This window comes from Nicotiana tomentosiformis, chromosome 7 (assembly GCF_000390325.3).
Source record: "Nicotiana tomentosiformis chromosome 7, ASM39032v3, whole genome shotgun sequence".
In the NCBI taxonomy this organism is placed as follows: Eukaryota; Viridiplantae; Streptophyta; class Magnoliopsida; order Solanales; family Solanaceae; genus Nicotiana; species Nicotiana tomentosiformis.
Window position 1 is genome coordinate 73,125,984 of NC_090818.1, and position 72,089 is coordinate 73,198,072.

The following is a 72,089-nucleotide window of genomic DNA, read 5'->3' on the forward strand; positions in this document are numbered from 1 at the left end:
GTAAAACGGTACAGTTGAATTTGTTACGTGGTTTATAAATAAGCGAACTGATTTGATCCAAAAATAATAAATAAACAAGATTAAAAACAACACTTAGCGATTCAAATCGATAGAAATGACAAGCTTGGCTTCGAGAGCAATATCTCCGAGGATAGAAATGAGAACAATGTAAAAGAGCGAATAAAATTATTTGATTAAGCTTGAGAATGGAATATAGCATAAGTATTTCACCAAGAATTTCGTGTGTTACAATGGCTATTGAGCCTACTATTTATAGTTATACCTAAGGAAATAATATCCTAGGATCAAACCCATCTTAAATGACAATAAAGGGGTCATTAATGAATATGTAACGGCAGGCCGTGAATACAAATATTCTCTACAACGGCGGCCCATTTAATGTTGGAGAATATTCTTCATTGGATGCTATCTAATGACAAGCATTCGAATTGATCTCGTTGACCAGGCCCCTCTCGGGGTTTATCCGATACCATCTACAACTGTTGCTCCCCGGCACTGGTTGTTACTTGATTTTTTTTCTACTTGTCTTCGGCTCTAGGTGCCGCGCTATTATTTGATCATTTATTTTGAATCAATTTTACCCTATACATATAGTCTCCATACTTTCCGGTGGCATATCTTTGTGTCATCGGGATGTTGGTGAAGATCCCTTTCTTGGCGAAAAATCTTATGAAAACCTTCTGAACAGTCTCTAACGCTTGAAAGGACACACGTCTTCTCGTATTTAATACCCCGAACACATGTTGTCCCACGATTCAATAATATTTTTACCAGTTCTCGAGGTATTGATGATCCTGATTTTTGTCGTCTATATCTTCACTTATACTCGTCATTTTACCTCTTTCACTCTTAACACTTTCATAAGTTTATCACCTTCTTTGCACTCAAGTTCCTCCTGCTTAGAAAAGCTTTCATCTTTTCTAACCTTCTCTAAAATTTTACTGCCTTTTCATTACCATGGATTCTTCTACTGAATCTTTTAGAAACTCTGGTCTTCTCAATGGAGTCCCGAAGATAAACAAGGATAAAGAGGTTGATGTTGATGTTGATCCTCCCATGGTAAGCACCATCATACCCAAAACTTGAGCACCACCAATGACTTCCAAGAGAAGCTTCCATCCGCGTCCCCACGGACTTGGGCTGTTAGCAGGTACCCTTCCTCTATTCTCCCTTCCAGTATTCCTGCTGTGAAGGAGGACTGCAACTGCCCAAAACTTAACATCATTGCTCCAGACATGATAGAGCGGGTTACCTTCACCAAGGAAGGTTTTACGTATGTCTATACGTATCCCTTCACCTTGGGTCTATTTTTTTTTAGCGGAGAGCTCGACCCCGTCATCTTGGAGTTCTGCCACCGGTACCAGGTCTGCTTGGCACAAGTAGGCCCTTCTATATGGTGAACGGTGGCTTGTCTACGCCAGTTATGCACGGAGTCTGGGAAATATGTGGCACACATGATGAATCTTTACTTCCCCAAAAATCTTACGTGGGGGGGGGGGGGGGGGGTTAATAAATTTCAGCAAACGTGGACACCACGCCCTTCTCACCAGCGCGGATGTTGACAGTAACCGTAGATGTATGGAACGGTTTGTCATCCTTGCTACCAGGGATATCATCCTGTCCACAACTCCATATTTTCCTGAATCATGGAATTGTTCACATAAGTTTGTAATTTATTCATCTCTTTCCTTGTAAAAAAACTGTTTCCCGTCATTGTTGACTTCTTTGTTTCCGTTGTTTCAGCTACTCAGTGGACACCACCAAGGGTTCAAGGCCTTGACTAATAGGTTTTTTAGAAGATTCTGGATATTACAATGCCAGAAACCCGTCGCTGGAAGGAGATGTCCCCCAAATATGAGTGGAAGGCCAAGAACCATGGTAAACAGAGTCCTTCTTCCCTTTGCCTCTGAATGAACATCAGTAAATTTTCTAACTATATCTTTTGCTTGATTCAGGGCTCCCGCATGGCTCTTTCACCTTCCCCGAGTTTGATGTTTTGGCTGACCCCGCGGAGGTCACAAGATTGCTACAAAGTGCTCTCGCTCGAAGCGATGCCCTCCGATCTTCTTCCAATGGAGGTGCTTTCTCTCGGAGTCCCCAGCCAAATAACAAGCATCCAAAAAGGCAACGTTCTTCCTCGGGCGGGGCTCAAAACAAGAAAATAAAGAATACCACGATCAAGCTAGCCACGGTCACAGTGGTCATTGAAGATGACGGGGAAATCAGTGATGAAGAGGCTTCCCTTCAAAGGAGACAACGATCTTCATCAGGTCAACCAGGTGCTCAACTAGGAGAGCTTCAAACCCCAACCAAAGGTGAGGTCCAAGCACTTTGGGGTGAAAAAGAGTTAGTAAAGGATATCGATTCTCCCTTTACAACCCTTGTTGCTTTTTCTGGTCCCAAGAGCTCGGCCACCAGGCGTCTTCTGCCTTCGGTCACTAAGAAACCAATAATCAGTGTTGCTCCCGTTGCAGCCGCTTCTCAACCTTCAACGCCCACAACTTTACGCCCCTCTAAACCAGTTGCACCTTCACCATCAGCACCCATTGTATCTCCTCCACCGGCAACAGACGCTCGAGAGGAGGGTGCTTCTCCTCTCTGTTCTCCTGACCACATGAATTTGGGGCACAACTATTCACCCTCTTCCCTAGATCCCTGAGGGGGGAGGAGTGCCACTCTTTCAGTCTCGAAGGGGTGTCATCTGCTGTCCAGGCCGGTAGAGCTTACTAACTACCTGAAGCCACTGACTTCAGAGAAGGATAAGAAGAAAATACACTCCCTTTTAGGGGAGTATCTGTTGAATAATGCAATGCATAATGCGGCAGCGGTATCGTACTTGCTCTCTTATTGCTTTTTTTCTATTTACCTATTGTGACGGGGTTTCTAAACTTGATATACTTTTTACAGGCTAATGAGGGTGTTCAGAGATTAATTCTTGATAAATAAGGACTTGCCTTCGAACGGTATCAACTGTTTGCCGAAAGGAATCAGCTTGATGCACACCTCCCGGTGCTGGAGGCAAAAGCTGATGAGGTAGGAGAACTTGAGGCCCGGTTGCAGCAAAGTGAGCAAGAAGTGATGACCCAAGCCAAGAATCTACTCAATTACATGCACAGCTCCAAGATGCTAAGGCTAAGTGGGATAAACTTCAAGATGTTTTGCTTGCTGCTGCCGAGCGCGAGTCTCCTTCCGTTGAACAAGTGAATAACTTGGAGGCAGCCTTGAGCTCCAAAATCGAGGAGGCTAATGCTGCCAAGGAGAAGAGGGCTAGGATCGAGGAGATGTTTAAGAAGATCATGGAGCAAAACCAGATTCATCTGTCTACAAGTCGTGATCTTGATACTAGCCTTGATGTTATGAGATCCAAGAGGGACGGCCTTCAAGTCAAAGTTGATAGACTTATGGCAAAGCTTCAGTACCAAGAGGATTCCCTCGTATTCAAGAAGACATACAGTATGTACCATATGAGGAGAAAAATCTTGGAAGAGGCCAAAACGAGCATTGTCGATATTGATGATTGCATCGCCAAGGCCCGAGAACTGGAGCTAACTTCCCGAGAATGTCTCCCTGCTCAGCCTACTGCAACCGACTCTTCGAGCACCGGTTCCGAGTATTCAGGAATCGAGGATGAAATTGGAGAGAATGATGATGAAGGTTCAGGCTTCGAACTGGTAGCTGATCCGCCCTCTCCCACCGGAGGGGACACAGATGTCTCTCCCCTAGGCTCCGGCGACGATAATCCTTAGATTTTTTCCTTTTGTTGTATTTCTTTGTACTTTTGTAATTATGCAAAACTCTTCATCGGGTTTGGAACTTTTAATAAATAAAGAAGAGTTTTTCCTAATTTTTTTCTACATCAAATTAGTTAAAGCTTTGGGTACATTTTCATCTGATAGCTTCTGATTCCGGGAATAAAGTTTTCCTGAATCAACCCTTTACTATGAGGGTTTCATAAGAGAGGGCCCTCTTATATTTACGGTGCTCTTGAAGAGGACGTCTCCTTTTCATTCCGGCACAAGCATTTGAAGTTTTTTGTCAAATTTCAAATAATAAAATCAACTCATCGTTTGGACAAGAAACAAGATAAAAATAAAAGGACATTCTTTTATTCCTTCTGTATTTAAAAGTACATAAGCATTTGTTTGCTAAAAAAAAAAGAAATTGCCAATACATGTGGCTAACTTGTACAACTTATTTTTACGGGGCTGGCCATGAAGTCCCCGGTCTCGATGAGACATTATTGTTCCCAGTTCTCGCAGTTCCCTATTTTTGTGGCAATCTTGTTGCTGTATCTTATACTATTCCCTCCCCCCTCCCCCATGTGTTCGAATGCGAAGTATGCGAATTGGAACACTGAAAGTTTTGCTTCTTTGGGTGAAATGCTTGTGAACGGTTGAATAGTCTTTGGTTCGATGGCAAGTTTTGCTTCCCATTAGGAACTTTCCATAGAGCCAAAGATTATTTAACCATCATGTAGTGGTTAGTCATTTCAATGCTTTGTCATTTAAAGGCCTTAACCTTGCCGATGACGCTCATCTCGTAGTATGATTTTCATTGCTGCCTCATTAAAAACCTTGCCAGAAAAATCTGATTCTGACAAAAACTGGCCGAAGGAAAAAAGAGTGCAGCACATACTTTGAGTGTTGATAGGATCCATCAACAGTAATGCCTTTTGAGGTGAGTAACATTCCAATTGATGGGCAATTCTACTCCATCTTGATTTTTCAGCTCGTACGATCCTTTACCGGTGATAGGTGAAACCCGGTAGGGACCTTCCCATGTCGGACCCAGCTTCCCAGCATTGATTTCCTGAATGTTCTAAGTCACTTTCCTCAAAACCAAGTCTCCTACTTTAAAGTAAAGGAGATTGTCTCTCCGATTATAATATCTCGCCATCCTTTGCTTCTGAGCTACCATCCTCACGTATTCCAAGTCACTACATTCATCGAGCAAATCCATCTTTACCAGCAATGCCTCATTATTTGCTTCCTCGTTTGCTTGGGAAAACCATAAGGTTGGTTCCCCCACTTCCACCGGGATCATATCTTCCATGCCATATACGAGAGAGAAATGAGTCTCTCTTGTGTTTGACTTTGCCGTCATCCGATATGCCCATAGCACACCCGATAAGTCTTTAGGATATTTGCCTTTAGTCGTGTCTAACCTTTTTTGAGGTTTTGGATGACAACTTTATTGGTTGACTCCGCTTGTCCATTAGAGCTCAGATGGTATGGTGAGGATGTAATCCTCTTGATTTTCAGATCTTCGAGAAATTTTGTGACTTTGGAGCCTATGAACTGTGGTCTGTTATCGCAGGCAATCTCCTTCAGTATTTCGAATCAGCAGATTATGTGTTCCCATAGGAAGTTGATCACTTCACGCTCATCGATCTTTTGGTAAGGACCTGTTTCAACCCATTCAGTGATGTAATCAATTAAAATTAAAAAGAATCTACCCGGTGGCAGCGAACCAACTATATCCATCCCCCATTTTCATGAATGGCCATGGGGATAGTATTGGATACAAGAGTTCCGCCGATTGGTGCACCAACTGTGCATAGCGCTGGCATTTGTCACATTTCTTAACAAATGCCTTTGGGACTTGTTCCATCCGGGGTCAATAGTATCATGCCCTAACTAGCTTTAGTACCAATGAATCTGCATCGGAATGGTTCTCGCAAATTCCTTCATGAACCTCTCACATCACATAATCCGCCTACGAGGCTTCTAAACATCGGGCCAACGGGCCATGGTAGATTCTCCTATATAATTGCCCATCCGTGAGGCAATAACAAGTCGGTTTGGTGCGTAATGCCCGGGATGCCTTCGGGTCTTGGGGCAATTTTCCATGTCGAAGATGACAATTTTCCATGCTGAAGATATTCGATGAACTTATTCCTCCAGTCCCAGACTAGGTTGGTTGTGTTCACTTCACAATAGCCATCCACATCCAATACCAAATGTAGAAGTTGAACGACAGTACCGGAGTCAGATCCTTTCATCTCCGTGGACAAACTTAAATTAGCCTATCCATCTGCTTCCATGTTCTCTTCTCTCGGAATGTGTGTGATCGACCACTCCTTAAATTGTGCAAGCAATGCCTGAGCTTTATTTACATATTGTTGTATGTGTTCCTCCTTTGTGTCGAAAATCCTATACACTTGGTTTACTACCAGCTGAGAATCACATTTGATCTCTATGACCTCGAAGCCAAGTCTCCGAACCAGTTCGAGTCCTGCAACCAAAGCCTCATACTCGCCTTCATTGTTAGTTAACAGAACAGTCTGAATGGCCTGCCTCAGAGTTTTCCTCGAGGGCATAACCAGCCTGACAATTCAGGCTTGTGAAGAACATTCAGAAAGGGGAAGGTTGTCACAACGGCTATCGGGTGACACTGAAAATAAGGCCTATGCTTTCGAGAGGCGACTACGAGAGCTAAGGCCAATTTTTTGAGTTACGGATATCGAGTCTCCGCTCCTGACAAAATTTTACTAACATAATAGATAGGAAATTGCGTACCTTTATCTTCTCAGACTAAAACGGCACTTACCGCTACTTCCAAAACCAATAGATATATCAGTAATTGTTCTCCTTCCCCCGGTTTCAATAGTAGTGGGGGGCTTGATAGGTAGCATTTTAGGTCTTTCAAGGCCTGCTGACATTCCAGAGTCCATTCGAAATTGTTCTTCTTTTTCATAAGTGAGAAGAAGTCATGACATTGTTTCGAGGATCGGGAGATGAACCTGCTTAAAGCGGCCAATCTTCTAGTTAGTTTCTGTACTTCTTTTACACTCGTTAGCTGGTCCGGAATTTCTACGGCTTTGATTTTATCGGGATTTACCTCGATCCCTCGCTGTGAGACTAAGAATCCCAAGAACTTACCGGAGCTAACCTCGAACGCGTATTTTTTCGGGTTGAGCTTCATGTTATGCTTCCTTAAGATATCGAAGGTTTCATGGAGGTATTTCAAATGATCACCTGCATTCAAAGACTTGACTAACATGTCATTGATATATACTTCTATTGTTTTGCTTATTTGCTTCTCGAACATCTTGTTCACGAGCCTCTGATAAGTGGTGCCGGTGTTTTTAAGCCCAAATGGCATCACATTATAGCAATATGTGCCAAAGTTCGTTATGAACGAAGTTTTTTCTTGATCCTTCATGTTCATCTTGATTTTATTGTACCCGGAGTAAGCATCGAGGAAACTCATTAACTCGTGCCAGCCATTGCACCAATCATTTGATCAATATTTGGCAATGGGAACGAGTCTTTAGGGCACACCTTATTTAAGTCCTTATAATCTACGCACATTCTGAATTTGTTGTTCTCCTTTGGAACCACAACTACATTAGCTAGCCATTTGGGATACTTTACCTCCTGGATTGAACCAATGTTGAGTAGTCGAGTTACCTCTTCTTTAACAAACTTGTTTCTGACCTCGGCTATTGGGCGTTTCTTTTGCCTTACCATTGGGAACTTTGGGTCCAAGCTTAGCTTGTGCACGGCCACCTCTAATGGTATACCTATCATATCCGAGAATGACCACGCAAAACAATCAACGTTAACTTTAAGGAAATTAATAAATCCTAACCTGAGTTCGGGATTGAGTCTTGTTCCCAAGTGGAACTTCCTTTCCAAGAATTCTTCGAACAAAGCCACTTGCTCGAGTTATTCTGTAGTGTACTTGGTTGCATCTGTCTCCTCCGGCACCTGAAAGTATTTCGGCACCTGGTGGGATTTTGATGACTCCTCGCCTCCATCTTCATTGGTTAAAGGAGGAGGCGTCGGCTTCAATAATTGCTATTTGCTGGGCTCCTTCCCTTTGCTGCTGGAAATCGACACTGCATTCATTTCTCTTGCCTCTGATTGATCTCCTCTTATCTGCTTGATTCCTTCCAAGGTCCGGAATTTCAACAGTTGATGATATGTTGATGGAACGGCCTTCATCTCGTGTAACCATAGCCTTACGAGGATGATGTTGTAGTCCATGTCGCCGTCTACCACTTCGAATAAAGCGATTTTGGTTACTACTTCAGCATTCGTGGGTAGCAAGATCTCTCTTTGTGTTGTCACACTTGCCAAGTTGAACCCAGCGAGAAGTTTTGTTGTCGGAACGATGCTTAACTTTGCTTGTTCCAGCACTCTACATTGAATAATGTTGGCCGATCATCCTAGGTCAACCAAAACACGCTTAATTTTGAAATCTAAGACATTGAGAGAGATTACCAGAGCATCATTATGTGGAAGAAGAAGTTCGTCAGCGTCTTCCTCCGTGAAGGTGATATCGTCTTCAGTGGCCTCCCGGAGTCTCTTGCTGTGAGTCACTGAAACCTTTGTCTTCTTGGCTGTCGAGAAGGTTACACCATTGATTTCATTCCCTCCAAATCATGTTGATAGCCAATCGAGGAGGATCTTCCACTATCTTTGAAGGCTCCGCATTATCCCGGCTACAGTCATAATTGTTCTTAGCCTGGTCGCTCAAGAACTTCCTGAGATATTCGTTCTTCAACAACGTCCCACCTTTTCGCGCAGATACCGACAGTCCCCAATTTTGTGGTCGTGAGTCCCATGATATTAGCACCATAAGTTAGGATCCCTCTGGCTGGTATCAGACCTGATTGGCTTTGGGAATCGTGTTTTTTTTATATACCTTATTGCTCATACCAACTCCACTACGTTGATGTTGAAATTATAATCTGACAACGTGGGACATGTGGGATCCCGAGCCCCCTGTACTTCTTTTTCTTGCAATGATCTGTTTCTCCGACCACAGTCAGTTCTTCTGTCGGGAGCGAACCTATCCAAGGACCGAAAGCCTTTGTCGCCGCGTCCTTCGGTTCTCTCGTATGGAAAGAAATGACATTTAGAAGACCGTCGGTCCGCATTGAAATCACCTTTGAACTTATCCTAGTTCTTGTCTCGGTCCCGTCCCTTAGTTGATGTTGGGAACCCGAGCTGATCGTCTTCTATCCTTATTTTTGACTCATAGCGGTTATGAACATCTCCCATGTAGTCGCTTGGAATTAAAGCAAACTTTCCTTCAGTTTTTGGGAGGCGTCGGAGCTCTTCGGATTCAAACCCTTTGTGAACGCCTCTGCCGCCCATTCGTCTGGTATGGACGATAGCAGCATCCTTTCTTTCTGGAATTTGATCACCAATTCCCGTAACAATTCGGACTCGCCTTGTGCAATCCTGAATATGTCTGCCTTCCTGGGTTGGACCTTTCTGGCCCCAACATGGGCCTTAATGAATGAATATATAAGCATTTCAAAATAGTCAATTGAATGCTCGGGTTCGTGAATACCATGTCAAGGCCCCCTTCATGAGGGTTTCTCCAAACCTTTTCTGCATAATCGATTCGATCTCATATTGAGCCAAATCATTCTCTTTCACAGCTGTTGTATAGGTTGTGATGTGCTCCTAAGGGTCCAAAGTCCCATCGTACTTCAGTATGTCCGGCATCTTGAACCTCTTCGGAATTAACTCTGATGTTACGCTCGGCTTAAATGGCATTCGGGCGTGAAACTGATCCATTCGGGCATGAAACTCCTTCGTATTTTGATCCATCCGTTCGCTCATTTCCCACATAAATCTCGTGAGTTCGTTTTTGAATGGATCATTACTGTTATCGTTGTCAGATCCGCTATCGGTCCCCTCGGCACAGTCGAAACTAACCTCACCCTTCAAGGTATTGTTATCAACTCTTTGGGCCATTTGATTTGCAGGAGCGCCAGGAAGAACCGGACCCCTTCCATTTGCGTTGTTGGAGCGCCCTGACAACCCTTGCTTCAATTCCGTCATTACCTGATCCTGCCTTAAGAAGTGGCCCATGATGGCTTTCTGTTACTCTTATAGGATTCTTACTGTTTTTGCAACGTGTTCCTCTTTCGCGTCATCGGGAGTTGGCTCCCGTACATGTTGGGGGTACTGTCCTCCACGAACCGGGGTTGCCTCATCCCCCTAGTTATAGGTGTCGTGATCGAATCCACATGTTGATGCAGATTTTCATGTCCCTCAACGTTGTGTGCGATGTTGACATCGTTAGCTGCCATTTTCGATTTCTTGCTAAGGAACAAAGAATCAAACAAGTTAGTAATAAACGCAAGGATTAACTTAATTACGCAATTGTCTAAGCCATACAGTTTGGCGCCAAACTGTTTACCCGTAAAACGATACAGTTGTATTTGTTACGTGGTTTATAGACAAGCGAACTGATTTGATCCAAAAATGATAAATAAACAAGAATAAAAATAAGACTTAGCGGTTAAAATCGAAGGAAATGACAAGTTTGGCTCCGAGAGCAATGTCTCTGAGGACAGAAATGAGAACAATGTAGAAGAGGGAATAAAGTTATTTGATTAAGCTTGAAAATGGAATATAGCATAAGTTTTTCGCCAAGAATTTCGTGTGTTACAATGGCTGTTGAGCCTACTATTTATAGTTATACCTAAGGAAACAAAATCCTAGGATCAAGCCCTTCTTAAATAACAATAAAGGGGCCATTGATGAATATGTAACGGCAGGCCATTAATGCAAATATTCTCTGCAACGGCTGCCCATTTAATATTGGAGAATATTCTTCATTGAATATTATCCAATGGCAAGCATTCGAACTACTCCCGTTGACCAAGCCCCACTCGGGGTTTATCCGATACCATCTGCAACTGTTGCTCCCCAACACTGGTTGTTACTTGATTTTTTTTCTACCTGTCATCGGCTCCACATGTCGCGCTATCATTCGATCATTTATTATGAATCAATTTTACCCTATACAAATACTCCTACCTAAGCGTGCAAATAATGAAGGAGCACGATCAACGGTTAATGATAGAAGAGAGCAACATAAGTATTGCAAAGCACAAAAAGAAACTAGGATAGTAACATGTGGAAAAAAAAATTGTAAAATATATACAAAGAAATGCATTGAATATTTTTGGGGATTGAAGTAGGACAAGGTTGCTAAACCATGAGCAACTTCATCCTGTAGTACAGTGCATATGTTGCCCATCATTTTAATCAAAGCATGGCTTCTCTTGCATCATTCATACTTCCATGCCATTGCATGGTGCAGTGCAGCAATGCACATAAATCCATTTTCCAAGTGAAAGCAATATAATAGTCTCACAGAACTTTCAACTGTTTCAATTGCAACTGTTTTTCCCAGACAAAGGTGATTGTTACGCAACTACCCTGTATGCATTCGTTACCTACATGATCTAATCAATTCAATTAGGCAATCACCATATATTTTCTTTGTTCAATGGACACCTTTTGTTTTTATTTAGTCCCCTTTGTCTCGGAAGCAACTTCTATTTCTACATTTTTTTGTTCCTCACTTAGTGGAATTCTCTTTTAGACTCTTGACTCTCCCACTTCAGTCATTTCTTTCCTTTCAGTTACTTCGAAAGTAGCTTCTTCATCTTCAACCTTGTTCATATAAAACTTGACATGTCGGAAGGGCTTACTCCTCTAATTGCGTGACTTGTTCTCGCTGCCTTCATGCACTATTCCTCCCACCAAAAAAGGCCGATTGAGAAACTTGAATAAACCCATCAAAATTTTGTGTTTGTGAAAGACAGTGAACAACTAATGCTTCCCATGATCTAATTCCAGGAACGATGTTTTTGACGACCATTTCCGGAAGCAATTCCATCGCCTCAGAAAACAAACCCCTCTGGCACAGAAGATGCACTAATCCATCAAATGTAATTGACTGAGGAACGAAGCCCCTGCCTACCATTTCACCTAGCACATTACAGGCTTCCTCAACTTCACCCTCTCTAATCATGCAGTTAACTAAAATGTCATATATCAGTGAATTCAGTTGCAAACCCTTTAGTTTCATTTTCCAAAAAACTTCTTTTGCATAGGACAACATCCCTCTCCTACACAAAGCCTCCAATATAGTATAATAAGTGTTCATTTCAGGTTTACACCCCAGTTCCTCCATATAACTAAGCATTCTTACTACCTCATCCACTTTATTCTGCTTACACAAACCATTAATATACACATTATAAGTTACAATATCAGGAACTAAACCTAGTACAACTATTTCATCAAACACTTCATCTGCACTTTCATACTCTCCTTCCAAAATCAATCCATTCAAAACCAAATTGTGACATACAATATCAGGTACCATTCCACTCATCTTCAACTTACTCAACACCTCCAAAGCATCAACTCCTTTTCGATTTTTCACATAAAACCTAATCACATTGCATAAATCCACCCTTTTTGGACTGTATCCTAGTTCCCTCTTTTTATCCAAAACATCCAAAATCTCAACCCCCTCACATGCCTTTTGCGCACACATAGTATATAATATCAAAGAACAAATCTTTCCATCAAGATCAAACCCACTATCCACCATTAAATTCAACAAATCAACAGCATTATTTTCCTTTCCAATTCTATAGAGTGCCCTAATCAAAATCTTGAATGTTGATTCTTCAACCCAAATATTCATAAACTGACTCTTAACCAAAACTAAAAGCACAATCTTGAAATCATATTTGTTCTTACAAAGAACCCAAATCAAAGTATTCAAAGATTTCACACTTGGGTTGCATCTAAAAGCTGGCATAGTAAAAAATACCTCAACTGCCAAAGGGACCATGTTAGAATACCCATAAAACTTAATCAAATAAGTGAATATGTATTAGTGTCTCAAAGTTTTCAACTTTATGAATGTGATCAAGAACTTGAGGGATTTGATCCCATGTGGAAGGGTTCTTGGTAAGTGTTTTGAGGATGAAAAAGTAAGCATTTGGAGTTGGTTCACATTTGTAAGCAGCAAACGAATCGATAAGAACAGATAAAAAATTGGTTTTTTTAGGGGATTTATGAGTTGATTCTACTAATTTTTGCACGGCTAATTGATGAGTAAAGAGTGTTTCTTGCCACTTAGTTTTGTAAGGTGAAAATGGACATTTTCTTTTTTTACGAAGGTAGTAATTGTCAGCAGAGGTTTTTGTTCTAGCTGAAAATGAATGTGAAGAAGAGTGTATGATTCTGTGAAGTGAGGTAATTTGTATTCCTCGTATGGATTGTCTGAACATAGACATTTCAGAACAAGTGTGTGATTGCAGAGATCAAAGACTGCTGTGGACTTTTATGGGAGTTGGGACGATGAAGGAAGCCCATAGACTAGGTCCAATGGGGGAGAATAGAGCTTTCTATACATTCGCTGGGTCTAGGACTATTTTCTCTTTAGGCCCAACTTTCTTTGGAAGAGTTTTTATTTTTATTTCTTTACCTATAGTACTCCTTTTGTTCGAATTTATGTGGCAAAGTTTTAATATGCACGAAGTTTAAAGAAAAAAAGAAATTTTTCGAACTTGTAATAGTAAATATGTCATAATAATTATGTAATTTTAAAACTTTAAAATTTTGTGGTCTTAGACATTTTATTACATTGGTATGGTCATAAAAACAAATTCAGTAAGGATAAAACAGAAATTTATATAATATTTATTTTTAAATTAGGGGTGTTTAACGGGCGGGTTGGGACGGGCTGGACAAAAAACAATCAGCCCGTCCATTTAACGTTGCGGGCTGTTAGCGGGCTGCGTTAGCGGGCTGTAATTTTTCGGGTTTTTTTTTGTCCGTCCGGGTTCGGGCTTAGAGGGTTGTTCCCGGGCTGTTAGCGGGTTGTTAGCGGGCCGTGAATTTTTATTTATTTTTTTAAGTAAATTTTATTTTTCTTATTCAATGTTATTGATACTTAACTACTTAAGTGTTTGTAAACTTTTAAGGCTTAGAATTAAACTTTGAAGTTTAAAATTTTAAATTTGAAATTTAAATTTTATAATGTTAAAATTAAAATTTGAAAGTAAGTGGCTACAAAAAATTATTTAATAAGAACTATATGTAAGGATCAAGCTCCGAAGACTTTCATTTGATATTTTTATTGAATAATATATAATACTTCAAATTAAGTTGCAAGTTTTTTTTGTATTTTGTTATTTTTGAACTTGCAAATTAAAATTTTACAACAATTATAAAAAAACAAATAGTACATCACATGCTTTGCATCATTTTTATAAGTTCATCCATGTCAACATGAGGTTTTTGGTTTCCGGCATTGGTTGAATCAGAACCATAAACCATTATATCTCCAGTTTCTTGGTCCTCCGCTTCATCTACCTCGTCACGCCCTTGATTTCGTCGTTCTGATCTTATCCAATCTCTGAAGCACACTAAAATTTTCAAAGCGTTGCTACCCAATGAATGACGGGTATCTCCTAGTTGCTGTCTTGCTTGGCTAAATGCGCTCTCTGATGTGAATGTTGAAATCGGCACATTTAGCACGTCTCGAGCCATGGCCGAAAGAACAGGAAATTGATTTGAGTTGCTCCTCCACCAACCCAATGGTAGAAATTCCTTTGTGCGGGGCTCTGCTGACTTTTGCAAGTAGAATTGAAGTTCATTGTTATTCCTGCTACTGGTTTGTTGAAGGCTTGATGCTCCCCTATTGTAGACCAAATCAAATAATCTTCAACACCATCATTATCATCCAAAGCATTGGTCCCAGTTGTTGAAACTGGACTTGAAGGAATATTTGCATCTACAGCAGAAGAAGCATCAACAATGTTGGCATAATAATTATATAATGTTTCTAAATGTTTGTGTAGATAAGAAATACAAGTGTCAATATCAGGAGTTTAAGTTGGTCCATAAAAAATAAAAATAAAAATGTTAATAAACGGGCTGAACCGGACTGTAGCCCGTTAACAACCCGTTAACGGGTTAACGGACTGAACCGGGTTGTAGCCCGTTAACAACCCATTAATGGGTTAACGGGCTTAGCGGGTTTCGGTGCACCGGTATTAAAAAATTGTTCGTTTGAAACCCGCTCCCTGCCCAACCCGTCCCAACCCGCCCCCACGCTATAGTACCGGACTGAACCGGACTGTAAACGGGTCAGCCCGACCCAATTAACATGTATATTTTAAATTTAGAAAACCATAATTCTTTTTAAAATCAACTAAAAAGATAATGCATTCACGTAAACTGAAATGGTGGAACTAGTTAACAGAAAGTATGAAAGATATAATCTATTGTCTAGTTGTTCCCTTAAGATAGTTCCATTTTTATTTTTGGTGTACTTGGGTCTTGGCTACTTGCTTTGATTATTGAATTTTACATACAAAGTTATTCTTTTTTTCCTTTTTTTGGTCCGAACTCCAAACATACAGCAAGAAAACGAGCCATGAGCCCCTGACATATATTCCTTGACGTTATACTTTTGAATTATAAACACAATATGACATTGGAAATCGTCAAGAAATGTATATGTTTTCAGGTGCTCAATTTTGGTGTTATTCAAACATCATACCTTTTTACAATTTTAAAATTAAAAAATGACTTTTTTAGATCTTTTATGTGTAAAAATAAATCTCTCATGTATAAAAAAAAAAGAGGTAGGATCGTAAAACTAAAAACAAGTTTGTAAATGTCATGACCCGAAATTCCCAACCTCGGAATCGTGATGGCGTATAACATCCACTTGCAAGGCAATTCGACGTTAATAAAGTAATTAATTAATTTTTAATAATTAATTCAAAGTGATGACATTAAACGAGAAATAAACTCCAAATTTAACACAGTGAATAAAAGTAACGTGATGCTAATTACTCCCAAAAATTCGGAGTCACAAGTACAGAGCTACTAGAATACTGCATACATGGTCTAAAATAAATACAATTGTCTGAAGCTAGATAAACAGTATGATAGATAAAGAAGGGGACTTTAGGGTTGAGGACGTCGTACAGCTATACCTCAAGTCTCCAGTTGTGGCTGAATCAGAGCAGAAAAATCACTAAACGCTGCTAGGATCAGCATCGGCATCTGCACAAGAAGTGCAGAAGTGTAGTGTGAGTACAACCGACCAAATGTACTTCGTAAGTATCGAGCCTAACCTCGACGACGTAGTGATGAGGCTATGACAAGACATCTACATAAAAACCTGTACAGAAAACCCTTCGCGAGCGCAAGAGTGGCTTCGCTATCGCGAAGCACATAGCATGAGAAACCAGTAAATAGCTGAAACATGCAACTCAAAGTCCAAAAATGACCCCGTAGCCTATCCGAAGCTCACCGGAGCCCCTCGGGCTCCAAACTAAACATGCACACAAGTAATAACATCATATGAAATCGCTCGAGCGATCAAAACACCAAAATAACACCTAGAACTACGAATCGGATATCAAAATATATGAAATTTTCAAAGAAACTCAAGAACTTTCAAATTCACAATCGAGTATCCGAACCCTATCAAATCAACTCTATTTTACACCAAATTTTGTAGACAAGTTTCAAATAGCAAAATGAACATATATTAGGTTCCGGAACCGAAATTTGAACCTGATATCCATAAAGTCAACCTACGGTCAAACCTCGAAAATCTTTAAACCTTCAAGTTACTAATTTTCTACACTACCCACGAGTGAAAAAGATAGCATATGTAATGATTTTGGAAAAAGTCAACCCCAGGCCCGCTTGGTCAAAATCTAAGATTCGAACCAAAACCCAATTACCCATTCATCCCGAGCCCGGTTATGTGATTAGTGTCGAATTCCGCCCTCAATTTGAGGACTAAATCTCAAATTCTCAAATTCTCTAACTTCTACCTAAATCCCTAATTTCTACAATAAAAAAGCATAGATTAAAGGTTAAAAATCAATGGATATTTATGAAAATGTAAGGAAACGAGTTAAAAGTCTACTAACCTATGAAGCTGAGATGAAAAATCTCTTCAAAATCGCCTCTAGGCCGAGCTCAAACTTGAAAATGATGAAAAATGAGAAGAATCCCAATTTTTAGAAGTTTAAATCACTGGGCGCAAGGTTTTCTTCACGTTCGCGAAACACCTGATGCGGTCGCAAAGCATTAGCGGCCAGAAGGCATTCGCGTTCGCGAGAAACCCTTCGCGTTCGCGAAGGCTTGCTCCCCATGCATTCGTATTCGTGTGCCAACACCTGCATTCACGTAGGGTAATTACCTGCCTTCCCTAGAATCCCCTTAAAGCTTCGTGCGCGAGTGAATGGTCGCGTTCGCGAAGGGTAAGCCCTCCACCGCTTCGCGTTCGCGACCTGTTCTCCACGTTCGCGAAGACGAACTCCACCCCTGTCCCGATTTCCCCTTCGCGATCGCGAAGTACATAGCATCAGACACCAGCAAATAGCTGAAACCTGTAACTCTGAGTCCAAAAATGACCCGTAGCCTATCCAAAACTCACCCGAGCCCCTCGGGCTCCAAATCAAACATGCACACAAGTGTAATAACATCATACGAATTTGCTCGCGCGATTAAAATACCAAAATAACACCTAGAACTAAGAATCGAACATCAAAATGCATGAAATTTTCAAACAAACTCAAGAACTTCCAAATTCACAACCGAGCGTCTGAATCCTATCAAATCAACTCCGTTTTGTACCAAATTTTGCAGACAAGTTTCAAATAGCAAAATGAACCTATACCAGTTTCGGAACCGAAATCCGAACCCGGTAGCCATATAGTCAACCTACGGTCAAACCTAGAAAATCTTTAAACCTTCAAGTTATTAGTTTTCGACAAATCAAGTTAGGGACTTTTGAATTCAATTCCGGACATACGCCCCAGTCCAAAATCATGATATGGACCCTCCGGGATCGTCAAAATACTGATCCATGGTCATTTACACAAAATATTGACCGTAGTCAACTCAAGTTATTTTTAAAGCTAAAAATCATGTTTTCTTCAAATTTTCACATAAAATCTTTTCGGAAAAAGACACGAATTGCGCACGCAAATCGAAAAATACTAAATGGAGCTAATACTGATCTCGGAACACGAAAATAAGGGCTAGAACTCAAAACGACTTATCGAATAGTCACAGACAGTAAAGAGCCACAAAACCAATTGACTAATTTGTCTATATTCCAGTTTAATTTGTTTTTGTTTTTTTGCTTCAAAATATCTCACTTTGAGCCACGAAGACACCGTGGACTTTTCAAATTCTGATCTTAGAAGGAAAAAAACATGTGGTTAACAAAAATCAAAGTCAAAAGAAAAAAAAAAAAGGTCCCGAATTATCATACTTCATTAATCTATCCAAGGTACCTTATCCCTAGATTACGTTTCAACCTTTGAATCTTATAGACTAGTATTTGTTTTTGTTTGGTTCGTAGATTTTCAATTGGTTAATTAATGCAACTTCCTATGTTGTTTATGTTATCCTTGATTATTCTTTCACAAGTACTGTAGCATGAACGACTTGTCAAATAATTCATGTAAATAAATTTTTTTTTTATTATTCTTTCACCGCTTTTGTGTATAACCATAGCATACACGGTTCTAGTGTTCAGTATAAATTAGACTATAATTGCAAAGAATTCGAATACCATTTTTTATAATCGATCCTATCTATAGGTAAAACTATTTAAATAACGGCAACAAATTCTACATGGAAGGAGCTAATCAAACAGTTGTGATTGGTCCACAATTCTGTTCTCCTCAACCCCTTCAACTATCCATTAAGAAGAAGGTTTACTTCTGTGCTTGTTAGATTAGAAGCTTGTTGGCTGTGGCGGAATTGAAAGAAGAAAACCCTAGAAGAAGGGTTGAGAAAAGAAGAGAGAGACGGGTGAGTCAGTCAAATGTAATTGACCAAAATTAATTTTATTATTTTGTAAAGACTATTTATATTTACAAGTGTAAAGGAGAAAAACAATTATAAAAATACATCCATTACTACACTACAACAGATGTTATAAAAGGGCCTTCTGTTTCCCTTTATCCGGTTGGGCCTGTGTCAATTGGGCCTGAGATGTAGCTGGGCTAACACCCTCCCCCCCAAGCTTGAGGGTGAGAATACATCTAGCTTGCAAAGTAATCCATGATGAACCTGACCAGGAAGAGCCTTGGTCATGATGTCGGCCAACTGGTTGGTACTGGAGAAAATGCAAAGAAATCATACCAGTCTACAAGCAAGTGCACACATAATGGTAGTCAATCTCAATATGTTTGGTGCGCTCGTGAAAAACTGGGCTCTTGGCAATATGAAGAGCTGCCTGATTGTCACAATAGATTGGAACTGGATTGGAGATAGACAAACCAAGGTCATGCAGCAGCCTGAGTAGCCAAGAAACCTCAACTGAAACTTTGCGAAGTGCTCTGTATTCAGCTTCAGCTGAAGACAAGGAGATAGTGGGCTGTTTTTTGCTTTTTCAAGAAATGGGGCTACCATCAAGTGTAATATAATAGCTAGTGACAGATTTGCGAGAAATGGCACATGCAGCCCAATCAAAGTTAGAGTAATCTGTGAGGGATAAATCAGATGAGTTGGAGAGGAGCACCCCTTGAGCTGGATCATTAAGCAAATACCCGAGGACATGTAAGGCTGCCAACATATGGGGCACTTGAGGTTTTTGAAGAAATTGACTTTAAGTGTTGAACTGAGAAGGAGATATCGGGCCTAATGTGTTACGAAAAATTGAGCCTCCCAATCAATCTCATATACAAGCTAGAATCTGAAACAGGCTCCCCCATGTCTAAAACCAGTTTCACAGAAGGGTCCAAAGGGGTCATGACAGGAGAGAAATATTGACAGTTAAATTCAGATAAGAGGTGAGAAGTATACTTGTATTGTCTCATCACATAACCTTGAGAAAGAAGAGATATCTCTAAACCCAAAAAGTAGTGAACTGATCCCAGGTCCTTGATTTTGAATTGAGCATCCAAGAAGGACTTCAAAGAGTTCATCTCAAGAACATCATTACCAGCAAGCAGTATGTCATCAACATACACAACCAATACAATGAGAGAAGTAGAGGAGACCTTGGTGAATAAAGAATAATCATTAATGCTGGAAATGTAGCCTCTCGGTTGTAAAGCTTCAGACAGTTTTGAAAACCACTGTCTAGAAGCTTGCCTAATGCCATAGAGTGACTTCTTTAGTCTGCAAACCAGGGGAGAAGAAGAAGAGAGGGCAAACACATCAAGACCAGGTGGAACCTTCATATAAACCTCTTCATAGAGATCCCCATGGAGGAAGGCATTGTTCACATCAAGTTGAAAAATAGTCCAGCCTCACTTAGTGGCTAAAGTGAGTAAGCACTTGATGGTGGTTAACTTGACAACAAGGAAAACAGTTTCAGTGAAATAAATACCCTCCTTTTAAGTGTCACCCCTAATGACTAACCTGGCCTTATACCTTTCAATAGAACCATCAACTCTTTGTTTGATTTTGTAAACCCATTTACAAGGAATAACTTTCTTTTGAGGAGGTAGAGGGACAATATCCCAAGTCTGGTTTGCCTCAAGGGCTTGGAATTCCTTTAGCATGGCCTCCTGCCAAGTAGAATATGAGGCAACCTACTGGTAGAACTAGGGCTCATGCATATGTATCTCAACAGAACATACCTTGGAAAAGTTAGGAAGAGAATTAGAGGAAAGGACAGAAGAACATACATAGTCTTTGAGATAGGAAGGTTGTTGGACTGTTCTGGTGGATTTACTCAAAGGTGGAGGAAAAGAGAGAGGGGTAGGAGAAGGAAATGAGGGAACAAGAGAGTCTTGGGGTGCATAAATAGCAGGAGTAGGAGAAGGTAAAGAAAATGAGGTTGCAGAATCTACAAAATCTGATGTGGAATAAGAGGGAAAGACAAAAGGATGATCAGATTTATAGGGAAAGATATGTTCATGAAAAACCACATCCCTAGAAAAAAAAAATGGAATGAGTAGTGAGATTAAGAAGTTTGTAGCCTTTTTTGCCAAAGAGGCACCCCAAGAAAATAGAAGGAATTGCTCTTGCCTGGAATTTGTCTCTGTCAAACTTAGGTGAAGTAGCAAAGCATAAACATCCAAAAGATTTCAGGTGATTATAAAGTGGAGGGAGGCCATGCAATTTCTTATAAGGGGAAAGGTTCTTCAAAACAACAGAAGGAAGTCTATTTATAAGATAAGTGACAGTTAGAACACAGTCACCCTAATATTTAAGGGGAATGTTAGATTGAAAAAGAAGAGCCCTAGATACTTTCAATAAGTGTTTTTGTTTCCTTTCAACCACCCCATTTTGTTGAGGAGTGTGTGGGATAGTGGTCCGATGTACAATGCCTTGGCTTGAGAATAACTTGGTGGCTTCAGAACTGCCACCAACAAAGGCATTGTCTGACCTAAAAGTTTTAACAGATGATTGAAAGTGAACTTTGACCATGATAGTAAAAGCTTTAAGGATAGAAAGAGCATTGCTCTTGCAAGAAAGAAGGTGAGTCTATGTGACTCTAGTATAATCATCAACCAAAGTTAGAAAATATCTGAAGCCACTGTAAGTTCTAGTGTAATAAGGACCCCAAATGTCAATAAGTACTAATTGAAAAGGAGCAGAAGAGTGTATAACACTTTCAAGAAAAGGAATTCTCTGTTGTCTTGCTAGTGGACAAACGTGTCACATAAAATTTTGCTTGGAAGATATTTTATCAAACAAGAAAGGAATAGTTTTCATTCTATGATAAGGCATGTGTTCTAATCTTTGATGCCAAAACAAGTCCAATTTATTAAGGCAATGTGACTGATTACAAGCATGAGTACCATTAGCATGTGTAACAACATGGTTGGACTTATCAGATACAATTGAAACAGAATTTGGTAAAGTACTAGAAGAAGAAACATTCATAGAACTAGATGGAACAGGGAAGAGGTCAGTATCTGGATGGAGATCGTACAGCCTGCCTGAAGCTTTACCAATTTCCAGTGGCCTCTTCAGAGAAGGGCCCTGTAAAGAACAAATTATTTTGGTAAAATGTGCTTAACAATCTAGCTGACAGATAAGCTGATGAACTGATATTAAATTGAAGTGAAAGGATGGCACAAAAAGAACATGAAGTAAAATTATATCATGTCTAAGATACAAATATCCAATTGATATAACTTTAGCTTTATATCCATTAGGTAAAGTGACATAAAAAGGCTTGATTAATGGTTGAACATTACAAAGAAGATGTTTGTGTGGAGTTATGTGATTAGTAGCACATGTATCTAAGATAAAAGGATTGACACCTAATTGAGAGGATGAACACACATGAGAACCCTCAGAATCTACAGCATACTTACTGAACAAACCTGCAAAGTGTGCAAAAGCAGAATGGTCCACATTGGAGGTATCAGGTGTGGAAGTATTAGACATCTGAGCTTGCTGGAATAAGGTCATCAGGTGTTGATACTGCTCCTTGGTGAATCCAGGGGTTGAGGTATTAGTATGCTGAGATGTGGAAGTGACAGCAAATGAGGGTGGACTTTCAGTCTGGACACAAGAAGCATACTTCTTAATCCTGGTGAATTTAAAATCAGCAGGGAACCCATGAAGTATGTAGCATTTGTCTACACTGTGGCCAGGCTTCTTGCAGTACTTGCAGGAGACATTTGGAGTAGTTTTCCTGGTCTCAAAATTCACCTTTTGACTGAAATTCCTATTTGTGGTAGAGGTATCGGGAAACACCCATAAAGAGGTGGCATCACCAGAGAAGTTTGGAGCAGCAGAATAAGCTTCTCTTTGACTCTCATCTTGTTGCAGGGGGCTATAAGCTTTGCTGATTGGTGGAAGGGGATTCATCAACATAATGACACTCTTAACAGTTGTGTAGGACTCATTAATACCATTAAGAAATTGGAATAACTGTTGATCCTCTATGAACTTAGGCAGTGCACCACATGAACAAACATGACCTGCATATGATGAATTCAGCTCATCCCACAAACTCCTCATTTTGGTGAAGTAAGAAGCTATATCAGAGGAGCCTTGAGTAGTAGAGTTGATCTCCCTTTGTATTTGGATATATTTAGACTAATTTGACTAACCAAACCTTTCATTTATATCTTTCCAGACTTCCTTAGAAGTTTTAAAACACATCACACTAATAGCTATTTCTCTAGATACCGAATTAGTTATTCGGGCTTTAACCATATCATTGCACCCTTCCTAATATGGATAATAAGGGGAATGAGGAGTGGGTTGGTTGACTCTGCCATCTAATAAACTGAGCTTGGTCTTTGCAGAGAGGGAAGTAAGCATATTATTACGCCATAACACAAACCCACAACCACTGAATAGTACATATACTAGTTGACTCCCGGGATTATCCGAGGGATGAATATAAAAGAGATGTGAGGAATCCAAGGAAAATGAAGCAAATCCGTTGGAAGGTGAAGTAGAGTCACTACCCATTTTCAGCAGTAACTAAAGCTAACACTAAGAAATTACAGCAGTATGTTGAGTAATCAAAGATGGATCTAAATCAAGTACATGCAATGAACATCAACAATGAAAAATATCAAGGCTTGTGATTAGGAGTAACAACGATACCGTCCCTTTTTTGAACACCCGAAGAAGTAAGGTCTTGTTCAACCATGAACCCTAGGTAGAGAAATACAGCAAAAACTCTCGAGAAACTTGAAGATTAGTGATGATCCAAGCACGAAAAATTGATTAAACGTGAAGATTGAAAAAATCTCCAAATTTTACGAACGTACTCTGAACGTCGATTATCATAATCAAACTCTGACAATTTCAAACAAGATTACCCTCGGAAGAAAGCTTGCGACGAGAGGAATCTATATTCTTGCTCTGATACCATGTTAGATTAGAAGTTTGTTGGCTATGGCGGAATTGAAAGAAGAAAACCCTGAAAGGGTTGAGAGAAGAAGAGAGAAGAAGAGAGAGACGAGTGAGTCGGTCAAATGTAATTGACCAAAACTAATTTTATTATTGTGTAAAGACTATTTATATTTACAAGTGTAAAGGAGAAAAACAATTGTAAAAATACATCCATTACTACACTACAACAGATGTTATAAAATGGCCTTCTGTTTCCCTTTATCCGATTGGGGCTGTGTCAATTGGGCCTGAGATGTAGTTGGGCTAACAGTGCTGGCCATGGATATGAAGTTAAAGATGCTTATCGAAATCTCGTCTTCACTATTGAAAATCTTCTTGGGTTCTTTTCTAGCTAGGTTCTTGTCTTTGATGCTGCTGATATATACCAATTCTCACCTTAAAAAGCAAGGTTAGTACGAGATCAATATAATCAAGTTTGTTCTTATGTTCCTCATTTTCTGAAACATCAATAAACACGAGTTGATTTCTCAAATAAAAAAGTAGAAAAAAAAGTTGAGATTTAAAATTTATAAATTAAACATTTAAATCAAATCCAAAACTGAGGGCAGTCTAATAGTGGCTGCAAATGTGTAGACTAAGGCGTAACTAGATATTTCGGGTTCGACCTCTGAAAATAAAGTCGCTTTACGTAAGGAGCGATTTATCCCTAAAGTTAAATTTTCATGAGCGAATTCGTATTAGTCAGGCCTCGAAACGAAACCATGGGATTCTTTTTTAAAAGTGATCCAAGGACCCGAGATATCGACGTCCTGATTAAATTCAATTCCCTAAGAGCAAAGTACATTACATATGATAGCTTTATATTTTCGTCATTGTTTTGGTTTTTTTTTTTTTTTTTTTTTTTTGCAAAGAGGAAAAATAGAAAACAGACAGACACATTAAAAGTATTAATTTTAACGAACAAATTAATCAAAATGGTAGTTAATTGGCTTCTCCTTTTTAAATTTAGAACTGAAAATAAATTGCATCTTTTTAAACAAGAGGATAGGAGGTTAAATTAAAAATATATAAAACTCTTATATAGTGTCAAATAATTAAACAAATTTTAATAAATGATATAATACAGACCCTCCTGACCTCCATACTATGCACATCGACCTGCCACCACCCACTTCTACCACCCCAACCTTCCTACATACACTAGTCTCCAATACCCAACTCTCCCCCTGCCCTACTGCTTATCAGTCCATACACAACGACCTCGACCTAGCAGATGAAAGTGATAATAATGCGCATTCTGATACGTTCATTCCTCTATCAACATCAGATAAATCCCGCCTTTACTCCCCTTGGACGTTCTCTATTATAGTCAAGGTTTTCGGCAAGAAAGTTGGGCATCCGTTACTCCAAAATAAACTTACCATACTGTGGAAACCTTCTGAGGACTAGCATTTTTTTCCTTTAATATATTTTTAGTGTTTTTCGTATATTGATGTGAACAGAGTTTTCGACCTTTTTGTATATTGGTGTGAACATATTTTTCAATAAAAGCGTAGCTATTTCTAATTTTTTCAAACGTCTTTTTATATTTTTAAATTTAATTTACTAAAGTGCTGTCAAATGTAATAAAAGCATCGCTAAATGCAATAGAATCGCCGCTATTTCTAAAATGCTCAAACTTTTATTGGTTTAAATTTATTTGTTGAAGCCTCGCTGAATGTAACAAAAGTGTCGCTAAATCTAAAATTTTCTAACTTTTTTGTTATTTAAGTTTTATCTTACCTAAGTGCCGCTAAATACTAACAAAATCATCGTTAATTTATTCACGAAAGCACTGCTAAATGCATCAAAAGTGCCATTTTATCAATTGTTTTCTTACTTTTTTTCATTTTTTAAGATTTTATTTAGCATAGTGCCGCTTAATACAACAAAAGCACCGCTATTTCTAAATTTTTTATTCTGAAAATGTAATTTATGAGACCTCCGCTAAATGCCTAAAAAATCGCCACTTAATAAAACAAAAGCGCCGCTAGTTTTATATTTTGTCTAACGTTTTTATTTTCTTGAATTTTATTTATCAAAGCGTCGCTAAACTGTCGCTATTTCTCTATTTCTTAAATTTTAAATATTTTAGTTTTTAAAATATTATTTACCATACACCAATAAATGCAATAAAAAATACCGCTAAATACAATAAAATTAAAAGCCCGCTAAATGCAACAAAACTGTCTTAAAATTTTTATTTATCAAACCGAAGCTAAATGCAATAAAACCGGCATTAAAATATAATAAAGCACTGTTAAATTAGTCACGCCAACACACAATATTTTGTCCTTGGAATACTTTAGTTTTGGTTACATCACCTCTTTTCATCGATCCGGTCAAAATATGGATCAAACATAAAGGTCTGTACAAGTTCATCCAACTAATTTTTCCCCTTGATATAAACATTACCTAAAATAAGAAGTTAGTTGGTTAGAGGTTAAACAAGCATTCTTTAATTTTTCTTAATTAGTGATAGTTGTTCCATAAAGTGAGATAGAGAACATCAAATGTGATACTAGTGAAAAGCTAGGAAAAGTTGGAAATTGGAGAGAGATCGATTTATCTCTTTCACTTGTCAAGAAAGTAATCTGGGGATAATTTGGGTGAAGTTTGAGGAGACTAAGTCAGTCGTGTTATTCGGTAGTAGAGTGCATAATTCATATTATCATCTTGTGACATGCTGGAGTATATCACACTATCACCTTTTTGTTTTTTTGGTTAAATTACCCAGTGGGCTACAGCCACATTTATTTAGTGACATTTATAATAAATGTCAGAAATTGATTATTTTTGTGACATTTATTAAAAAATATTGCTAATATAATGACATTTGATAAAACACGTGAGGATTTTATGACATTTTGATTTAAATGACGCAATATTAATAAGCAGTTACGAACAATTAAAATTAAAGAAGGGAACTTTTACCTAATGTGTAACTTTTAATATGTGAAACAAATAAATTAAACCAGAGCGGCTGCTCCAATGATGTAATTTTTCTAGGTCTACTTTACTCCACTGCAGGTTGACTCTACTACAGCGGCTCGAATGTTTTCCGTCGGTTGCTTCTTCTCTGCCTTTGATACCGTGGTAGACGAGAATGATTGAGAAAGCAAAGTAGCGACTTGGGACGAGATCAGTAGAGTTCAAATTCCTACAGACGATATATTATTTAAAATTACACTACTAGAAATTCGGCAAAAACCGACTAAGGTCGACCGATCAACTTTGATCGACCAACTTTGGTCGGTCAAAAAACCGACCAAAAAACCGACCAAAGTTGGTCGGTTTTTCAAAAATTTTAAATTTTTTTTTTTTTACGAAACCGACCAACTTTGGTCGGTTTTCTTTGGCGCAAAAATGCGGGAAACTATTTTTGAGTCCCGCGAAATTTATGTTTCAAGAAACCGACCAACTTTGGTCGGTTTTTTAATTAAAATAAATAAAAATTAATATTAAAAAAACCGACCAAAATTGGTCGGTTAATTCGACCGGTCATTTAAAAAACCGACCAAAGTTGGTCGGTAATTTTACTTTTTAATAAAACCGACCAACTTTGGTCGGTTATTTTCGTGCGAAAATACAATTAAAGAGTATAAATCAAATAAAAGATAGTCTTAAAACAAAATGTACCAATGATCTAGTGGTAGAATAATATCCTGCCATAGTACAAACCCCGGTTCGATTCCCAGATGGTGAATCTTTTTATTACACAATTAAAATACCGACCAACTTTGGTCGGAAAAAACCGACCAACTTTGGTCGGTTTTTTTTGCAATATTTTTTTTTTAATTTAATTGACCGACCAAAGTTGGTCGGTAATTTCCGACCAACTTTGGTCGGTATGCCTTTCCGACCACAAAAATACCGTCCATACATAAATGGTCGCGTTTTTGTCGGTTTTTGGCCATTACCGACCAACGTTGGTCGGTTTTTACCGAATTTCTAGTAATGTTAAGAGAAGAATTCTGTCTATTTTCACTGATTCGAATATGAAGTCTTTCGATCTCTCTTTCTCTGCTACAATCGGGTATCATCGTGATTATTATTCACACATCTTCGTTTATTGATAATTATACAATTAAGTTTAGTAATTTTAAGTTTTTATAGTGTGTAGCTTTGATGATTTTCTTTTTCTACCAAAAATTGGTGTTTTATTGAAATATTTGCTACTTTTATGCAGCGCTTTCATATCGTCATACGATATACTAGTTTGGAGTGCTTGGTGGAAGGTAACGATTTTTTTCTTGGTTTTCTAAGTAAATTTCATTTTATTTTTGATAAAGCATTAAGTTAAATTTTGTTTGATTTTCCATCTTGCTTGAGTAAGGAATTTATTGTCTAACTATAATGGAGAGTAATGAATATTGTCAGGTTTTTCATTGAAAGATATTCAAATGGTTGATTGTTGGCTAATAGGTCTAGTCCAGTGCAAAGATTTATCATTGGTGTCAATTTCTTGGAAGGGGGAATGTGGATATGAGGTAACGCTTATTTCAATTCTGACACTGGTTTCAAGTAGGATACAAATATTCTGTGATCATACTTGGCATTTGGCAAGCTGATGAACAAACAGTTTTGCTTGATAATGGAGTTTAGATGAAATTGGCTATGCATGTATTTTTAGTTTTACCTCTATTTGGTCTTGTTCTAAAAAAATATATATTTTTAAGTTATATTTTGTATTTTTTGTATACTGATATATGGTATATCAAGTATGTCTCATTCAAACGTGTTTTGTTTCTCGCAGGGTTTGCACTACATAGAGCTCAATTTAGATGCATGCTGATCTTGGGGCTCCATGTTTATTTCTTGTATTATTAACTTCTGCTGAGTGATTATAGTGTGCTCCTTAACAGTGGTTGCTAAGGTTAGGATTGTTGATTCCAATATCACCAAATTCAATACTCCACCAACTTTTACCAACTTGTTTAACATTTGAACTATTGTGTATCTCTGTCAAATCAATGATAATATTGGTATTCTCCTTGATTTCTTTTAGACAAAATAGTATGTAATTGATTTTTGCAGTTTTTATGTGGATTTTATGAGTTAGTTTCATTTGTTATATTATCTTGAATAGGAGATAATTCACTTAGAAAGATAAGTATTGGGCTATGATAACATGCAACAACTTAAGCGAATAGTTGTTATCTTCAATTAAATCCTACTGCTAGTTTATAGAGTTTCCAATTTCCTTTATGTTCTTCCAAGGAATTTATTACTTAAAGTTAGAATTCTGCAATAGTTAGTGGTATTAGCTATCATTTGATTATTATGTCAGACAATCTTGTTCTCTCAATTCAGGAGATTATCAAATAGGCAGGTACACAAGCGACTTGGAGAGGAAGCTCCTTAAAAAAAATAGCATAAGGAATGGAAAAAAGAGTAGAAGAAGTGAAGAGATCTCTTGTCCCAATATTAGTTTGAATCCAGCATTGTTTAATTGTAAAGATGTATAGCTTCACAATTTTATTCTTGGAATGAATTATAGAGATCTTTTGTTTTCTATAATTTAAACTTTGGTGGTTATGCTTTCCTGTGAACGAAACAAAATTTTAGTTTCTACATTACAGGATATTTTGCAAAAACATCAATGAGTATTTTAATTTTGACATTAATGGATGTGTTGCATAAGTGTCACCAGCCACTCAAATTTCCCGACACTTCTAAATGTCGTAAACAGAATAAGCTATAAACTATTTATTTACCGACAGTATATTAAATGTAAAAAAATTTAACGTGACGTTTCAAAAAGTGTCGTGAAATAAATGTCGTAAATTATTAAATGTCGTCGTAGCCCTTATAAATCTTTGCACAAGATTACAGAGGGGGGCTAGGCCTGACTCACCCCACTAGTTGGTAGATTTGTCTTGAAGCATTGTGAGTCTAGTTTCAAGTCCAGATTTGTAAAACCAAGCGTATTGCTAGAGCTTCAGCCATATTGTTACTGTCGCATTTAACTGTAACAACGAATGCACGATTATAATGTTCCCATTATCATCTCTTATAATACCATCTATGCCTGCCCTTCAATTTTAAAACTCCCATCTGTATTAAACTTCACTCTCCCAGCAGTAGGTCTTTTTCATAAAACCAGCTTCCAGTTTGATATTGGTCTCATTCTCTCAATTGTGTCACATGCTCTGCTCCAAGGTATGTTCGAGTTGCACCTTGGGAATGGATAAAATATTTTTTGATCATCATATTTGCAGGCAGAGCTGCTCTTCCAAATCTCCTAATTAATAACAATGGGAACAATATGTAGAAGGAGTTTGTGTATCATATTTTTTTGCTTTACAGTCCACCAGTTTTGTAAAACCTACCTTACAGACCCTTGTAGGTGTATGCCAACCAATGGACTCCGAAAGAGTTTCCAGATAATATTAGAAGCTCTCCCTTGAATACTCTCACAATGAGGTATGGAGCAGTATTTACATCTTGAGGGTAATTGATTTTCAAATCGAGTAATGATCTCATAAAAAGAACTTTGCCTTGCACAAATTTTCATGAAAAAAAAGGAAAATTTAAATGGAAGGGAAGAATGCCATACCTTGCTAGTGTTGTTGGTCTTCTGTCTATGAACTCTGATAAGATATTATGCTGTTTTATTGAAGTAGTGACCATCTACATTGAGGTTTCAAATTGCATAGTCTTTTTTCTATTGTCTCCAATAGAAATATTTTCTAACGTGTTGGACCATTTGAGGAGTTAATATTTTAGTCAACTTGGCAGTATCGCATTCTCTATTATTAATGAAATCACTAACAGAAGTTCTAGAGAAGATACAATTGTTTGGAAATAGTCTAGCAAGTGCACCCTTGCTGGTCCAATTATCCCACCAAAAGTTACTATTTCCAGCTTAAATACGCCAATTGATCTTATGTTCTAATTTAACCTTAATGTTCATCATTTGTCTCCATGTATGTGAGTTAGGAGAAGCTTCAATCCTAGCCACAACATATAATATCTAGCAATATTTATCTTTCAGGAGATATGACGACATTTAATAAATGTCGTATTAAGCTGTTTAAATGTCACAAATTTATTTACCGACATTTAATTTATATTTGCATCAAATGTCGTTAATTTCAATATCGGTAATTTTCCGACATTTAGGTAAATGTCGGTAAGAAATTATGACACTTACTTTACGACATTTAGGTAAATGTCAATAAGAAATTATGATACTTATTTTACAACATTTAGGTAAATGTCGATAAGAAATTTACGATACTTACTTTGCAACATTTAGGTAAATGTCAATAAGAAATTTATGACATTTAATTTACGATATTTAGGTAAATATCGGTAAGAATATTACGACATTTAGTTTACAACATATAGGAAATGTCACTTAAAATTTTCGACAATTAGATTAATGTTACTAAAGAAATACGACATTTACGTATGATCTTCACAAAATGTCGTATTGAAATTTCCGACATTTTGGTAAATGTTGCTAAGAAAATTCACAACATATATAAAATGTCGTTTCCACTTTATGTGAATGTCATTAAAAAAAATAGTGACATATCTTTTACAACATAGCAAAATATCGCATTAAATGTTTGACATTTAAATTAATGTCGGTATCATATTTTTTAAAATGTAAATAATAATGCTCTGTTTAGTTTCATCATGAACACATTTACATTCTCAAATGTCAACTTTTATAACAAACATAAAATAAATGTAAAGCAAATATCTTTTAGCACAGTAACCAAAGAACAAAGTAGCAATATAAAACGTACTTAGTACAAGATAGATAATGTCAAATCAAATGATTTATTCTCACGTAAAATTCAAATCTAACTAAATCATAAAAGATAGTAATTTCAATGTGTAAGTACTTTAAGATCACTCCTAATTCGAATTAATTTTCCTCAACTTCTAGACTAAATCTTATAAAACCAACTCTCCACAAGTCAAGCTTTTCACTGCCAGTAATTGACATCACTTCCTTCAAGAATGCTGCACAAGAAGTCACAAGAAAAAAAAAAGAATTATACCTTTATAATAAAGTGAATTCTTTCCTCCTCTAAAACAATTAGAATACCAAAAATAATAACAGATTCATGTTCTAAAAGAGAAACAAATTGATAATGAATGTAATACTAGCAACTGAAGAGAGAAAGAAACGGACAACATAAAGCAAAAAATCCAAGAAAGTGAAAGCAACCGCCCAAACCGAACAATAACTGAAATATTGTAATATCATAATGCAATTGATGATATTTTTTTAGTTGTGGGGGGATGTGAGAGGAAGGGAGAAAATATAACTCCACCCGATGGAGGTTCTGCAAGATTTAAATAAATATAAACACGATCAGGCCTAAAAAGCTAAATACAAGTAAGCACACATAAAGCTACCTGCCCAAGAAAGGTTGAAACAAAATCTAAATGAGATAGCTCACGTAGGAGAATCTATTTACCTCTACGATAATAATGAATTTTTTTGCAACAAATGTTATATCAATAATCAATAATGCACTTTCATATCAGAGTTCAGCATTGATTCTGTACTACAAAAATGGTGTTCAATACAAACAGAGGCGGATCCAGGATTTAAATCTTATGGGTTCAAATTTAAGGTTTTTAACATTGAACCCATTATATTTTTAAAGTTATGGGTTCATATCTACTATTTTTACAATTTTAATGAATTTTTAAATACAAATTCTTACTCCGCATCGAAAGTTATGGGTTCAGCTGAACCCGTAGGCAGTACACTGCATCCGCCTCTGAATACAAACAACAATTTCACCCTTTACCAAGGAAAAGAAAATGTTCAGCTATTCTCAATTCATCTTGCACTTAAGAAAACTATTCCCTACTCTTTTAGTTTTTATTTTTCGTTGAGACTGAGGCAGAAACATGGTGGGAGAGGGGAGGGTTGAATTCTGAAATATTAGTTTCCGTAATGGTATACTGAGATGAAAACTAATGAATGTTATATAAGTTTTGCAAAGTTACATATAATTTTATATATTAGAGATAATTCATGGCCAAACATCATATCAAAGAATAAAACTTTTAAAAGAAAAAAGAGAAAAGGTAAGAAGAATTACAGAGGAAAAACATAAAAATATTTAAAGGAAAAAGTATGATCCGCATACGGAATGCGCTAATAGCATGTGCTAAGGGCAAGAGAAGAAGATGCTTGATGCTCGGAGAATACCTTTGCTTCATTAGAGCTCCAATAATGAACTAATGCACGCCACTGGTCTTCTTCTACCCTGTCTGGACGTTTAGCTAAGCGCTCGATATCGTTGTTGTATGGCTCATAACCAATTATTTTTGCTTCATGCTTCCATTCTTTCCATTTAGATCCAACCGATATCATCAACATACGTCTCATATCCTCAGCTGTATCAGTATTTTCCTGCAAACATCAACATATAACACATGTATAAAAGCATAAAATCAATAAACATCTTAATATATAACCTTTTTCTTTAATTTTCTAAGCACCTTAATATGAGCCCATATCCTATTCTTGTACAGTTTAGGCACAAGCCTCCAATCTTTATGATTTAAAGGAGCTAAAATTCCATTTCGTGCTATGACTCCAAGTTTTTAACTCAATCTAGCTGCATCAGGTCCAATAGTTTGACTAAGATTATTCAACTCAACATGTAAAATGCCACCATCTTTTCCCCATCCTGAGTGCATCATAGTAGGACCCCTAGGTCGCTTAGATTGCTCTTCATTAGCACTAGAGTCCACAATAACCAAATATAAAAAAGAGAGTCATCCATAACTAGTAAAACTCAATTAATTCTTATTTTCCTTTTTTAAAAATTCACATATAAACACTCCATTAATACCAAGGGATTAGAATAATAGAGTGATAGAGGAAAAACTGCCAGAAATGAAGCATATATATATTTTTGGGAAAAGAAACTACATCAATACAGGTAGGTATAGTGATATGAATTCTTTCTTGGAGAACGTATCTGCTAGACTATTAGATGCCTCAGCTACATCCATTAAACATATCTTAGCGATAATGTTGTTGTGCTCACAATCTGTCTCATGTTTTCAATTTGTATATGAAGAGCTAAGTGTAATTGGCCAATGTACTGCAGAAGATAGCTTCTAATAGCAAAGCAGGTGCTACCTTCATAAGAACAGAATATAGGTGTCTCCACATTCATGATACTATTTGTATGTTTAAGTGGTGTCTATGCTTCTGTGGAGGACTTATAAGTATATTGTTTTAGGAACAATGATAGAAATGAGCGGTCAAGGTACAAGTACTCTTGGTGGATTTGCTTGAGTTGATATTTTATATTTAGGTCTACTTAGTTGCTTGGAAAAAAGTGTTACAAATACACAAAGTGTAACTATTCAATAAGTACCTAGGGTATTTTCTGTTTCATGTGAATCATTTCTTGATTTACCAGATTGGATAGCTTGTCCTTCATTTTGTGGCCAGTTTTGAGGTGGTTGAGGCATCGCCGCACCTCCCATTTGTTCTTCTTGTTGCTCCGAAAAAATCAGGCAGAAGCATTTCTTGACTGGAATTTCTCTGTCTTTTTCTTGCCATCACAACAAAGTTGTTCAAAAACTATAGTTCATGCAAAATTAAAAAATATTTTCTACTATCCAGACGTATAAAATAATATCAAACTAGTACTATTATCGAATAGGGAATCAACCCGCAAACTCAATAAAATGAACAAAGTATCCGATAATCAAGATACCAGAATCTAATTAAACTCTAAGCACAATCTATCACTAAATAATGAAATCTTTAGAAATGGATTAAACTATAATTACCCCAAAAAATCAAAACCAAATCAAAACCAATCTAATAATCAATATCTAAAAGATATTTTGTATAAACTAACACAACTGTGTAGACAGCAGAAACTTTTACTTGATAAAAATTAATATTAATATATTTATTAAAAGTAGCAAAATGAGGTACTCCTCACAAAGATTAACACCAAACTTTCTCTCTCACACACAAAAAAAAAAATGCAAGATCCAATTTTTTCAACCAAAGCAGACAACAAAAAGAATAACCAATTAGTTACTATACAATAATTAATCCTTTAATCACCAAGAAACCAATAATCTAATTGAACTCTAAGCATTATCTACCACTAAATAATAAAAATCTTATATCCAACTTTATAAATGTACTAAACAACGAACACCCAGAAATACACCAAAAAAATCAAAATCAATCTACCAATCAATACCTAAAAGAGAAAATTGTTAACCCAAATCCGAACAATTAAGAAAAAGAAAGAAATCTGTTAACCCAAATCCGAACAACTAAGAAAAAGAAAGATATCTGTTAACTAAATTGGGTACCTTGAATTTGTAGAAAACAAGCTTTGTGAATCTCAGCAGCAGCAAAAGCCTCAGCAGCAGCAAAAGCCTCAGCAGCAGCAAAAGCCTCAGCGATTTTCGTCTCCAAGTATCTATTATAGCACAGTGGAATGCAAAAAATTAGGTTTTTTGTAGAATTCAAACTAAGGAAGGAAAACTATATTTTTTAGAATTAGGAGGGAAACAAAATTCTTACCGCCAAAATCTTTTACTTCTAAATCTCCAATACTCTCCATACATAGCTCCTTTTGAGTCTTGGGGTGGAGGGAGCGGACTTGAGAAATTTTGGCGAAATCCAATTTGAGATTTTTAGCCAAAATTGATTTTAGATTGAGAGAAGAGAGGGGATGGGTCCTGAGGTGCTTCTAAGGCTACGACTAAGTAGGGGGTTCGTCGGTCGGTACGGTACGGTATTTAGATATTTCGGTTCGGTATTTTCGGTATTCAGTTTCTTAAAATGCTATACTAATACCATACCTAATTAAATTCGGTATGGTTCGGTTTTTCTCCTTTCGGTTTCGGTTTATTCGGTTCGGTAACTTCGGTTTATTCGATTTGAATACTAACAAGTCCATAGAGTCATAGACTATAATATTCTTAATTGAAGTACTCAAAAATACAAAACTAAAAACATTTATTGACAAAAGTTTTTGTCCAAAACCAGCAAATATTAACTTAGAGAGAGAAAACTGCACATAAAAGAATAAATTTGATCATTAGAAATGTCTTCTTATTTGCTTAGAGTTAATTGATGGACTTAGAGAATAGATGAAAGTAAAATTTTAGTTTTTTTATATTTTAGTTTTAAATCGGCAAAATATTTTAAAAGACGGGGCATATGACGTGGGCATTTCACTTAATATCGGGCGAGGCGTAAGCCTCATGAATCTTTAAATTTTTTAGTTCAAGAAATCAAAAAAAAAATAAAAAAAAATAATATATATATATATCATAAAAATATAGAAAGTACATTAAAAGTTTAAGAAAATCAAAGGATTACAGAAACTCATAAAAAATCAAAATATCTAACATGTTTTACAAGTATAAACAATGCAATAGTGTTAAAATTGTTATCAAACTACATATTTGATTACTTTCCTAAAAGGTTAGAAGTTATAAATTATTATCAAACTACACATTTAATTACCTTCCTAAAAGTAATAATCAATAAACTTTATCAATATTATAATTCAAAATATTACTCCTTCAGAAATAAATACAAAGTATTAAAGTCTCTTTTGGTAGACAAAAAACTAAGAAATAAAAATCAATAGCGAGTGAAGATATACAGTTCGGCTATCTATATATTCAGAGAAAATGTTCAAATAATATTAACCCTCACGATATTCTCACTTAGTAAATATACAATACTATGACTCGTTATTTGAGTTATGATCATTCATTTGTTAATGTAGTTTGAGGGTCAACACTATTAATTAGAAAATTTAACAGATGATTTACCTAGTACTTATTGAGCGAGCCCGAACGCTGAGCGATAGGCGTGTAGGGCGCATAATCTTACGCTTGGGATGCATGTAAGCCTCACAAATTAAGCCCTACACTTGAGCCGCCTCAAGGCATTGTGCAAATGCCTCGCCCAAGAGCTAGTCCTGGACGAGCCTTTTAAAATATTAAGCAACAAGAAGAGAAATCGTCTATATTGTAGGTAATTATCATAATATTTTAACAAATTAAATATTAAATATAAAGGGCGTGATAATTTTTTTTAAGACAAAGAATGATTTAAAATTTAGAAAATATAGAGAAATTTCCAATTATAGATGTAAATATTCGTAATTACCGACAAATAATATGACATTTAAAATAAGGTCATATTTTTTTGTCATTTGTATCAAACTACACCAAATGTTATTTGTATCAAACTACACCAAATGACATTTAAAGTATGTGTCGTATTTTTACTGCAGTTTGGCCCAAATGTCATTGTTTTTATGACATTTTATACCAAATATCGTCCTTTTTACGACATTTTGTATCAAATGTATAATTTTTACGCTATTTTGTAGCAAATGTCGTACTTTTTACGACATTTCTTAAAAAATGTCATTATGTTGACGATATTTTGTATCAAATGTCGTTGTTTTAATGATATTTCCTATCAAATGTCATTTTTTTACGACATTTAGTATCAAATGTCATTGTTTCTACGACAATTAATATTAAATGTCGTAGTTTTTACGACATTTTGTAATAAATGTCAAAAAAAGAAAATTTTCCGATATTTATTTCAATAGTCACTAAATAAATGTCGCGTATCCTCAATTTCTTATAGTGAGAAGGAATAGTCCTAAACCTCTCCTGATCTTCTCTCTATTTCTCATGTCAATACCACCCTCCTCCTTTAGTAATTTATTCTAGGAACCCCTATGATAATTAGCATTGTTCCTAGAGGAATCCCATAAGAAGATATTGCAGTGTTTTTCAACGTGATAGAGAGTTCCCTTAGGGGTGATCATAGAAGACAAGGTGTAAATAGGTAAGGATAGGAGAAAAAGACAACCTAAGTAGGTGAAGGAAAGTTCTTTATCCATGAAGTCTGTTACTTTCCTTATCCTGTTGTTCTGTTAGCACTGGTCTTGGAGATTGTAATAAAGAAGCTCTTGCACAATTAACCAGTTGACCAGAGGCTGATTCATACTCTTTGATTTGCTTCATAACTATTCTAATGGATTTGATGTTTTTCCCTATGAAAATAGTGATATCATTTGTATAAGCAAGACGATTAATTTGAGATCATCTAGGGTTCAGAGTGAAAAGAGAAAAATTAGAATTGTGACATAAATTATTAAGCATACTAGAGAGTACTACAACCCAATGGATAAATAAGGATGGAGAGAGAGGGTTACCTGGCTTTAAACCTTGGGATGAAGAGAAGAATTCATTTTTGACAATAAAGTACCACATCCCTGGGACAAGTCTCCAAATCTAATTAATCCATATTTGTCAAAAATCGAGACAAGAAAGACTCTTGAGATCCTGTCATATGTCTTAGCCATGTCTAGCTTGATAATTATGTTGCCCCCTATTATACTTAGTAGTATCCTACGTAATCTCCTGGGCCAAAAGGATATTCTCAGTGATAAATCCATCTTTGATGAATCTATTTTGACTATCAGAGACCAGTTTGTACAAGAGAGGATCTACTTAGAGATGATCTTTGCTTGACAAATTGGTTAAACTAATAGGCCTCTTCTATGAGAAAGTGTTTGGTGACTCAACTTTTGGGATTAGGACTAAACATTTCAAAGAAAAGAACTTAGTAAATTTCCTCCATTGAAAAATAATTGAACAACAACAATGTTATCTCCCAACAAGATTGATAGAATACCACTGTATCCATAAGGTCCAGTAGAATTGTATGGGGACATACTAAAAACGACTATCTTAATTTTATTTTCTTCAAGGATAAAAGTTAGGTTGTTATTGTCTTTATCAGTGATGCAGTGGAGAATGTGCTATCTTGATTTCATTTTCTTCAAGGATTGTAATTATCTTCATCAGTGATGCAATGGGAAATATAATCCAGGATATTCTCATTTTTTGAAGATTAAATAGCTTTTTAAATGTCTTGCAGCATCCTCTGATACTTTCTCATTGCCATGAACCTTCTATCACTATTGTTTTTGACTTTGTAAATTGTTTAGCTTTATCTTTATGTCTTTGACCGTTACATGAAAATATTTTTGTTTGCTATTTCCTTCCTCAAACAACTTAACCTAAGATTTTTGCTTGAACTGATTCTCCTAGATTCCAAGCCATCTGGTATATTCACTATGCTGCACCCTGTTAAGTTCTTCTCTACCCTGTTTTGAGTAATGAATTAGATAAGAGTTGTAATGAACTTGCAAAATTGAAATGTAAACTAATGAATTATTTTAGAAATGAACGAACAAAGGATTTTATTTATCTCGTCAACTCAGTTACAATGAGAATTATAAATTGAGTTGAAACTAATCTACAACTCCATTGATGGATTCACAACCTGAAAGAAGAATTAAGATGGGTAAGAGAAGAAGAAATAGAGAAGAGAGAAGAGAGATGAAAGTGAGAGAGAGTGTTGAGAAGAGAGGAAAGAATTATCAGTCCAAAACTCATTATGTTGGGCCCAATCCAATTTTGTTATAAACAACCCAATGTCCTAACTAACTCTAATTATCTGCACCATTGGATCTAATACATCTAGTCCGTCGATCTCTTATTAAGCTACCATCTCCTGCTGCCAAGTGTCTCCTTGTATCTATCCTTATTTACCCTAATCCTTCTCATTCGTTTTGTCTTCAAAAAGCCGTCCCCAAACCTAACAATACCTCCTCGTTGAAATCGACCTTGTCCTCAAGGTCAGAACTGAGCTGCAAATGCCAGAAACTAATCCTTAATATACCCAGTCCTCCCAAGTTGCTTCGTTGACACTTAGATTAGTCCACTGAACCAACACCTTCACCACAACAGCATTATTGAATTTCACCATCCGGCATTTCAAAATGGCTAGTGGTTGCATGAGGACACGACCATCACCGTCACTTATTGGGGGTTGATGGCTGGGCACGATCGTTGGTCCAACGCATCGTTTCAACTGGGAAATGTGGAATACGGGATAGATCTGAGACCTCAGAGGCAGATCTAGCTAGTAAGCGACTGTTCCCACTCTTTTAAGTACTGTATAGGGCCCGTAGTACTTACCACATAGATTTAAATTCATGCGGGCCTGGACCTGCACTAAATTCTCCTTAAACTGATGTAACATTTGTTGCCTCTGTGTGATGCATGCACCCGCCTGTGACTGTTGAGTGAGTAAGGGAACCCAATGGTATCTGGGGAGGGGCAAACCCATAAAGATCCTGAAAAGGTGTAGTTTGTAAAGAACTATGATGGTTGGTGTTATACCACCACTCAGCCAATGGAATCCATGTAACCCACTATTTAAGTTCAGAAAATTCCATAGACCTGAGATAGGATTCTAGACATCGATTATGTTTTTCAGCATGACCATTCATTTGTGGATGATAAGCAGTGGACATTGTGAGTTTAGTACCCATAGTCTTGAACAAGAGCTGCCAAAAATGATTGGTGAAGATAGGATCCCTGTCTGATACAATTTCTTAGGAAGACCATAAAGCTTATAGACCTCCTTCGGAAAAATATTAGCCACATCCTTGGCTGTATAAGGGTGTTTTAAGGCTAGAAAATAACCATATTTGGTTAATCTATCAACAACCACTAAGATAACATTCTTTTGGCTTGAGGAAGGAAGTCCTTCAATGAAATCCATAACTATGTCTTGCCATGAAAACTCAGGAATATGGAGATGTTGCAGAAGCCTTACAGGATGCACATTCTCAGTTTTAACCCTTTGATAGGTATCACATTTAGACACCCATTTCAATATATCAATCTTCATATTAGGCCAGTAGAAGATAGATTGAACCCTTTTGTAAGTTCCCTGCTTCCCAGAATGACCTCCTAGAGGGGATAAATGTAAGGCTTCAAAGATCTTAAGCCTTAAGTTAGCACCTCTGCTTACAAAAATCTTCTCCTCAAACCTGATGACTCCTTGAGTCATAGTAAACTTAGGCTTAGCCCCAGGTGTTGTAATTAATTCAGTTATGAGTTGCAAGGCTACATGGTCATGCTCATAATTCATCTCTATCTCTTTCATCCATATAGGTTCCACAATAGAAATAACATAGAGTTCAGATCCTTCTTCTTGTCTCCTGGATAGGGCATCTGCGACCCTATTTTCAGTCTCCTTTTTTGTACTATATCTCATAGTATAAACCCAGTAAATTGGTTAGACCCTTCTGTTGCAATGCAGTTGTTACTCTTTGCTCCAGTAAATACTTCCGACTGTGATGATTAGTTATGATAATAAAATGGCTTCCTTTTATGTAATATCTCCATCTATCTACAACAGATAGTACAACCATTTACTCCTTCTCATGAGTAGATAATCCCAAGTGTCTAGGAGCCAGTGCTTTGCTAAAGAAAGTAATGGGTTTGCCTTCCTGTATCAGTATTGCACCCATACCTTTATCACAAGCATTTATCTCAATGATGAAAGGCTTAGTAAATTTTACCAAGGCCAGTACAGGAGTTGTTGTCATGGCTTCCGTGAGCTGAAAGAATGCATGTTCAGCTTATTGATTCCATTGAAAGACATTTTTCCTCAGTAGATTAGTTAGAGGCCTGTTAATGACTCCAAATGATTTGACAAATCTTTTGTAGTGTTCTGTCAATCCCAAAAAATCCCTTAAGGCTTTAACTGATTTGGGTATAGGCCAATTGGTCATAGCCTCATTTTTATAAGGATTAGTTGATATCCCTTCACCAGTTATGATGTACCCTACATAGTCTACTTTAGGTTGTCCAAATGAACATTTGGATAGCTTAGCAAAGTGTTGTCCTGCTCTTAATATTTTCAACAACTTCCCGTGGTGAGTGACATGAGATGCCATAGAAGGACTGTAGACTAGTATGTCATCAAAGAATACTAGGACAAACTTCCTCAAATAGGATTTGAACACATGATTCATTAAGGACTGGAAAGTGGCAGGTGCATTGGTCAAGCCAAAGGGCATGACTCTAAACTCATAATGCCCCAAATGAGTACTAAATGCTGTTTTGTAGACGTCATCTTCTCCTATTCTAATTTGATGATAGCTTACCCTTAAGTCAATCTTAGAGTATATACTTGACCTATACAGTTCATCCATTGGATCATCTACTAGAGGAATTGGAAACTTATCTTTAAGGATCATGATATTTAGTTCTCTATAATCAATACAAAATCTTCAACTTCCTTCTTTCTTCTTAAATAGTAGAACATGGGAAGAAAAAAAGGAATGACTGGGTTGTATTAGTCTATTATGTAACATTTCATTGACCTGCTTCTCCATCTCATTTTTTTTGAAAAAATTGTACATGTAAGGCCTTATGCTGATTGGGTTTGCATCTGATTTCATGGGAATGTGGTTATCATGGTTCCTCCTAGGTAGCAGAGATGTAAGATCAACAAATACATTAGAAAATTGCTAGATGACTATGCTGATAGTGGCGGGTTTATCACCTTCTTTTTGTGCTTCTGAAGCTGAAATAGTAAACAAGTGAGCCCATAGTGTCTTCCGTTTCTTAAGTAGCTATTTCACCCCATAGGCAGATATACTTCTTAGTTCCCCTTGACTATAGATGCCTTTCAATTCCACCCTTTTTCCCTTATGAGTTACTTTAACCTTGTAATCTATAAACTCTAGAAGCACAGGGTTGTGCCTTTTCATCCAGTCACCTCCAAGAATTATTTTATTTCCCCCTAATCTGATCAATATTACAAAATCTTCAAAATCTACTCCTTGAATTCTCCATTTGAATATTGGGCAAGTATGATAACTCATCATATGATTCTTATTGGTTACAGTAACTCTTATAGGAGAGGTCTCCTTGATTATACACCCCATTTTCTTGGTAGTCTCTATATCTAAAAAACTATGGGTACTACCTGAATCTAGAAAGATGAACATGTTGTTCTTCTTGGATTCACCTCTCAACTTAATGGTATTAGGAACTTCAATACCTGATAAGGCATTTAAGCTGATTGCCTCATCAACTACCTCTTTCTCCTGTAAGTCTAAGGTTGTTTCTTCACACTCTGCCTCCCCTGGCTCTTCTGCATTTTGATTAGTAGTTGCAGAGATCCCATTTAATTGTTTCTGTTTGCATTGGTGCCCTATGTGATATTTATCTCCACACTTGTAGAAGAATCCTTTGGCTCTCCTACTTTCAAATAGTTTATTACCTTGATTACTCAATGAACCATTAGGAAACCTAGTGGTCTGAGAAGAGTAACCTGTAACAGGGCCTTTATTCCTCTGTAACCTTTCCTTTTTGTTCAAAGATTCCAACAAATTCTCCAGATACCTAGCCTACTCCACAGTCTTACTGAAGGAATATGGGTCCAGCATTATTACTGAATGCCTAATCTCTTCCTTCAATCCTTCAATGAAAAACTCTAAGAGGAATTCTTCTGGTATTGTAGAATTTCGAATTAATACCGAGGCCTTCAATTCTTCAAATTACTCAAAGTATTCATTAACAGTTCCTTTTTGTTCTATATTTTTAAATTTACCAATGAGGTTCAATTTACTGTTAGCTGCATCTTCAAATCTATTACAGATTTCTGTAGTAAAATCTGTCAATCAAACTATGCCTTTACTAATATGATAGGAGAAGAACCAAGATTCAGCCTTACTATTAAGGTGAAGAACAACTTCTTCCTGTTTCTGCTGTGGATCTGTGATGTGATTGTACTGAAAGAATCTCTCACATTTGCGCAACCAGGCACATGGATCTACTCCTTCAAAATATGGGATTTCCCACTTTGAATTAGAAGAACTCCCTTGCGATCTACCCAAAGAAGATTCACTATTTTCCCCAACTCGTTGTCGATTTTCAGACCCCATGATTTACAGATCTTCAGTCGCTGCACTACCCATGATTCCTCCTTGTGAGGAAATGAGTTTTTCCATTAGCTTGTCAATTTTTTACCTAGATCTTCAATCTTCGAATCGTTTGACAACATGTCATTATGCAATTGTACTTCTAGCTTTTTAACTGATTCGTCAGTAGATTTAGACCTTGTTTCTACTCGTGTCATTAGAAATGAATGAACAAAGGATTTTATTTATCTCGTCAACTCATTTACAATGAGAATTACAAATTGAGTTGAAACTAATCTGCAACTCCATTGATGGATTCACAACCTGAAAGAAGAATTAAGATGGGTAAGAGGATAAGAATAAGAGAAGAGAGAAGAGAGATGAACGTGCGAGAGAGTGTTGTGAAAAGAGGAAAGAATTACCAGTCCAAAACTAATTCTATTTGGCCCAATCCAATTCTGTTATAAGCAGCCCAATGTCCTAACTAACTCTAATTATCTGCACTGTTGGATCTAATGCATCTAGGTCGTCGATCTTTTATTAAGCTACCATCTCCTGCTGCTACGTGTCTCCTTGCATCTACCCTTATTTACCCTAATCCTTCTCATTTCTTTTGTCTTCAGACATCCGTCCCCAAACCTAACAAGAGTCCTCCAACAGTTGGACCTTTGCTTCCCAGTTGAGATCTTATTCATGAATATACCCCAAGGGCCCCTTCACAATTGGCTTAGTTTCTTTCTTAATAACTTAAGTTTATATTGAAGATTTCACATAGGGTTACCATTAGTAGGAATATCCCAAGAATCTTGTACAATATCATGAAATCCTGGTTGGTTTACTCATTAGTTTAAGAATCTTAAGATCTTAATGTGATAAGAGCGATCATTGTGACACTTCATCAAAAGAAGTATGTGATTAGAACTATTTCTTGCTAGGTCCTTAATGGTATTATATTGAAACTTTATTCCCATTAAGTTGTTATGCAAACTCTGTTTAACCTATTTTAAATTCTTTTTTCTTGGTGTTCTATTATTGTACCAAATAAATTTGGAGCCACTAAAATCAAGGTCCGTCGTTACACAGTTATTCATGCAGCTAATAAAGTCCATACTTTTATAAGATCGATGGGGCTTCACACTCACCTTTTCATTAGAGTCCATTATCACATTGAAGTAACCCCCAATAGTACATGGATTCTTAATACTCTCGTTAAGGTTGTTAATGCTATTTCACAGCTCCTTCCTCCATGCTGTTGTACCTTTGGCATGAACACTAGTAATAATTGAGTCACATTCTTAATATGGATAGTAATTTGTTGAAATTTATTAGCCAAAATATCTCTCTAACCGCGGAAGACCAAAATAGTCATATCTTTCCATTGATGCTAGATATACAACTTCGGGAACCCACGAATGTTCTTTGCCCATCAATTTTATTTTAATCAACAAGAGGTTCTGTACTAACGACAACTGTTGATTTGTTTAAGTTGATAAAATATTTCAACTTGTGGATTACTGTAAGGACCCTAAAAGTCAATTTGAGTTCTACTATTGGTTCCAAATGCTGGTTGTCTGGTGCATAGTAGTGCATTGTGATAGCTAGCTAAGTCTTGTGATTGCAAACAATAATGGGTGCTGAGAAATTTTTTAAATCGTGATCGCACAAACGAGTGTCGCATTAGCATAAAGAATCTGGGCCGGAGGAGGCGAAGTGAATCGCAATCACACAGGGATCGTTTATGATTGTGTAAAAGGTTCTGATAGAGTATCACACTTGTGTGAGGGTCAGACCCAATCCTGGCAGTCACGATCGCGATCACGAAGAAAGATTTTATTGTCAGTGGTACTTTATGTCTAGATTTCGAAATATAACTTATTTTTATAATTTGTGAGACCTAGACTTCGGGAATAGGCGATGTTTGAGGATATTTTTACCCCAAATTCAAAGGTTAGTATTCTAACTTGGTTTTGATTATATATCATAATTCTCTATGGATTATCACACATAAGGATTTTAAAGTGTTAAATGGAATTTTGACTTGAAAATTAAGAGAGTGTATTTTGTATTTTTGAATATTGATTTGGACTCGAATTTGAGAACTAATCATATATTTGGACTCGTAAGGTGGATTGACGTGATCCAACCTTTTTGAGTTCTGATCATGTGATCTTGGGTTGAGTTTTATTGACTTTTTGGGATTTCTTTAAAGATCGAAAGTTTATGTCATGCCCCAAAACCGAGGAGCGCGACCGGCGCTCAACCGAGTGAACCCGACCGAGCAAGCCTGTTAAATTTTATTCTACCCAAACTCATCCATGAATAGAGATAATACATATTATCATTAATTAGACGAAAATGTATTCATGTCTACAATATCAATTCATTTCAAATTGTTTCATCATTTTTAAAGTATCAAATGGACAAGTATTACATCCACAACATAACATAGTTTGTCTTTCTCCAGTACCAATACACAACCCACACTATGTCTACGGAGCCTCTATAGATAAAGAAGAGTACAATGATAATGCCGGCAACAAGGCCCCGGCTATATCTCAAACAGAATGCACAAAGTACAAAAGATTTATGACCCCGGAATAAAGTGGGGCTCACCAAGTCAGCTGGGAAGAAGGTGCACTGCTATCACTGATCAATATCTCCTGTTGTGGAACCACCTGCATCCATTTAAAGATGCAGCGTCCCCGGCAAAAAGGACGTTAGTACCGTCGAATAACACTAGTATGTATAACTGAACACCGTCTCAATAGAATGACAAATAATACAAATAAGATTATCATAATATCAATGAAAGATTTAATCAACATCAAAGCTCAATTTAGGATCAAGACAATGTTCAAATTAATTTCCATATCTCACATTGGGAGATTTTTAGTATCGATAACCATTATTCACAAAACCAGAACCACCGTATTCTTAGCACGGAGTCCGATCACGACCCGATCGGCTAGGTCATCTCATTAGAGGCATCAACTATAATTTCTCTCAATATCAATGCCACCGTCATTAACACGGAGTCCGATCACGACCCGATCGGCTAGGCTATCCATTAGGGACATCAACCACAATTACCATTTCAATTACAATTTCCAGCACAATCACCACCATGTGTGCAGCATGGTGTCCGATCACGACCCGATCGGCTAGGCCTTCTTATTTGAGACATCAACCTTTTTATATCAATCATCGCATTTTATAATACTTTCACATCTTTTTATTTTATTGGCACTAGTGGCCATAATTATAAGATTATTCTTGGCACTAGTGGCCATAATTATAAGATCATTCTTGGCACGTTGGCCATATTCAGTATTTCATGCTCACATTATCAATTTCAAATATCATCCTCATCATCAACAATAAACACAATTCAAATCAAAGTGTGTAGTACACATGTGAGCAATATAGAGTCTAATGCACATAGAGATATTTCACAAAATTTGGCAGCCTTCATTTGAACTTGACTTAAAGTTGAAACATTATTAATGCACAACCCATATTTTAACACATCCTCAATTGGTAACATAATATGAATAGAGCATTTAGGATGCTTGTTGAACATATATCTTTCAACCCAAACTTACTCGGAATAGCCAATTTCATAATGAATCACTCGGGACTTACATAATTTACATGAATATCATGGGATTCAATTCTAAGAGAAGAGTTTAGCTAACATACCTCACTTGAGCTTCCTTACACTCTAAAACATTTCAGAATTCTTAGCAACTTCAATCTATTTTAGAAATATAATAAATTAAACCAAAATTAGGAAGATAATCATGGTTCTAGCTTACTTGAGCATTTTATCAAACACTAGGTGTGCATAAGGTTTCAATGTCCTTTTTATGAAGGATTTCATCATCCCACAACCCAATCTTTACCATTTTTAGCTCAACAATCTTCCTACCCCCTTTGATAACACATGCATATAAAATAAACAACTCTCATGCCCAAACATTATCTTGCTAATTACCCATTTCTAGAAAATTTTGAAATTAGGGTTTGGCGTGTAGAATCTTACTTCTAGGATGAAGACCTAGTAAGCTTCCCTTCTTAATCTTCCAAAACTTGAGCAAAAATTGAAGAAAAATTATGGTAGAATACCTTCTCACTCTAGGGCACCCTCTCTCACTCTAAAATATCAGATTATGTTCAAAAATGGCCCAAAGAGTGTATTTAACGAAATAGGGTCGGGTTTTAAAAATCCAAAAATGGAGCTCCGAAACAAGGTATGAGATCGAATAACCGATATGCGGACCGCATATCGGTTGCATATTTGGTTAGAAAATAGCCAAAAGAACTGTCTGTATATGCGGTCACTATGCGGTCCGCATAACTGTTATGCGGTCGCATAATGCACCGCATAACAGTTATGCGGTTGCATAGTCGACCGCATAGTTGCTTCCAACTGACCCAATCAACTGCCTCACTCTACGGACATTATGCGGTCCGCAGAGTGGTTCTGCAATCGCATAATGGACCGCAGAAATGTACTTTTCTACCAAAAATTTTCCCTTTACTTTCTACAATCCTTAAACACGTAAGCCTAGTCCAGCACCATGGAACATTATTTTCTTTGCAAATTTTACCGGGCTTACCACTTAAGTACTTCGAAATTTTTCGGGGTGTTACATTCTCCCCCGCTTAGGATTGTTCGTCCTCGAATGAGGGTAAAAATCTGTTATTAGCATCTTATGCAACTCAGTTTGTTTTATACCACTTTCGAGCAGCCCCAAATTTGACTAACTCCCAAAATATCCAAATATTTTGCCAGAGTTTCCCTTGTAACTAGGCCTATCCACCTGTCAGAGAGCCCCAGAAACACACCCTAACAACATATACATATTCCAACGACGTAACATAATACAAAACAACACCAAATGTGGCCTCATAAGCAATATATATCCAGAAAGGAACACCCTTAATGCCAATTGTTCACATGATACAAAATTCATAAAAAGTAAGTCTTATAGATAACAATTTTAAATACATGATCATTCAAACAAATAAGGATACGTTTTCTTCATTTCTTCCTCGACCTCCCAAGTAGCCTCTTCAACCTGTTGGTTTCGCCATAATAGTTTCATGGAGGCAATTTCTTTATTTCTCAATTTTCGGACTTGCCTATCAATAATGGAAACCAGAATCTCTTCGTATGCCAATTTCTCATTTACCTCAATGGTCTCAACCAGAACAATGAGTGTCGGATCTCCAACTACTTTCTTCAACATAGACACATGAAACACCGGGTGTACTAATGACATCTTAGGTGGTAGCTCAAGCTTGTACGCCACCTCACCGATCCTCTGAATGATTTTGTACGGTCCGACATACCTCGGACTCAATTTCCCTTTTTTACCAAATTGCATTACACCCTTCATGGGGGAAATTTTCAAGAATACCCAATCATCTTCTTTGAACACCAAATCCCTACGACGAACATCCGAATAGGATTTCTGACAACTCTGAGCAGTCTTCAACCGCTCCTTAATGATTTTAACTTTTTTCATAGCCTGATGCACAAGGTCTGGCCCTATCAAATCTGCTTCCCCAATTTCGAACCACCCAATGGAAAATCTACATCTCCTACCATATAAAGCCTCGAACGGTGCCATTTGAATGCTAGCGTGATAGCTATTGTTGTAGGCAAATTTTATGAGTGGCAAATGATCATCCCAACTACCTTTGAAGTATAGAATGCAAGCACGCAACATATCCTCAAGCGTCTGAATAGTCCGCTCTGCTTGCCCGTCAGTCTGCGGGTGAAAGGCTGTACTAAGATTCACCTGAGTACCCAAACCTTGCTGAAATTTCTTCTAAAAATCAGCAGTGAATTGTGCCCTCCCGATCAGAAATGATGGAAACCGGGGTGCCATGCAACCTGACTATTTCTTTGATATACAGCTGAGCATACTGCTCCGCTGTGTCGGTAGACTTAACCGGCAAAAATTGTGATGACTTCGTGAGTTGATCCACAATCACCCAAATTGAGTCAAACTTGCGCGAAGTGCGCGGTAATCCTACCACAAAGTCCATATAAATCATTTCCCACTTCCACATTGGAATTTCTATATTTTGTGCCAACCCACCAGGCCTTTGGTGTTCGGCCTTTACTTGCTGACAATTCGGACATCTTGCCACAAAGTCCGCCACATTTCTCTTCATATCATTATACCAATAGATCTCCTTAAGATCATGATACATTTTTGTAGAACCTGGATGCACGGAATACCTAGAAATGTGAGCTTCAGTCAAAATTCTATCACGGAGACCATCCACATTTGGAACACATAGTCGCCCTTGGTACCTTAGTGTACCATCATCCATGCCAAGAGAAAAGGCCATGGTCTTATGTTTATGAATCCCCTCTTTCAATTTCTCCAACAATGGATCGTTGTATTGTTTCTCTTTGACTTCCACAACAAGCGATGATTCAGCCATATTTTGCACGATTACCCCTACTTCACTAGAGTCTGCAAGACATACTCCCAACCTAGCCAATCGGTGAACTTCTTTGGCCAATGGCCTTTGATATGCCTCCAAGTGTGCTAAGCTACCCTATAGATTTTTGGCTAAGAGCATCTGCCACAACATTAGACTTCCCCGAATGGTATAATATATCAATGTCATAATCCTTGAGTAATTCAAGCCATCTTCTCTGCCTTAGATTCAATTCCTTCTGTTTGAAAAAATATTGAAGGCTCTTATGGTCCGTGAATATATCCACATGGACCCCATATAAATAATGACGCCAAATTTTCAATGCAAATACCACCGCCGCAAGTTCTAAATCATGTGTTGGATAGTTCTTTTTATGATTCTTTAGTTGCCTAGAAGCATAAGCTATCACCTTCCCATGTTGCATTAATACATACCCAAGCCCGATTCTTGAAGCATCATAATATACCACAAATCCATTTATACCCTCTGGTAGAGTCAACACTGGTGCCATAGTCAATCTTGCTTTCATTTCCTGGAAACTCTTTCCACAAGCATCTGACCATTGGAACTTAATTGCCTTCTGCGTCATTTTAGTCAATGGAGAGGCAAGAGTAGAAAACCCCTCCACAAACTTTCTGTAATATCCAGCTAAGCCTAAGAAACTGCGAATCTTTGTTGGAGTTGTAGGCCTCGGCCGATTCTTCACAGATGAAATTTTCTGAGGATCAACCTTAATTCCCTTACTAGAAACTACATGATCCAAGAATATGACTGATTCCAACCAAAATTCACACTTTGAAAACTTTGCATATAATTTGTGCTGATTTAGGGTTTGCAGAACTACCCTAAGATGGTCAGCATGGTCCTCCTGACTTCGTGAATATACAAGAATATCGTCAATGAACACTATCACAAAGGAGTCGGGGAATGGCTTAAAACGTTATTCATAAGATCCATGAAGGCTGCTGGAGCATTTGTTAGCCCAAAAGACATTACTAAAAACTCAAAATGCCCATACCGGGTTCTAAAAGCTATTTTCAGAATATCCCTCTCCCTGATTTGCAATTGGTGATACCCTGATCGTAAATCGATTTTGGAGAAGTACCTAGCACCTTGCAATTGGTCAAACGAGTCATCTATCCTTGGCAGTGGGTACTTATTTTTGATTGTTACCTTATTAAGCTGCCGATAGTCAATACACATTCTCAGTGACCCGTATTTCTTTCTCACAAATGGACCGGTGCGCCCCAAGGCGACACACTTGGCCGGATAAAACCCTTTGCTAACAAATCTCTCAATTGCTCCTTTAGCTCTTTCAATTTTGCCGGTGCCATTCTGTAGGGTGGAATATATATAGGATACGTGTCTGGAATTACATCAATCCCAAAATCAATCTCCCTGTCTGGTGGGATCCCAGGGAGTTCATTTGGAAAGACTCCCGAAAATTCATTCACAACAGGCACAGACTCAAGTGTAGGTGCCTCAGCATCGGTGTCCGTAACCCGGACCAAATGGTAAATACATCCCTTGTTGATCATTTTCGTGGCCTTTAGGTAAGAAATAAACCTACCATTCGGCACCACATCATCACCCTTCCACTCAATAATTGGCTCATCTAGAAATTCGAACCTAACAGTTCTGGTTTGGCAATCAAGCTTGGCAAAACAAGAATAAAGCCAATCCATCCCCATTATCACATCAAAATCGACCATTCTCAATTCAATAAGATCGGCAACGGTGTCCCGACCTCGCAACGTAACAACACAATCCCTATAAACCCGTGTGGCTAAAATAGACTCACCAACCAGAGTAGATACTGAGAATGGCTCATAAAGCTGTTCTCGTTCTATCCCAAATTCCATAGCAACATAAGGTGTGACATATGACAAAGTGGAACCGGGATCAATAAGAGCATATCCTTCATGAGATTGGACAGTCAATATACCTTTGACAACATCTGGAGAAGCCTCTGAATTCTGGCGACCCCTCATAGCATAGAAAAGACCGGATCCTCCCGAACTCTGTGCTCCACCCCTAGCTGCACCACGCCCTGCGGGTGTTGGAGTGTCTCGAGCTGGAGAAGGTTTTGCGGATGTAGTACCTGCAGAACTGGCTGGCTGTGCCATGCCCCTGCCCGCACCCTGGCGGGACGAATGACAATCCCTCTGAATGTGACCCCTCAATCCGCATCTATAGCATATGGGTAAGTCCATGTAGCATATTCCTAGGTGCATCTTTCCACACCTAGGGCATGGGGGCTTCTTCTGCTGCTGGAATCTACCACCATGATGACCCTGCTGATTGGATCCCCTATTGCCTTGACTGGGCCTGAAACGGCTCCACTGCTGCTGCTGACTAGGCCCTGATGCCGGTGCAAAAGCCGAAGACTGAGCAAAGGACTGTGATGGCCCTGACGACTCTCCTCTGAATGTTGACTTGCCACCACCTGAAGAACCACCAAAGTTGCCCATAGACCGGGCCTTATTGTTACCCTCTCGCTCCATTCTATTCCTTAATTTGCGGGTCTTTGTGGCTTGAGCGAATGCCACCATCTTTCCATAGTTCATATCAGAATTCAAGGCTGCTGTAGCGGCCTCATTAATTACCAAAGGACTAATGCCCTACACAAATCGGCGAACTATAGCCTCCATAGTGGGCAGCATGTAAATAGCATATTTAGACAGGTACGCGAATCTTATATGGTAATCCCACACACTCATGCTACCTTGCCTCAGGTTCTCAAACTCAGCAGCATGGGCTGCCTTAGTCTCGGCAGGCAAGAAATGATCAATGAAGGCATCGGCAAACTCACTCCACCTCGCCGGAGGGCTCCCTTCTTCACAGGACTCCTCCCATAGTTCAAACCAAGAATATGCCACCTCTTTTAGGCGGTAGGAGGCCAATTCCATTGCCTCTGTTTTAGTAGCACGCATAACTCTAAGAGTCTTGTACATCTCATCACTGAAATGCTGGGGATCTTCCTCTGGGTTAGTACCCGTGAACACTGGAGGATCCAACTGGAGTAACCTGTTCACCCTGGAACCAGTAGATTCCCCTGGCTGACTGGAAGAAGTGGGTGCAACATTTGACCTCTGGTTCTGGGAAGCAACTATTTGAGCCAACATCTGTATGGCTCCCCTAAGATCAATATCAGAAACACCAGAATCGGAAGCTAGAACTGGAGATGGAACTGGTATATCAGTTGGAGGGACTGTTGTGCCTTCAGTAGGTGTAGGGATAGGTGCAGTTTGATCAGTTGTTGTAGAGTCAGGCAGTGTAGTAACTGGAGGAATATTCTCACTCCTCGGGTGCTCACCCGCATCATCAATTATACGATCAACTGTCACTCCTGGGGTGACATTGGCTCTTTGGCTAGTTCTTGCCTTCTTCTTAGGCGCCATGTACTGAAAATTAGAGCAACTCAGGAGTTAAAGGAGGAACAATCTTACAACAAGCTTTATCGCATGATCAAGAACATGAAAGAAGGGTATTATTCCTAAATGCCCATGTAGCATCCTAATTATAGATATGGTCGACAACACACCGATAATAAGGACTCTACTAGATATGGCTTTGACACATCCTAGGACACTTTAAAACCTTAGGCTTTGATACCAAGTCTGTCACGCCCCAAAACCGAGGAGCGTGACCGGTGCTCAATCGAGTGAACCCGACCGAGCAAGCCTGTTAGATTTTATTCTACCCAAACTCATCCATGAATATAGATAATCCATATTATCATTAATTAGATGAAAATGTGTTCATGTCTACAATACCAATTCATTTCCAATTGTTTCATCATTTTTAAAGTATCAAATGGACAAGTATTACATCCACAACATAACATAGTTTGTCTTTCCCCAGCACCAATACACAACCTACACTATGTCTATGGAGCCTCTATAGGTAAAGAAGAGTACAATGATAATGCCGGCGACAAGGCCCCGGCTATACCTCAAACAGAATACACAAAGTACAAAAGATTATGGCCCCGAAATGAAGTGGGGCTCACCAAGTCAGCTAGGAAGAAGGTGCACTGCTATCACTAACCAATATCTCCTGCTGTGGAACCACCTGCATCCATTTAAAGATGCAGCGCCCCCAGCAAAAGGGACGTTAGTACCGTCGAATAGCACTAGTATGTATAACTAAACACCCTCTCCATAGAATGACAAATAATACAAATAAGATTTATCATAATATCAATGAAAGACTTAATCAACATCAAAGCTCAATTTAGGATCAAGACAATGTTAAAATTAATTTCCATATCTCACATTGGGAGATTTTTAGTATCGATATACCATTGTCCACAATACCATTATTCACAATACAATTATTCACAAAACCAGTACCACCGTACTCTCAGCACGGAGTCCGATCATGACCCGATCGGCTAGGCCATCTCATTAGAGGCATCAACCATAATTTCTCTCAATATCAATACCACCGTCTTTAACACGGAGTCTGATCACGACCCGATCGGCTAGGCTATCCATTAGAGACATCAACCATAATTACCATTTCAATTACAATTTCCAGTACAATCACCACCATGTGTGCGGCATGGTGTCCGATCACGACCCGATCGGCTATGCCGTCTTATTTGAGACATCAACCTTTTTATATCAATCATCGCATTTCATAATACTTTCACATCTTTTCATTTCATTGGCACTAGTGGCCAAAATTATAAGATCATTCTTGGCATGTTGGCCATATTCAGTATTTTATGCTCACATTATCAATTTCAAATATCATCCTCATCATCAACAATAAACACAATTCAAATTAAAGTGTGTAGTACACATGTGAGCAATTTAGAGTCTAATGCACATAGAGATATTTCACAAAATTTGGCATAATAGCCTTCATTTGAACTTGACTTAAAGTCGAAACATTATTAATGCACATCCCATATTTTAACACATCCTTAATTGGTAACATAACATGAATAGAGCATTTGGTATGCTTGTTGAACATATATCTTTCAACCCAATCTTACTCGGAATAGCCAATTTCATAATGAATCACTCAGGACTTACATAATTTACATGAATATCGTGGGATTCAATTCTAAGAGAAGAGTTTAGCCAACATACCTCACTTGAGCTTCCTTACACTCTAAAACGTTCTGGAATTCTTAGCAACTTCAATCTATTTTAGAAATATAACAAATTGAATCAAAATTAGGAAGATGATCATGGTTCTAGCTCACTTGAGTATTTTATCAAACACTAAGTGTGCATAAGGTTTCAATGTCCTTTTTATGAAGGATTTCATCATCCCACAACCCAATCTTTACCATTTTTAGCTCAACAATCTTCCTATACCCTTTGATAACACATGCATGTAAAATAAACAACTCTCATGCCCAAAAATTATCTTGCTAATTACCCATTTCCAGAAAATTTTGAAATTAGGGTTTGGGGTGTAGAATCTTACCTCTAGGATGAAGACCTAATAAGCTTCCCTTCTTAATCTTCCAAAACTTGAGCAAGAATTGAAGAAAAATTATGGAAGAACACCTTCTCTCTCTAAGGCACCCTCTCTTACTCTAAAATATCAGATTATGTCTCAAAAATGGCCCAAAGAATGTATTTAACAAAATTAGGTCGGGTTTTAAAAACCCAAAAATGGAGCTCCGGAACAAGGTATGCGATCGCATAACCGATATGCGGACCGCATATCGGTCGCATATTTGGTTACAAAATAGCCAAAAGAACTGTCTGTGTATGCGTTCTGCATAACTGTTATGCGGTCACATAATGCACCGCATAACAGTTATGCGGTCGCATAGTCGACCGCATAGTTGCTTTCAACTGACCCAATCAACTGCCTCACTCTGCGGCTATTATGCGGTCTGCAGTGTGGTTCTGCGGTCGTATAATGGACCGCAGAAATGCACTTTTCCGTCAAAAATTTTCCTTTTACTTTCCGGTGTATTGTTCAACCAAAAAAGTCCGAGCCGCGGCTCGCAACCTTGCCGCAAAGAATTTTTACAATCCTTAAACATGTAAGCCTAGTCCGACACCATGAAACATTATTTTCTTTGCAAATTTTACCGGGCTTATCACTTAAGTACTTCAAAATTTTCCTGGGTGTTACAGTTTATTAATTAGGATTGATCCTTTTAGAATTCTTTTAACTTCCATGAATGATATTTTACTAGGTTTGGGATAATTGAAGTTCAAGAACAAAGGAAAGGCGTGATTTGGGGTTGAAGACCAGCCCGAAGAAGGTAAATGCATTGCTTAACCTTCTAAAATAGAATTATTTGCTACATGCTACATTTTTGGGTGTGACGTATATGATAGATGGCAAGCGTATATGGGGGAACCAAGGGTTAAATCATGCTCAGTGTAGATTTTAGGCTTTGTTATGCCTTACTTTGGTACATGCTCTACTTGTGATATGCTTTAATTATTTGTATGACTACTTGAGCTTCCTTATTCATGTTAAAGATCATATCTAGGATTTTGATGCTTTAATTGGACATGATGACTATTTATATGATAGATTATATATTGGAATTGTGGTCATACATTACACATATGCGTACATCATGCATATAGATCATCTTATGTACATATGCATATATCCCTGCATGGTTATTTCTCTGTTCATGTGCATCATACATGCTTATCTCTTATTTATATACATACATCATGCATATGGTTCTCTTATATTGACTGAGATTATGACATGTGTGTTGTTCGTGCACTTGAGAGTGTGCGGTAGATATTGTTATGGCATGATGATTTATGCCGTGCGATTATTGTGATATTAATATTATTATGTATGATGGTTTATGCCATACAGTTATTGTGATATTGATAAGTTATTCCATGAAAGATTTTTATACAGCTCTTAAATATGGATCTATCCCTCCGGAATCAGGTGGTTACCCATGTTACATTGGGCCATGTGAGCATAGGTAATACACAGATCATGTTAGAGCGTATGGGGTGTCTAGATCATGTTAGAACACGTGGGACACACATGAGATGTGCTGGATATTGGTTATGGTTGAGTCTTGAGCATGCATTGACATTCTAGACTCATGTAGAGACATTCATACATATCATCGACATATGCACATTCGTGCATTTTACATATGCAAGTAACTTGTTAGTGAATTGGTTGATACTTGAAGAGTATCATATTGATGTATATGCTGAGTCTTCATCATGCATAGACATTTTAGACTGAGGTAGGAGCATTAGTGAAAATTCTATTTGGGAATTAATATTAAATTTGATTTTTATCATAGACACTCTATATTTATATAGAATTATTCAAGTTGAATCTATTTGGTGCAAATCTCCTTTAAATGTGATTTGGTGCATTTGTATATGCTTTAATATGGTTATTTGGAGAAATATGCTTATTATCTTCTTCTTTAATTTCATACTTTATTATAGACATCTAATACTTTTTAGTTATTTCTTGGCTATTTATCTATTATTGTATGTGGTTATGTGCTGCATAGGTTATATAAAATGACAATCTATTGACCAAACCTCGCCATTACTTTATTGAGGTTAGTCTTGATACTTAACTAAGTATATAAGATTGGTTGTACTCATACTACACTTCTGCACCTTGCGTGCTGATATTGGAGCTGAGATGATACAGAGCTCGAGGGAGAGCATTGAAGACACATCAACATTCTAGCCAACAACTACCATTTTGTTCATGGTAGTTTAGGACTCGTATTTTTGTTTATGTATACTCCAAACATATGATGTATTTTATTCACACCAACATTGTATTTCTTAATTTTAGTGGCTCATGACTTGTACTACCAGTTCTTGGAGATAGTTATATTAATCTACACATTATCGTTATATTATTTATTTAATGATATTCATTCAATTTGTGTTATATGTTGGTTAGTTTACCTAGCGGGTTGGATTAGGTGTATCATGACTTGGTGGTATTTGTATCGTGGCAAGTTGGAATCAGAGCTTTAAGTTCATAAGTTCCATGAGTCATGAGCAAATATCTAGTGGAGTCTCATGTATAGGTATGATAACGTCCATACTTATCTTCGAGTGGCTATGTGACATCTAGGAAACTTCTCTTTCTTTTCTTCCTTATCGTTGGACTTTATTTCAACTTGAAGTCTAAATCCTCGATTTCTTTCTATTCATTCATATGTGATGTTGTGAACTCAATATCAGTTGAGGACCAATGGATTGTGATGATGTTGCAGATGTGGTATGAGATGCTTTCTTCTGATGTGAGGGTAGGCAAGTCTAAAGGACTTGTGGTAGGTATGGACCACAACTTTGTCTAAGGGGACTCAGGTAAGTCAACATGTGATTTTGGGTTCTTCTGTCTGGCAGTGTCCTTAGAAGTAGGAGTGATGGCACAATGAGCGGTAAGATAGACCTTTTTCATTGTTGGTTGCTCTGGAATTGAGTGGGCGCCACTACATCCTTGAAAAATGGAAAATATGTTTACAAAATAAAGTGGTATAGATAACGAGGCAACTTCGTAATACAAGATGTATGTCTAAGGACTACACTTAGAGAATTTGAATGTGACGAGAAGAATTTGTTGTATATGCAAAGGGAATATGGACACTTGATTATCATCTCGATGCGTAGTACAGTCTTAAGGTATGGATGTATTGGTGGACTTTTAACCATTGATGAGTGGATTGAAAAATATTCTTACATCTTCTGGACGAGTGTAGACTCGGGAGAATCAATTAATTACATAGAGTTTATAACCATTGTAGCTTCACATAAAGAGGTTGCATTGGGGCTAAACATGTGATTTATCTCCTGTGAGAAAGTTTAAGGTTGTATGAGTTCTTATGAAGAGTTTTCTTTCTATCTAGTTGAATGTATATATTAGGATGAGAGCATTAGATTGCTTGATGAAGATGACACGACTATCACAAGGATACATATGCATTTGGCAAATAACTTGGAATGTGTTACGATTAGTACAACATGAGCTTATGAAATTTTTTGCTGAGTTACAATGCAAGGTCATGGTAGTTAAAGAGGAGAAGTTATTGCAGGTTCTTAGATGATGTGATTATGGATTTGAGCCAAGTGGGGGAGTCTACCATCGGCGATCAGATTATATAGGCATATATTATTGTAGTTCCTGGAACACGTTACGTTTATATAACCTCGATCAGTCATTTTGTGTATTATGGCCTTATTCCCCGGTTTATTGCTTATTCTATGTTTACTTGTGTTTACATGATATGTCGGGGTGATTGTTTTTGTTCCGGGGATTTTTCGGAGTTAATTGGGATACTTAGTCCCAAGGTTGGAAGATTAAGTTGAAAGAGTTGATCGGAATTTGACTTTTGTGTAAAATGACTCCGGAATGAAGTTTTGATGGTTCCGATAGCTCTGTATGGTGATTTTGGACTTTGGCATGTGTCAGAATTTGGATTTGTAGGTCCGTAGGTCGATTTGGTGCATTTTGGCGAAAGTTGGAAAGTTGAAGGTTTGGAAGGTTGAGGGGTTTGATCAAGAGTTGAATTTGTTGATACCGGGTTTATATTTTAGTTCCGGTAGTTGGAATAGGTCCGTTGTATCATTTGAAACTAGTGTGCAAAATTTGAGGTCATTCAGAGTTGATTTGATATAGTTCGACATTGGTTTTAGAAGATGGAAGTTCATTAGTTTCAATTAGGCTTGAATTGGGCTACCATTCGTGATTTTGATGTTGTTTGATGTGATTTGAGGCTTCGACTAAGTTCGTATTGTGTTTTAGGACGTGTTGGTATGTTTGGATGGGGTCCCGGGGGCCTCAAGTGTTATTCAGATTGAATTCAGATTAGTTTTGTTCTTGGAGTGTTGGCTGAAGCTTCAGGCTTCTGGTGTGTTCGCACCTGCAGTGGGTATGGCCGCAGATGTGGCACCGCAGGTGCGGTGAGATGGCTGCAAATTCAAATAGAAGTGAAGACTGGGAAGACCGCATATGCGAGTGCATTTCTGAAAAAGAGAATTCGCTTCCGCGATGAGAGGTCCGCAAATGCGGAGCGAGATTGGTTTGGCCTTGGTCGCAGATGCGATAGGCAATCCGCAGGTGCAGATGTGCAGGAGTGGGTGAGAGACAGCAGAAGCGGTCTCGCAGGTGCGGAACTTTGACCGTAGGTGCGCTTGGTCGGGAAGTTAATGAAATTTTGCACTTGCGACGGTTGAGCCCGCAGGTGTGGCGTCATAGGTGCGACTCTAAAGTCCGCAGATGCGGGATCGCTGGGCAGGATCTTTTAAGACTAGGGTGATTTTGGAGTTCGGATTAGGGCAATTTTTAGAGCGTTTTCCACCTAGATTAAAGAGGTAAGTGACTTTTAATCACTTTTGTCCGTAAATATTGAATACCCATTGATTATTACACCTAATTTTCATGAATCTTAGTTAGAATTTGGGGATTTTTGGACTATGTTATTGGAGAGTGAAATTTGAGGATTTGAGAGTCGATTTATGGTTGGAATTGGATGATTTTGGTATAGGTGGACCAATAATTGAATGGGTGTTCAGAATTTATGAATTTCGTCAGGTTTCGAGGTGCGGGCCCGGGGTTGACTTTCTGTGTTGGCTTTTCGATTTGTGTTAAGGATCTTAGATTTATCTTTTGGAACCACTTCCTATGGCTTTTATTGATGGTATTGAGTTACTTTGGCTAGATTCGGATCGACCGGAGGTCGATACGCGGGAAGGGCTTGTTAGCGGAGTGATTTGGTTTGCTTGAGGTAAGTATCTTATCTAAACTTGGTTGAGGCACTAGTTGCCTGAACTATTTGTGATAGCTACGTGCTATGAGTGGTGCATATGTGTGGGGTTGAGCCCATATGCGTGTGACATGACACAAAACCTATAATAGGCCGCGAGGGCGCCTAACGCCACCATTAGGTAAGCCCACACGTGAACCTCCAATTTAATTATTCCTTTTTAACTTTTATAAAAAGAAGTTTCCTTAAATACATCGAATAAAAGTAAAATTTCATGCATCCGCACATACTTCTTTATGAAAAATATCAAGTACAAATAATACGTAAACCATGGTGATAGTAATATCTTTATCAAAAATATTAAGTATGAATAATACGTAAACCATGGTGATAGTAATAATAAGTACAACAATGTGCAAAAGCTAGAAGCCCCAAAACCCGGTGCCACAAGTGCATGAACAATCTAGAGAATATAAAAAACTATACAACTATTGCCCGAAGTAAAAAACACAGAAATAGTAAACAAGGTAGAGGGAGACTCTGGTGCTGCAGATCGAAGCAAGGAAAGCAGCTCTCCACTAAGCCTCTGTGGAAGTACGTCTACGCGCCCGTGTGACCACTGGAAGTACCTGTCTCAGTACCTGCACATTCAGTGCAGAAGTGTAGCATGAGTACGTAAAACAATGCTTACCTAGTAAGTATCTAGTCTAACCTCGAAGAATTAGTGATGAGTGGTCGATTTGACACTTACTAGTGGTCAAATAGTAATAAAATGCAAAAAGTAGACACGACAAGTCGCAACGAAATAGATAAAACATTAATAGTAAATTTCCAGCATGAATCTATATCAAATCACTAAAATGTCATAACCGGCCTCGAAGGCGCTAACTCAACTATTACCAAAACTAAATCCAAACTCAAGTATTAAGCACGAGTCTGCCGAGGCGAACGGCCCGATCCCATATGAAAAGTGATACTCAGTACTGCCAAGGCAAACGACCTGATCCCATAAGAATAGTGTTACCATATTGCCAAGGCGAACGGCCCGATCCTATCGGAAAAGTGATACTCAGTACTGCCGAGGCGTACGACCCGATCCCGTAAGAGTAGAGAAACTAGCTCGCTCGCGAAAGTACATGCGAGTTGATAAGACACGAATCTATAGCCCAACAAGTATTTCACAATTTTTCCAAGGTAAGAGGCTCAATCAATACTTTTATTCTAACCTCAATCTCAATCATAAATTAAGGAAATCAAGTACGTAGGGCAAATACAAATATCACAATTAAAGCATGATATGAATCTAAGTATACCGGACATAACATGAATATAGCTACGTACGGACTCCCGCCACCTCGTGCGTACGTAGCTCCCCATTACAAGTAGCACATAGCAATTAATACACCTAAGGGTATAAATTCTCTCTTACAAGGTTAGGCAAGAGACTTACCTTGCTTCCAAGTTCAATATCTGGCTCTTTAACCTCACTAGATCTCCTCAAATGACGCCAAACAATACGAAACTAATCAAAATTCATATAAACTAATCAATATATGCTCAAAAGTGCATGATTTAACTATTAAACTAATTTCCCAATATAATCCGAAAAGTCCATAAAAGCCACCCCCAGGCCCACGTGCCCGGATTCCGAAAATCTTCAAAGATAAATGCTACCCATGACCTCACGAACTCAAATATATAATTTATTTCCAATTCCATAATAAATTTCGAGGTCAAATTCCATTTTTACCAAACCCTAAGTTTCCAACCAAATCCCACAAATTTCTCTAATTCCATATTAAATCTACCCATAATCCGTGTATTTAACTCAAGAATTGATAGGGATCACTTACCCCGTAATGTTGATGAAAATCCTGCACAAAATGCTCTGAAATTTGTCCAAGACCAAGTGGGAAATGAGAGAAAAGAGTAGTCCCGTAATAAATTCAAGTCTGCCCAGTGAATCCTTCTTCTCGATCGCGGAAAATGCCTCGCGATCGCGAAGGCCAATTTCTGCCGCTGCCAAAACACTTCGCATTCGCGATTTGATGTTCGTGTTCGCGATGAAGCACTTCCCAGCCTTTCGTGTTCGCGATCCCCAGGTCGCGTTCGCGAAGGCCAAAAGCCTTCCTACCCAGCTCTGTCCTTTAATTCTTCGTGATCACGGTAGGGCCTGCACGTTTGCGAATCACTGCCAGGTCCACCTTCACATTCGCGGACCCTTCTTTGCGTTCGTGTAGGGCAATCAGCTGTCCCTCCAAATTTCCTTCTTCGCGATCAAGGGACTACCTTTGTGATCGCAAAGCACACAAGCACACCACCAGTTTTCATCCAACTCTAACTTACTGCGGGTGGTCCGAAACACACCCGATCTACCTAGGACCCCGTCCAAATATACCAACTAGTCCATAAACACATTTCACACTTACTTGAAGCCTTGGCATACATAAAACAACACCAAAATCATGAATCGCACCTCAAAACATCATTAATCAACTTCTAAGTTTCAAACTCATTTCAACCAACTCCGAACGCGTCAAAATATACTTAGACAACTCAAAATGATGCCAAATTTTATGCACAAGTCATAAATCAAATACGAACCTATTCCAAGGCTCGAAATCTAAAACGTACATCGATAATACCAAAATCCACTTCAAGTCAAACATAGAAAATTCTAAAATGTTCAAAATGCCAACTCCCAACAATAAGCACCGAAACGCTCCGGCACCCACGAAACTCAATTCGAACATACGCCCGAGTCAGATAAGTGGGGATTTTGACTACTTATTAGCGCCTTTTTGCTTTTGTTTTAGTCTAAAAGCATTGAATTGTGTTCCCAAAACTAATGAAAAGTACAAAATTGCAGGAATGTTAGAAGTTGGATGTAACACCCCGGAAAATTTCGAAGTACTTAAGTGGTAAGCCCGGTAAAGTTTGCAAAGAAAATAATGTTTCATGGTGTCGGACTAGGTTTACATGTGGCCGGAAAGTAAAGAAAAATTTTTGGCGGAAAAGTGTATTTCTGCGGTCCATTATGCGACCGCAAAATCACTCTGCGGACCGCATAATGGCCGCAGACTGAAGCAGTTAATTGGGCCGATTGGAAGCAATTATGCGGTCAACTATGCGACCGCATAACTGTTATGCGGTGCATTATGCGACCGCATAACGGTTATGCAGACTGCATAGTGACCGCATACACAAACAGTTCTTTTGGCTATTTTGTAACCAACTATGCAACCGATATACGGTCCGCATATCGGTTATGCGATCGCGTATGCGATATGCGATCACATACCTTGTTCCGGAGCTCCATTTTTGGGTTTTTAAAACCTGACCCTATTTCGTTAAATACACTCTTTGGGTCATTTTTGAGCTATTATTTGACATTTTAGAGTTAGAGAGGGTGCCCTAGAGTGAGAAGGTGTTCTCCAATATTTGTTTTTCAATTCTTGCTCAAGTTTTGGAAGATTAAGAAGGCAAGCTCACTAGGTCTTCATCCTAGAGGTAAGATTCTACACCCTAAACCCTAGTTTCAAAATCATTTGAACATGGGTAATTAGCAAGATAATGTTTGGGCATGAAAGTTGATTATTTTACATGCATGTTATATCAAGGGGTGTAGGAAGATTGTTGAACTAAGCATGGTAAAGATTGGGTTGTGGGATGATGGAATCCTCCATAAAAGGGACCTTGAAACCTTATGCACACCTTGTGTTTGATAAAATGCTCAAATGAGCTAGAAACATGATCATCTTCCTAATTGTGGTTCAATTTGTTATATTTCTAAAATAAATTGAAGTTGCTAAGAATTACAGAACATTTTAGAGTTTAAGGAAGCTCAATTGAGGTATGTTGGCTAAACTCTTCTTTAAGAATTGGAATCCTCATTATCTTTGTAACTACCGAGATGTTGATTATAAATCGAGTATTCCGATAAGTTTTGTGATGAAAATATATGTTCAATTTGTATTTCAAATGCTCTTATAATATTGCATTATAAATTGAGATTGCGATTGTTATAATTTATAAGTCCCAAACTATGGATTACGCATCCACATGTTATAATTTCTAGTCGTGATTTATGTGAAAATTATTATGCAAAGTTGTGTAGATATTGCGATTGTGATACACCTCCACCCACATACATTGGGGTGAGGCGGCATGACCGCTTTGTATGGGGATTATGGTATAGAGATTGTGATTGTGACACACTTCCACCAGCATATATATTTGGGTGAGGCAGCATGACCGCTTTGCATAGGGATTATGATATTGTGGGACTGCACCTCCACCCGCTTATATTGGGATGAGGCGGTATGAACGCTTTGTGTATGGTTTTGGTATTATTGTGGCACCACCACCCGCATACATTGGGGTGAGGCGGCATAGCCGCTTTGTGTTGGTATTGGTATTGTTAATGCACTTCCACCCACATATATTGGGGTGAGGCGGCAGGGCCGCTTGATTAGAGTTGTGGTATTGTACGTACACCTCCACCTGCATACATCGGGTAAGGCGGCGTGGCCGCTTTGTGTGAAGATAGTTATAGAGGACCTCATCTTAAATCCTATAAATGTTGTTGATAGCTTTTAATAAGCTTGCTATGGTTGAGACAGTTATCTATATTATTCTATTGCCGCACTGGTTCATCATAATTATCTTGTATTTCTAAATTCTTAAATTGGCGTTTAGTTTTCATACTAGTACTATTCGACGGTACTAACGTCCCTTTTTGCCGGGGGTGCTGCATCTTTAAATGGATGCAGGTGGTTTCACAGCAGGAGACATTGATCAGTGATAGTAGTACACCTTCTTCCCAGCTTACTTGGTGAGCCCCACTTCATCCCAGGGTCATGTATCTTTTGATCTTTATGTATTATGGTTGAGGTACCGGGGCCTTGTTGCCGGCATTATCATTGTACTCTTCTTTATCTATAGAGGCTCCGTAGACATAGTGTGGGTTGTGTATTGGTACTGGGAAAGACAAACTATGCTATGTTGTGGTTGTATTACTTGTCCATTTGAGACTTTAAAAATGGTGAAACTTATGGTAAGAAATTGGTAATTGCAGACATGACCACTTTATTGTTTAATTAAGGAAAACATATATTCTCTTTATTCATGAATGAGTTTGGGTAGAAGAAATCTAATAGGCTTGCTCGGTCGGGTTCACTCGGTTGAGCGCCGGTCGCGCTCCTCCGTTTTGGGGCGTGATATTGGACTCCTGATATGAAATCCGACTCAAAAAGTAGTAGTCCAAACTCAAGGCAACAAAAGAGTACAAGAGCATACAAAGTGCGGTCCGCAGAAGAAATTGCAGGCCGCAGAATTCCATCTGCGGCCGCAAACAATGAAGGAAATCCCAACAGACTTTCTAGCAACTGCGGACCGCACAGGAATTGTGCGGCCGCAAAAGAAGAGCTTGAGATCAACTTCAGAGGGTGTGCAAATTTCCAAGTTCCAAGTCCCTAAGAATTGCGGACCGCACAAGGATTATGCGGCAGCAGGAGAAGTGCTTTGCGGCTGCAGACATAAAAGTACGGACCACAGAAGACTAGGTTGCGGCCACAGTTCTAAATCTGCGAACCGCAGAAATGTTGTCTCGCGCCGCATTTCAGAATTGTGCGGCCGCAAAATCCTAGCTCCTGCAAGATGAAGAATTATGTGGACCGCACATGGAATTGTGCGGCCGCTGAACCTCCCGAAGGGCATTTTTGTCCGATATTTCCAACCTTGTATAAATAGACGAGTTTTATAAAATTAGGTCAAACTTTTGACATCAGCAAGTCCTGTAGCCATTTTTCTTTTCCTTTTTTGGAAGTTTTCTATATTTTAGTGTATTTTACTATAGATTTTATAATTGTAACTTTACAATATGAGTTTAATTAGTATTTCTTCTTCTATTTCTTCAACATCAAGCATGAGTAGCTAGATATTTACTAGGGTTATGACCCAACCCTAGTGTGTAAACCTTATGGGTATCTAATTTAGTGCTTGTTTATAATTGAGTGTTTATTATTTAGCCTTGTTTATGCTACAATTTGTGGAATTGATGGTTGCAAACATTAGTTCATGCCTATTTGACTTAGTCTCTACTTCAGAAAGAGAGACTTAGTCTAGGAAAACTTGGCTAACAAGAAATTGGGTCAATCGAGAGATTGATTAACCCAATTAAAGGGTTCAACCTAGAGATAGTAATAACCCGACTTGAGTTTTTATCAACCGTTTTGTGTGATACTCATTTGGACTTGAGAAAGCCAAATTGGGCAAAACCACTCTTTGACTGAGAGGTATTGAGTGGGCATTTGAGAGTTGATAGCTATAATACACCCCAATCAGCAAAACAAGCATTAAGGTTTTTATCCCATTAGGCGAACACCTAGGTGATGGTCATAGACCTAGGCTTTTTAAAATCTTGAAAAATAACAAAAACAATTATCCTAGTTTTATTTCTTTACTTCGCAATCTTTAGTTTTAAAATAGAAATAACAACAAAACCATTTTGTGGAAGTGCAAATTAAGATAGTTCAAATTCACGCATTAGAATATATACTCCTAACTCCCATCTAGCTCCATGTGGATTCTATCCCGACTCTTCATTGGGTTACTATAATTGCAATCAACTGTTTCATACCTTTTTTTGAGGTGTGCATTGTGCGCGATAGTCAATTTTTGGCACCGTTGCCAGGAAGTTACAAACTGTGTTAGCTATATATTTGGGTATGTTTTTGGAATATATTCTTTTCCTTCCATGTTACTAACGTGCTTGGAAATTGTAGGTTCAACCATGGCAAACAATGAGCTCGGAAATATTGCTTTGGGGGATGTGGACATTGATGATGATCAAGTGGATGAGGTTCCTCTTGAACCTCAAGCCAATAGAAGAGGCCGAGTGCCTTATGACAATGTGCCCGTTCCACCCCCACCTCCACCATGAGCGGCTCCACACCGGGTGTTGCCTAATGAAGGATATGCAAGTGCAATAGTCCCTCCCCGTATTAGGGCGGGCAACTTTCAAATAACCAATGTGATGCTCACTTTGCTAGAGCAACGAGACTTCTTCACCGGTGCTCCAGGTCAAAATGCATATAAACATTTGAAGGGGTTTGTGGACACATGCTGGGGGAGTAAACAAACAAATATCTCTGAGGATGCGTTGAGGCTAAGGCTTTTTCCCTTCTCTTTACGGGGGAAAACTTTAGATTGGTTGGAACGTTTGCCGAACCATTCCATTCACACTTGGGATGAATTGGCGAAAAAGTTTATTTCTAAGTACTTCTCTCCGGAGCACATGACTATACTTAGAGATGAAATTCTAGCATTCAAGAAAGAGCCCAATGAACCACTACATGAGATATGGGAGCGATATAGAACAATGGTTAAAGAATGTCCCAACAACGATATGACGGAGAGCATGATTCAACAAACTTTCTATCCTGGGATCAACATAACCAACCAATATGTAGTGAATTAACTTGCTGGTGGGAACTTCATGACTACGCCTTATGCAGAGGCATGTGAGATCTTAGATGAAATGGCGGACACATCATCGGCATGGCAATCTCGGGCTAATGTTCCACAAGGTGATCCCAACGTGATTCATCTCCACAAAGCGTTGCATGACCATGTGCAAGCCATAGCCGAATTGACTACCACCATGAATCAACTAGCAAAGGCTCAACTTCAACAAGTGCAAAATCTTAGGCAAGTCAATGCCATGGAGGGAGTAAATGTGATGGTGAGCAAATGGAAAACTAAGGGTCCACAAGTGCAACAACAAGTGGATAATTTTGTGCAAGAAGATAGTGGGTTTGATCAAGATGATTCTTACAATGACCAAGAAGAGGAGATACAATATGTGAACAACTTTAAAGGGCAACGAAACAATTTTCAAAGCCCAAATCAACAACAATGGCGACCTCAAAACAATCAAGGAAATTGGAATTCTAACAGCCAAGGTAATAGGAGTGGTGGAAATAATCAAGGCATCTGGCATAACAACAACAATCAGGGAAATTGGAATGGCAATAATCAAGGTAATTGGGGTGGTAACAATCAAGGTGGATGGACCAATAATCAAGGCAATCGAGGGTCGAGTTTACAAAGGCCTCCGATGTATCAACAACCGAGCAACCCGCCTCCTTATACTTTCCATGGTCTTAGTTCTTCCAACAATGAAATAGGGCATATTGAGAACATGTTCAAGAAAATAATGGAGAAGAATGCCGATTCCGATGCTCAACTTGCCTCACACAACACATCGATCCGCAACTTAGAAGTGCAAATGGGGCAAATCTCTCAAGCTCTAAATTCTCGTCCTAAGGGGGCAATACCAAGTGACACGGTGGTGAACCCAAAGGGTGAGAACAACACGGGGCATGCCATGGCCGTTACTATAAGAAGTGTAAGAGGTGGAAATGCACCCACCTCAAGTCAAAGGCAACTTGTGGATGATGAGCAAGTTGTACAAGAAGAAGAGATCCCGAACAATATGAAGTGTAGATTGATATTGATGACAATGTGGAAGAGACTCAAAAGAAAGTGAACCCGTCTAGGGATCACATTATTGACATACCGGAACCGGTAGTGCAAAAGGCTAAGGCACCATTGCCTAAGCCTTCTCCTCCATATCGTCAAAGGCTTGCAAAGCAAAATGGTGAGAATCAATTCAAAAAGTTCATTGACATGATGAAGAGTCTCTTGATCAATGTGCCACTAGTTGAAGCTTTGGAACAAATGCCCGGTTATGCAAAGTTTATGAAGGATTTGGTGACAAAGAATCAGTTGATGAATTTTGAAACTATCAAAGTCACTCATCAAGTGAATGCAATTTTGCATTCAATGTCTCCTAAATTGGAAGATCCCGACGCTTTCACAATCCCTTGTACCATTGGAAGTGTCGAGTTTGCTAAAGCTCTTTGTGGTCTTGGGGCAAGTATCAATTTGATGCCCTATTCGGTTTTCAAGACTTTGGGAATTGTAAAACCATGACCCACATCTATGAGATTACAAATGGCCAATCGTACCATGAGGAGACTGTTGGGAGTTATTGGAGGTATATTGGTTAGTGTTGATAAATTCACTCTTCTGGCGAATTTTTTCATTCTTGATTATGAAGTGGACTATGAGATGCCGATTATTCTTGGAAGACATTTCCTTGCTACAGGGAAGGCTCTTGTTGATGTGGAAGTCGGAGAACTCACTTTCTGGGTGGGTGATGAAAAGGTGATATTCCGCGTGTGCAAATCTATACGACAACCTAATAGCAATGAAGTGTGTTCTTTTTTGAAATTGGTGACCGATGTGATTGTTGATGATACAAGTGCCATGATCAATGTGGGTGATGTGTTAGAGGCTGTCTTGCTCAACTTTGATAATGACAAGATGGATGGCTTCATGGAATGTGTGCATTCTTTGCAAGGAATGGGGCCGTACAACTATGCACCCAGGAAACTCTCCTTGGATCTTGAAAATAGGAAAATTTCTCCTACAAAAACCTCAATTGAAGAGCTTCCAACCTTGGAGTTTAAGCCATTGCCTCCACATCTTCGATATGAATTTCTTGGCCCCTGTTCTACTTTATCGGTTATTCTTTCCTCTTGTTTGACTAACGTGCAGGTTGACTCTACATTGGCAGTGCTACATAAGAGGAGGAAGGCTATTAGATGGACATTGGTGGATATTCGGGGAATAATCCCCTCATTTTGCATGCACAAGATCAACTTGGAGTAAGACGCCAAACCATCTATTGAACATCAAAGGAGACTCAATGAGGCTATGCAAGAATTGGTCAAAAAGGAGATTATCAAGTGGTTGGATGCCGGGGTTGTCTACCCTATTTCCGATAATTTGTGGACTTCTCCGGTGCAATGTGTCCCAAAGAAGGGTAGCAGGGTGGTGGTTACCAATGATAAGAATGAATTGATTCCCACAAGAACGGTGACCGGGTGGAGAGTGTGTATTGACTATTGCAAGCTCAACAAAGTCACAAGGAAAGATCATTTTCCACTTTCCTTCTTTGACCAAATGCTTGATAGGTTGGCCGGCCATGCTTTCGATTTCTTTCTAGATAGATATTCAGACTACAACTAAATCCTTATTACTCCAGAAGATCAAGGGAAAACAACTTTTACACATCCATATGGTACTTTCGCATTCAAGCGGATGCCATTCGGTTTATGTAATGCACCAGCGACTTTTCAAAGGTGTATGATGGCTATTTTCACGTACATGGTGGAGGACTACCTTGAAGTTTTCATGGATGACTTCTCGGTGATTGGAGATTCCTTTGATGATTGCTTGACAAATTTGGATAAAGTATTTGCATGATGTGAAGAAACGAATTTGGTACTCAATTTGGAGAAGTGTCATTTCATGGTCGAGGAAGGAATTGTCCTTGGCCACAAGATCTCTAAGAATGGAATTAAAGTCGACAAGGCAAATATTTAGGTGATTTCTAAAATTCCACCTTTAACTTTGGTGAAAGGCGTGCGAAGTTTCTTAGGCCACGTGGAGTTTTACCGACGTTTCATCAAGGATTTCTCTAAAGTGGTGAACCCGTTGTGCAAGATTTTAGAGAAAGATGCTAAGTTTCACTTCAATGATGATTGAATGAGAGCCTTTGAATTGTTAAAGTTCAAGTTGACAACCACTCCCATTATCACTGCTCCTAATTGGAGTATCCCTTTTGAGCACATGTGCGATGCTAGTGATGTAGCAGTTGGAGCTATTTTGGGGCAATGCATCAACAAGATATTTTATCCGGTCTACTATGCTAGTAAGACCATGAATGGTGCCCAATTCAACTATACCATTACGGAGAAAGAGCTCCTTGCCATTGTGTTTGCAATTGAGAAGTTCTGCCCGTACTTGATGGGTGCGACAGTTATTATCCACACGGATCATGCGGCACTTCGCTGTCTTATGAGCAAGAAAGATTCCAAAGATCGGTTGATGAGATGAGTGCTTTTATTGCAAGAGTTTGATATTGACATCCAAGATCGAAGAGGGTGTGAAAATCAAGTGGCGGACTACTTGTCTCATTTGGAGGAGGAGGGGAAGCCTCAAGATGACCTTGGAATCAATGACTCCTTCCACAATGAGCAACTCTTAGCTATTTCAATGAAGGAGGTTCCATGGTTCATGGATCTAGCAAATTTCCTTGTGTGTGGAATTATCCCGGATGAGTTCTCTTCAAACCAAAAGAAGAAGCTCAAACGGGATTGTCAAAATTATTATTGGGATGAGCCATACCTTTTTTGGATTTGTACTGATGGGGTAATTAGAATATGTGTACCGGAAGAAGAGCAAAGTGATATTCTTAGGGCTTGTCATTCTTCGCCATATGATGGTCACAGTGGTGGAGAAATAACGGCGGCCAAAGTGCTAAGTTGCGGTTTCTATTGGCCCAATCTTTACAAGGACGCAAGTGATTTAGTGAAAAGATGTGAT

At 38.2% G+C, this 72,089-nt stretch overlaps 4 protein-coding genes across 6 annotated transcripts; all 4 read right to left on the reverse strand.

Annotated features, from left to right (window-relative positions):
- Nucleotides 1–7,232: 7,232 nt before the first annotated feature.
- On the reverse strand, nucleotides 7,233–9,824 carry LOC138895805 (uncharacterized). The gene is made up of 5 exons (XM_070180540.1): nucleotides 9,699–9,824; nucleotides 9,058–9,265; nucleotides 8,250–8,368; nucleotides 8,103–8,166; nucleotides 7,233–7,546 (listed from the first exon to the last, which is right to left on the reverse strand). Exons 1-5 carry the CDS (start codon nucleotides 9,822–9,824, stop codon nucleotides 7,233–7,235), a joined length of 831 nt encoding a protein of 276 aa, XP_070036641.1.
- A 1,696-nt stretch (nucleotides 9,825–11,520) lies between these two features.
- LOC104094955 (pentatricopeptide repeat-containing protein At2g38420, mitochondrial) lies at nucleotides 11,521–12,645 on the reverse strand. Its single transcript, XM_009600981.4, has one exon. It carries the CDS (start codon nucleotides 12,643–12,645, stop codon nucleotides 11,521–11,523), a length of 1,125 nt encoding a protein of 374 aa, XP_009599276.1.
- Nucleotides 12,646–31,359: 18,714 nt separating this feature from the next.
- On the reverse strand, nucleotides 31,360–35,388 carry LOC104094950 (uncharacterized). Of its 3 annotated transcripts, none has more exons than XM_009600977.3 (5): nucleotides 35,212–35,388; nucleotides 34,998–35,107; nucleotides 34,076–34,213; nucleotides 32,851–33,054; nucleotides 31,360–31,643 (listed from the first exon to the last, which is right to left on the reverse strand). In XM_009600977.3, exons 1-4 carry the CDS (start codon nucleotides 35,253–35,255, stop codon nucleotides 33,044–33,046), a joined length of 303 nt encoding a protein of 100 aa, XP_009599272.1. In that variant the 5' UTR covers nucleotides 35,256–35,388; the 3' UTR covers nucleotides 31,360–31,643; nucleotides 32,851–33,043. The 3 variants fall into 3 exon arrangements, 2 of the variants coding, with proteins under 2 accessions (XP_009599272.1, XP_009599270.1); XM_009600975.3 differs by having other exon boundaries at nucleotides 34,034–34,213; XR_011409832.1 differs by lacking the exons at nucleotides 34,998–35,107; nucleotides 35,212–35,388 and having other exon boundaries at nucleotides 34,034–34,242.
- An 8,366-nt stretch (nucleotides 35,389–43,754) lies between these two features.
- LOC138895806 (uncharacterized) lies at nucleotides 43,755–53,049 on the reverse strand. The gene is made up of 4 exons (XM_070180542.1): nucleotides 52,767–53,049; nucleotides 52,206–52,370; nucleotides 51,495–51,770; nucleotides 43,755–43,786 (listed from the first exon to the last, which is right to left on the reverse strand). Exons 1-4 carry the CDS (start codon nucleotides 53,047–53,049, stop codon nucleotides 43,755–43,757), a joined length of 756 nt encoding a protein of 251 aa, XP_070036643.1.
- Between the last annotated feature and the right edge of the window lie 19,040 nt (nucleotides 53,050–72,089).

Coding starts and splice junctions, on each gene's coding strand:
- LOC138895805 (XM_070180540.1), bottom strand. CDS start 9,824: ATGACGGAATTGAAGCAAGGGTTGTCAGGGCGCTCCAACAACGCAAAT. Junction 9,266..9,698: donor ACAATACCTTGAAGGGTGAG/GTTAGTTTCGAC, acceptor TCATTCATTAAG/GCCCATGTTGGGGCCAGAAA. Junction 8,369..9,057: donor CTCCCAAAAACTGAAGGAAA/GTTTGCTTTAAT, acceptor CCTTCTCGACAG/CCAAGAAGACAAAGGTTTCA.
- LOC104094955 (XM_009600981.4), bottom strand. CDS start 12,645: ATGGTCCCTTTGGCAGTTGAGGTATTTTTTACTATGCCAGCTTTTAGA.
- LOC104094950 (XM_009600975.3), bottom strand. CDS start 35,255: ATGTATGGAGAGTATTGGAGATTTAGAAGTAAAAGATTTTGGCG. Junction 35,108..35,211: donor AGAAGTAAAAGATTTTGGCG/GTAAGAATTTTG, acceptor GTGCTATAATAG/ATACTTGGAGACGAAAATCG. Junction 34,214..34,997: donor TTGTTTTCTACAAATTCAAG/GTACCCAATTTA, acceptor TGTGATGGCAAG/AAAAAGACAGAGAAATTCCA.
- LOC138895806 (XM_070180542.1), bottom strand. CDS start 53,049: ATGTTGGCTCAAATAGTTGCTTCCCAGAACCAGAGGTCAAATGTTGCA. Junction 52,371..52,766: donor TGAACTATGGGAGGAGTCCT/GTGAAGAAGGGA, acceptor GTGGTTCTTCAG/GTGGTGGCAAGTCAACATTC. Junction 43,787..51,494: donor TGATGATGTGGTGCCGAATG/GTAGGTTTATTT, acceptor TTCTTCTTTCAG/GTTGTGAATCCATCAATGGA.